At 34.0% G+C, this 72089-nt stretch overlaps 2 protein-coding genes and 3 long non-coding RNA genes across 5 annotated transcripts; 2 read left to right on the forward strand and 3 right to left on the reverse strand.

Moving 5' to 3' along the window:
* The first annotated feature begins 8637 nt into the window (after positions 1 to 8637).
* Positions 8638 to 20708, forward strand: LOC123666875 (UDP-glucosyltransferase 2-like). The gene is made up of 9 exons (XM_045600899.1): positions 8638 to 8787; positions 9655 to 9745; positions 12086 to 12251; positions 13628 to 13822; positions 15398 to 15617; positions 15973 to 16192; positions 17980 to 18199; positions 18997 to 19100; positions 20464 to 20708. The coding sequence occupies exons 1-9, from the start codon at positions 8638 to 8640 to the stop codon at positions 20646 to 20648; spliced, it is 1551 nt and encodes a 516-aa protein (XP_045456855.1). The 3' UTR covers positions 20649 to 20708.
* A 15841-nt stretch (positions 20709 to 36549) lies between these two features.
* On the forward strand, positions 36550 to 48831 carry LOC123666767 (UDP-glucosyltransferase 2-like). The gene is made up of 9 exons (XM_045600820.1): positions 36550 to 36700; positions 37949 to 38036; positions 38521 to 38689; positions 39152 to 39346; positions 42303 to 42522; positions 46531 to 46750; positions 47238 to 47457; positions 48085 to 48188; positions 48498 to 48831. Exons 1-9 carry the CDS (start codon positions 36560 to 36562, stop codon positions 48665 to 48667), a joined length of 1527 nt encoding a protein of 508 aa, XP_045456776.1. The 5' UTR covers positions 36550 to 36559; the 3' UTR covers positions 48668 to 48831.
* A 384-nt stretch (positions 48832 to 49215) lies between these two features.
* LOC123666806 lies at positions 49216 to 51314 on the reverse strand. Its single transcript, XR_006745346.1, has 2 exons — positions 49992 to 51314; positions 49216 to 49960 (listed from the first exon to the last, which is right to left on the reverse strand). It is a non-coding gene; the product is annotated as an uncharacterized LOC123666806 (long non-coding RNA).
* Positions 51315 to 56767: 5453 nt separating this feature from the next.
* LOC123666810 lies at positions 56768 to 61628 on the reverse strand. The gene is made up of 3 exons (XR_006745349.1): positions 61503 to 61628; positions 58473 to 58608; positions 56768 to 57105 (listed from the first exon to the last, which is right to left on the reverse strand). It is a non-coding gene; the product is annotated as an uncharacterized LOC123666810 (long non-coding RNA).
* A 662-nt stretch (positions 61629 to 62290) lies between these two features.
* LOC123666793 lies at positions 62291 to 69068 on the reverse strand. The gene is made up of 2 exons (XR_006745331.1): positions 68706 to 69068; positions 62291 to 62344 (listed from the first exon to the last, which is right to left on the reverse strand). It is a non-coding gene; the product is annotated as an uncharacterized LOC123666793 (long non-coding RNA).
* Between the last annotated feature and the right edge of the window lie 3021 nt (positions 69069 to 72089).

Raw genomic sequence — 72089 nt, forward strand, 5'->3', positions numbered from 1 at the left:
TTTCTACATGGTGATATTGAATGGAAGTAAAATTTAAGGAATAAATGTTAAACTTAGAAACTTGAGAAGCCCTGTCTGGACCCGTCATTAGTAGGTACGACTCAATACGGCTCATCATCAAGTCCTACGTCCCCTGGATGGGGCAGAGGGTGTCCTCAGTGCGCTGCCATCTCGCACTCAATACGGCTATACGGCTATAATTTTAAAAATTACGTCACCCATTAGTAATTAGCCAAAACTCAAAAAAAATTAAGTCTAAGACCCGGAAAAGACGTAATCTTCACTCATCTGCTTAATGGATAAAAATGAAAGAATTATCTTCTTTATTATGTCAAAAAAAATGTGAAAGGGTTGATTGAAAATTTCCTGGCCAGGCAATATTATATTCGGCAACCACCATTCAAACCAGACTTTTAGCAGGCAAACCTATGGCATCATATTCAAAATGAAACAGCGTTTATATTGATGTTGGCTTTATTTATTAAACATTTGTTGAAAGAGTACAGCGACCTACACTTAAAACAAAGTTTCAGAAATCTTTTATGTACCTTACAATAGAACTATATAATTATATGACTGCAAGCTAGCATTGAAGAAGGAAAAAATGAGCTAATTTTCACCAAATCGTTATACTAAAACATCTGTCAAACTACCCCAAAACCTGATATAATACAGTGTTTCCCAAAGTGGGCGATAACGCCCCCTTGTGGGCGCTGCAGTACTAAAGGGAGCGGTAAGAGACCTAGAAAAAAAATGGTGCCATTGTGTAGAGGCATGGGGGGCGATTTGTCATTTAATCTATAAGGACTCTCGACTACAACTTGTGAACATCAACTAATATTCATTAAAAGATTGCTCAAAGGGGGCAGTATAAAATAATTTATTCTCTTAGTGGGCAGTAGACAAAATAAGTTTGGGAACCCCTGATATAATAGGTAGAAGAAAAAGTCTTCGTAAAAAGTTGCGCATGAAGCTTACTCATTCTGTATTGCGTAGTAATTGTAGGTTTCATATTATATTTTAAGAAATAAAAAAAAAAGACGAAGTTTGGAAAATGAATATTTTGAATATTTTCTGCATCAAAAGTAACAAAAATTACAAATACCAACACGTACACGTACTGGCGAAACATAATTGTCGATAATTAACACATCGTAGGTAGATGAAAAAACAGTCAAGCAACACGCATTATTAGATATAACCCAGAAACTACTTGTAAGATCACAATCAAATTTAAATGGGACCACACAACACACACCATCTTTTGATTAAAACAATAATCATGGCAATCGGTCCACCCAGTCAAAAGTTCTGAGGTAACATACATGTACAAACGAATTGAGAACCTCTTCCTTTTAGGAAGTCGGTTAAAATTCACGACTCGCGGCTCGCAGTGCTGCCACACGTACGAGCGGAGGCGGGTTACGAGCAAAATTACAAACTTGTCGGATAGCCAACGAAATTACTCGGCGGTTTTAAAGTACGCGTACTTAGGGTGATACACCAGCGAAAAAGGTCGTCAAGCCACAAGTTCGCGAACTTACTTGCACGTCTATCACCCCCTAAAATATTTTTGGTTGTATTGTTCGTTACTCGTTGGTTCTAATACCATGAAAAGGTGAAATTTTGAAACTGAAATTAAAAGTAATTCAGTTACCTGCCACTTTTTCCAATGAACGCCATCTATATTGTCATTCACACTAGCATAGATAAGTATAATATGGTGTACACACACTAGTGTCTAAACGTCGTTACAAGATGGCGATAGAGGGGAACGATCTACTTAAAAAATTGTTGACTAAAGAATATTTCCTAACTCATAACAGCCGCAAAAATTCTCAAGCAAAGTTTTAATAGCTCAGAAAATAATGCGCATTTAACCGATTTTTTTTAACTACCTTTGTTGTATTACCAGTCGATTTAAACAGTCGGTTTTTTTTTCGTTTGCGAGCAAACACATATATTAGTAGATATATTAGGAAAATTGTAGTGTAATCATGACAACGTCGTTTTACTCACAATTACAAGGTGCAGTTATCAGCTAGTCTAGTATAAAATATCATTTATAATTGCTAACAGTACACAGAATTGATAGTCGTATCAAGACCATGCCACAGTTTTGACGCATATCAAGATAAAAGGTATTTATCAAACATTATACTTAAAATTTAAATAACATAAAAAAATAAGGTCAATGTCTGCTCCACATACATACTTAAATAGATTTATTTATTTATGTTTTATTATACACCGTGTACCAGACTGTGTAGTACGATGGGTGGACTTATAGCTGTTTAACCATTTCTTTCAGATAGCCCAAGGTTTTCCTCTCATATTAAACAAAAATGAACTAACTTAATATAAGGAATTAATTAGTGTTTAAAAGAATTGTATTAGCATCAAGTGCCGTTCACTAAAAGCTTACGAAATATATTTGATCTTGAAGAAGAGTTATCAGGGTATAAATTATAATGTATCTGTCAGAAATTGGTATCTTTTTATAAACTAAATCCTAAAGGTGTGATTTATTATGAATTAAAGTTTAGCTAGGCTTTAGATTAAGAAACGTCATTTTGAAGTTATGTAAGTTAGGTTTTTTTTTTTGTAACGAAATTATGTCGATAAACGGTCTAATTTGGAAGTTAGATAGGTTAGGTTTTTTTTTTTATACGAAATTATGTAGATAAACATTTTAAGCTTTGATAATTCGAAGGTTCTTAATCTAAAGCCTTACCTTAAAGTTTAGTTAAACCTCTGGACAAAAGCCTATTAATAACTTATGTGACAGAGAGAAATAATTCTTTTGAATCGTAATTGAATGTCAAAAAAATTATGTAACAATTACGTTCATATTAGGGTAGAATAATTTGTGAACTCAGATTTGTAAACAACCTATTATTACCAGTTATCAAAAACAAATTTTATGTTATTAGCCTTGAAAAAAGATTAAATCATTGTAATCTTCTCTAATCTCTTTTGTAAATCTGTGTGTCACTGATTGTCAGATACTAGTTTTAGCGTGAACTTTGAATTTGTATGTTCAGTTTTGCTATCACAATAAAATGGTCTATGGTATTCTCGACGTCACTGAAAGTTTTTTACGCTTCAGCCTATAATATCCTGCTACTGGGCATAGGCCTCTTTCTCCATGTAGGAGAAGGATCAGAGCTTAATTCACCACGCTGTTCCAATGCGGGTTGGCGGATATATTCCCTACTATGAGTAACGATCTTTATCAGGTGAACATGATAACACCCGGGACCGACGACGAAAAATGTTTTTTATTGTATTTTATTTCTTAACTGACTTCTAAAAAAGGAGGAGGTTCGCAATTCGATTATATTTTTTTAATGTACGAGTATGTTACATCAGAACATTTGACTGGGTGGACCGATTTCGAGGAATTTAGTTTTGATTGAAAGTTGCTGCGTTTAATGTATTCCAATTTAAATTTAATTGAGATCTGACAAATACTTTTAGAGTTATATCTAATATGCGTATTTACTTGACTATTTTTTTAGACCTACATTGTATTAAACTGCATAACTTTTCACTGAGTGTATTGATTTTGATGATTCGTACTTGAATCGAAAGCTAATGCTTTTCATGTAATTTTATCTAGATCTGATGACTACTTTTTGAATAATCTTTGATAACGCATATCTTCTCTAATTTTTTTTTTGTATTATAGGTGACGGGTGCAAAGTGCGCCATACTTTTTTCATAGTTAACTTTGGTGCAATATTACTTGTGTTTAAGTTCACGAGTGACAGTCATGGTACCACAAGTATCTGTCATGTTTTGCAATAACAACCAATGTCGTGTCATTAGAATCTGACAGCAAATTAATGAATTTTAGCATAAAATTTGAAAACAGTCTGACCAGGCGCACTTTGCCGACAATCGGGGAAGTGCGCCTTGTATTAATAAAACGTAGTAATAAAGCATTAGAATAAAAACAGCCTTATATTATTATAAGAAAACAAGCAACAAAACGAATGATATTTAATTATTTTTTTTCATAGCCACATTCTAGCAGAATCTGTGTATTGAAAACCAAATTTCAGGTAAGTGCGCCATACAATCTTAAGTCAGAGCCCATGAACCTTTTTTCTAAATATTGATAATCGAGTGTCAAATATATTTTTTCTTTTATTTACGATGGGAATACCATGGTATGGAACTACTTATTTGTTATTATAAAGGGACTGATATAAGAAGTTCGTCATTGAAATTAATTATTAAGTGTAATATTTATTATAAATTCTTAACAAAAGTAGGTAACGAAAAGAAAATCAATGAGAAACATCTTATTAGTTGTAATTATTCAAAAACATTAATCAAACAAGGTTTGTTACACTTGCAACTTAACAAAAGTGTAAGAGATCGAGTGAAATAAGTATTAACAAACAATAAGCGAATATCTAATTAACTTACGTTATGTTTTGGAAATGGCACTTGAGCTTTGGTACATATAACAAAATTCAGTAATTCTATTTAGGTACCTATTTCAGTCAGTTTAACTAACTTATATTAGATAAAAATATTATAAAACTATTAAAATATTTGTAAGTTTTAAAAATAAGTAACGACATTTGAGTTTTCCTTCCATTTCTATTTCTTTGTTAAGTTTGTCATCTTCCTTTTTTTCAGTCTTGCTATAACATCTTCATGAGTTACCTATTACTTCAGCGCTTCCAGAAATCTTTACTTGTTTTTTTTTTTTGACACCAGTAGTCGGAATTTGTTTTATAGTTTCCAGAAATAAATCTTCAAACGGTATTTTTTCAGTGGTTATTGAGTCTATGTTGCTTGTTGAAGTTTTGATTGGAATTGTGTTTAAATTCTATGAAAAGTTGATTTTGTTCAGGTACAATTTAGTTAATGTCATCGGAGAGTTTTGAGGGGGTACTTGTTCATAAGCCACCATCTTGTTTTAAACGTATATACAAATTACATCTATATCGGTTTAAGATAACTGTTTTAAAATTCATTTGCAAGATTTGACCCGACCATACAAACAAGCAAACAAACATTGCAAGTTACATAAATACTTGTAACAAAGACACACATTTTAAAAAGTTTGTAACCTCTGGATTGCGGTGAAGTGCGCCATATAAAAAGTCAGTATGGCGCGCTTCCCCATCTATATAAATTTGAGTTTAGAATATTTAACTTGCAAAAAATATATAAATTTTACTAGATAGGAGTGAAAAAAAGTCAGAATCATAAAGCAAAATAATTAAATTGTGCACTTACCTCACTCGTATATCGGTAACATAGAGCAACACGGAGGGGAGTGGCCATTGCGTTTGTTACCGATACAAAACTTTCTGTCATTTTTGCGGGGGGAAATTACAAACATGCACACTTTATCTAATTCCCACACAAAAATAATCGTCTGTCACTACGAAACTCACACAAACTAAATTAAAATCACACTTACATTTTTCACACACACATAGATACATTATGTGTCATTACAGTATAATGATACGCCGCAACTACACTGAAAAGTTGCTAACAGCTGTGGTTGTAACAACTGTCGACATGCATTATCGATAAATTCAACTACTCGGTTAGGGAAATAATGTTTTTAAAGTGATACAAAGGTAAGATATTATTATAAAAATAGACTTAATTTATTATATACTACAAATCAAACATCTTCGTGTAAAATAAACGATTATAAAGAGTAAAGATTTGATTGTTTGTTTGTTAGCATTGAATAGGCTCCGAAACTATTGGACCGATTCAAAAAATTATTTCATCGTTGAGAAGCTACACTATCCTTGAGCGACATAGGTTATACTATATTTTTAAAAATATTAGGGATCTTTACTAAAACTCCAATAATGTAACCCAAGGGATAAAAAAATATCCTAAAAAATTCCTTAGATTGCGTGCGCTGCAAAAACTAATGATAATAGAAATATATAATGTAGTAAGACTTTGTAGAACACATCATTATCTACAATAATTGTATTTGCTCGCAAACGAAAAAAAAAAACTGACTTCAATTACATCGACAAGTAATACAATATATGTAATATATACGCGTTATCAAAGGTCACTCAAAAAGTTGTTATCAGATCTCGATGAAATTTAATCGCAACCACATGATAAACATCAGCTTTCTATTAAATTAAAAATCATCAAAATTGGTCCACCCAGTCAAAAGTTCTGAAGTAACATACATAAAAAATACACTCGAATTGAGACCCTCCTCCCTTTTTGGAAGTCGGTTAAAAAGTGTCGCGACAGCATATGTCTAACTATTATAATTATGTCACAATACGTTTGGTGCAACGTTGTTGTGCCAAACAATGCCAGCCATAAACGATTTAAAATTAACCCACATTTTAAGGAGTTGATGATGTACACTGTGATGTCAACGAATTAGGAATAGGGAGCGTAGCACTAATGGCATCATAAGATATATAGCCTGTCATCTGCTAGATTGAATGATTTGTTGATGACTCTGAAAGGATGGATTTAACATTGTTAATTTTCAAAGTTGACAAATCTAAGTTTCGTTTCACTACTATGACTGAGGTGAACCATATCTTGATTACCTTGTACATGAGACAAAAAAAAAACTTACGGGACAAAAACAGTGTGGCGTTAGTGTTGGTTTGGTGCCCTCGACTAATCCTTCTATTGTTCGCCAACACTTGAAAGTTAGTGGTATTGATATGATCTGAACAAATTACACTATTTTTTGTGGACGTCCAGGTTAATATGTTATTACAATTTTTTCCATGTATCCCTTAAATTTGGATTTTCAGAAAACCTGCCAAATTTTTATATAAAACATTATGGTCGAAGTTCACATTAAGTAATTCTAGTAAAATGTATTAATACTCGTAATACGCGTATTATATTTAATTTAATGCAATTTTATTATATAACTATGTTTATTAAAAAAAGGCTAGCAATATTATATTTTAAATAAATCAAAATCTCAAAAATGTCTGTCACCTCTTTTGCCTTTGCCGTTTTTATCGATAACTACTACTACAACAAACCGGTAACAACACTATCGCTCGGCGACAGTGACTTCTCGGAAATAGACTCCGATCAGTCGCTCGACCGATCCGCATATTGTATGAGGGCGAGCGGCCTGTGTTGGTAAACAAATCGAGTCAACACGACCGATAATATTTGTAATTTTTAAGTTTAAAAAAGGTTTAAAAGTAGTATACCAGTAATAATGTGATTAAAAAATACTTACGTATGAAAGGTAATGCCATGTTTTAGTAAATTTGACGTGGCAGATCTTTTTTTGAAGCAAAAAACAGAACAATTTGGCATTTTTTGAAGGACGTTGATTCAATCGCGCAACTAGATTTAGTCTAGTGATCAGTGCAGCTGCAACTAGTTTTATTGTGTGCATATGGCCATTTGGCCTTATACCTTGACAGAGGGGAACGCCTGTACATGGCTACTCCCCTCCGTGTTGCTCTTTGATCGGTAAAAACTCGATTTCTTGAGATTTACGAAGATGATCACGCCATAGTCATCTCTCCTCACCACTTTGAACATGAGTGAAAATAAAATGGCGCGTATCTCAAACTCACATGACCAGAGCCATCTGTGACTTTCACCAATAAATATGGTTTAGTTTCTAGCATCGATATAAGGTGTCAATTCTAGTATCCAATCGGTAGTTTTCGAGTTATTTGTGATAGGTGCACTTGCCCGCTAGACGCACTTTACCACTTTAACCCTACCTCATTAATTTTTACTTCGTGCACCGATTTTAATGTTTCTTTTATAAATCAAAAGCTAATACTTGTAATGTGGTTCCACTTAAATATGATCGAGACATAATGAGCACTTTTTAAGTAATTTTTGATAACGCGTATTTATAAGACGGTGCGTGGTTGATCACAACGCCATCTATCTGACTTCATTAAAACTACTTCAGTAAAGAATCGATTAAGGTAGCAGTTTATTCTTTATAAAAAAAATTGATGATTCTTGTTTCAATCGAAAGTGGTTACTTGTCAACTTGTCGTAAGGTCCCATTTTGATCGAGATCTGACGACTACTATTTGAGTAATCTTTGATAGCGCGTATTTACTTAACTTTTTTTTGTCTGCTTATGTTGTATTACTTGTCCATGTAATTGAAGTCGGTTTTTTTTTTCGTTTGCGAGCAAACACAATTATTTATTTATGAATAAGTGTATACCGTGTAACAAATAATTGTAAGCTTCCCTATACCGCTTCTCATTTTATACGCCCTGTCATATACCCTAAGGTTGTCTGGTAGAAATCGCTCTTAGCGATAAGACCGCCTTTGTACATCTTTCTCGTATGTATTACTTTTTTGTAACGTTTCTTTGTAGTGTACAATAAAGAGTATTTATTATTATTATTATTGTAAGACGCAGTCGCAGCTACCCTGCTCTCACGTACTGTTGTGATCCTGTGGTGATTAAGGTAGAGAGGTCCTGAACAGGGTGGGGGTACAGTCGGGAACGCGCATGCGATGCTTCAAGTATTACTTAGCGTTCAAAGTTTAAGGTATCTACACACCATCAGAAGGTACAATTTACACATCAACGCCAACTTCTGTATGTTCGAAACCGTCGTCAAGCCAGCCTTTTTCACAGAATAAAAAATCTCCAACATGAATCTTCCGGTACTCCCATGGGTTCTCCTAACAATTGTGGGCACAACCTCGAGCTACCACATCCTGTGCCTTCACCACATACCGTCTATGAGTCACCACAATTTGGGCAAAGGGATTGTCAGAGCTTTATTAAAGGCTGGTCATGAGGTAACACTTTTTTTTAAATCAATAATTATACATAATTAGCTGCATTTCGTACCTTCATGCTTTTTGTTCTCGTGAATACATAGATTTTTTTTAAGTTTCTTTCACACTAACCTGGTCCTGGCAATAACGAGGTATTAATACTTTACTGGGGTAGGTTTTTTATACTGAGCTAAGACATGGCTGGAAATATTTTGTTCAAAATCTGGAGCAACCCGACTGGGGAAGTATCTTTATGTTACAGAAGATAACTACTAAATAACACTGCTTTCGAGCAGTGTTGTGTTTCTGTGGTGAGTAAAGTGACCAAAGCTCCTGTGGGGGATTGGGGGTAGGGTCTGCAACCCGCTTGCGATCCTTCTATAGGCTACGATAATCACTTACCATCAGATGAGACGTAAGCTTGTTTGCCAATTTAGATGTATAAAAGATAAATTGTTAATAAATGATATGCTTTATCTATTAAACACTTTTTAATATAAATTATACCAAGATGAAGAATTTAGCCACACCCTCTCTTCCCGTGGGTGTCGTAAGAGGCGACTAAGGGATAACAAGGTTCCACAACCACCTTGGACATTAAGTAGCCGAACGATGGCGGGATAACTATCCAACTGCTGGCTTTGAAATACACAGACCGAAGACGGGCAGCAGCGTCTTCGGTGCGACAAAGCGAGTACTGCGGTCACCAACCCGCCTGCCCAGCGTGGTGACTATGGGCAAAGCACATGAGTTCACGTTATTTTTGGCGTAAACTTGTGGAGGCCTATGTCCAGCAGTGGACTGTATAGGCTGTAATGATATACCAAGATGGTTATTTAACCAACTTAAGTCATTCATTTCATTTTTTAGTTTTGAATATCTTTCCAGGTAACGTGGGTAACTCCGTATCCTGATAAAGTTTTTAATAACTCCAATTTAACGATTATAGACATCAGTATTGTCGCCGAAGTGGTTGGTCGTAAGTATTTTGATAAAAAGTTGAAGAAATAGAAAACGCTTAGGGAAATCTTTAATACTCTTAAAATTGAGTTAAAAGATAACTGCCCTAGGGTTAACGTATGTCCACGTTTAGACTGAGGTTCGTGAACAACACAAAAGTGCAATCCCGTAAACCTATACAAATATCTGTATGAGCAATAAAATATCTGTAATTAGCAGATATCTCACCTGGTAAATGATTGATCAGTTATAACGAAGCATTCATTTGGTGAAAAAGTTTTCAAAATCAGCCCGTTTCCAGTCCAATAGTTTTCGAGTTCATACATAACAAAAACAAAAACATTCGTCTTTATAACATTAGTGCAACAACACAGGAACTTCGTCGACGTGTTTTGGATGTGGCTCGAGAAATTGGAGAGCGTATGAGAGTAGGTGGCAAACAATTTGAACGTTTATTATAAAACTACGTACCTATTTGAAATTGTTGTTTAAATTATTAACAACACCCTAACCACCCTAAAATACACTTTCACTGATTTTTGAAATAAAATTCTTATTTTATTATTTGTTTTGGTTATAAAAAAAAAATAGTGCTAGAGGAACACAGGTAGCAATAACTCGGTAATTTGACGATAAAAAAAAAATGAGTAAAATACCATTTAAGAAACGTCATGAAGTAAGCATGTTTTTTAAACTGTGGGCCACCTAGGTGCCCCTAGGTTTTATTAATGCCACAGGTGCTCAAACTTTATCACAAACAATTCGAATACACTATTTTTCATTTTTAAGTATTTAAAAAAAAGAAATAGTTGTGGCTAGAAATATTTTGTGATCCGCGTTAGCAAGGCCGATTATCCACTGTTATTTTAAGTATGAACAAAGGTATCGAATTTCGTACTTAATTTTTAAACATTTTTTGAATATCTTATCAAAAATTGACCGCTCCAGCGGGATTCGAACCCGCGTCTCCGACTGACCGTGTCGGCGCTCTAGCCAATTAAGCTATGGAACGATGTACCCGCTAGAGCGAAATTTTTGATATGATGATTTTTTATTTTCGGTTTAAGCGAACCGTGGCGCCGTCTATAGTGAGTTCTTTACAGAGACCCGTAACTATTCAAAGTTTCATATTACAATGAAAATCTTTGACAGGAGACGACACCATGCTATTTTTAATATGTACGATTTTTATTTTTGTGTTACCCACACATTAGGAATTCTAAACATTTTTTGAATATCATATCAAAAATTGACCGCTCCAGCGGGATTCGAACCCGCGTCTCCGACTGACCGTGTCGGCGCTCTAGCCAATTAAGCTATGGAACGATGTACCCGCTAGAGCGAAATTTTTGATATGATGATTTTTTATTTTCGGTTTAAGCGAACCGTGGCGCCGTCTATAGTGAGTTCTTTACAGAGACCCGTAACTATTCAAAGTTTCATATTACAATGAAAATCTTTGACAGGAGACGACACCATGCTATTTTTAATATGTACGATTTTTATTTTTGTGTTACCCACACATTAGGAATTCTAAACATTTTTTGAATATCATATCAAAAATTGACCGCTCCAGCGGGATTCGAACCCGCGTCTCCGACTGACCGTGTCGGCGCTCTAGCCAACGATGTATGTATGTATGTTCGCTTAAACCGAAAATAAAAAATCATCATATCAAAAATTTCGCTCTAGCGGGTACATCGTTCCATAGCTTAATTGGCTAGAGCGCCGACACGGTCAGTCGGAGACGCGGGTTCGAATCCCGCTGGAGCGGTCAATTTTTGATATGATATTCAAAAAATGTTTAGAATTCCTAATGTGTGGGTAACACAAAAATAAAAATCGTACATATTAAAAATAGCATGGTGTCGTCTCCTGTCAAAGATTTTCATTGTAATATGAAACTTTGAATAGTTACGGGTCTCTGTAAAGAACTCACTATAGACGGCGCCACGGTTCGCTTAAACCGAAAATAAAAAATCATCATATCAAAAATTTCGCTCTAGCGGGTACATCGTTCCATAGCTTAATTGGCTAGAGCGCCGACACGGTCAGTCGGAGACGCGGGTTCGAATCCCGCTGGAGCGGTCAATTTTTGATATGATATTCAAAAAATGTTTAGAATTCCTAATGTGTGGGTAACACAAAAATAAAAATCGTACATACTTAATTTTTTTTAAAATAAATCCTAGACCGTATATTAATTTTTTATTTTTTTCTGGGTTCCCCCTTAGCATTAATTACCGGACACCCTGTATAATCTGTATTCTAAAATAAATATATGCTCATCCACAATAGTTTAACATCCGACCTCTACAACAAAAACAAATTATTAATTTTACTTCATAAAAAATTCCAGCGTTGGACGAAAGAGTGAGACATGCCATGAGTATTTCCATGTTGAAGGAGATCACTGCGACTATATCGCATACCACTCTCCACGTCAAGGAGTTCAGGGAAGCTCTGATCAAGAACCAGTACGACGCCGTGGTGTCTGAGTGGTTCCTGTCGGATGTGGAGGCAGGGTAATGTATTTATATATTCGGATCTCATATTATATGCCGAATGTACCATATGATATATAATAACAGATCCGAATTAGAGACGAACTTCATCCATATGCCTAATGGATGAAAATTATTTTATACATAACGCTTCAGCCTGTAATATCCGACTGCTAGGCATAGGCCTCTTTTCCCATGTAAGAGAAGGATCAGAGCTTAATCCACCACGCTGATCCAATGCGAATCAGCGGATATCCTACTATAAGTAATGATCACTATCAGGTGTGCATGATAACACAGGGACCGACGGCTTAACGTAGTCTCAGAGGAACGGTGGGGAGACCCACAAGGACTACACAAACACCCAGACCACGGCAAACACCTGCATGGCCAATACAAATGTTTGTCATGTGCGAGGATCGTACCCGTAAATGCCATCGCAGCAGACACAAACCACCCAGAGTTTACGAGTTCTCTTAAGCTCTCATAACTCGGTATGAGAATTTGGTCTGCATTTGTCCATGTTTTATGAGATTTTTTTCCATAGAGCAGTGCTGTAATCGTTGTGCCAACGCGGCGTAACAACCAATAACAACAACACTGGTGATCCAAAATAAATAAATAAATAATAAAAACAATCTCGATCGACTAGCCCGTTGGCGCAGTTTGTAGTGGCCCTGCTTTCTGCTCCGAGGGTTGTGGGTTCGATTCCCACCCCGAGTCTGGGTGTAATATAAATATTTATTTATGTATTTATATATGTATTATTTATAAGTATGTTTATCGAAAAAAAATATGTAGCCTGTTATGTGTGTCGGCTGTTACCTATAACACAAGCATTAAGCTGCTTACTTTAGGAACAGACGACCGTGTGTGTATTGTGTAAATATTTATTTATTTATTTATATTTATTTATTATTTAATCTTCTGGAGGACTGCACCAAATTATATAATTCTTTCTCTTTGTCTTTCATATTATCAGGACAAGGTTTTTATAAAAGAAAATCTATACAAATAAATAAAATTGGAGTATCTGTTTGTAATATTCAAATAACCGCTTTTTACTAAATGCATATGGACGTATACACGGTACATATACCAAAATAACATTTTTTACAATTTTTGTCTGTCTGTCTGTCTGTCTGTTATCAGCTAATCTCTAAAACGGCTGGGCCGATTTTGACGGGATTTTCATTTAATAATAAGTAACTTGAGCTACTTTTATTCTAGAAATTGATTTATTTCATAGCTCTGCGAACTGAACTATAACTTTTTTATTAAATTCCACGCAGACGAAGTCGCGGGCACAGCTAGTTAAAAATATATTGTTGTATTCATGAATAATAATAATTATATAGTTAAAAATTAGAAATGTGTCACATTAAATTACTTTACAGTTACGCTACAATACAGCAAGTCCCATGGATCCTCATAAGCACCATAGTGATGCATCCCCACCTAGAGTACTTGGTGGACACCGTGCGGACAGTCCCCACCCACCCCATGATAATGTTCGACTTTCCCATCCCCATGAACTTTCAGCAGAGGCTCATAAACGGAGCGGTGCACATACTAATGACTTTGGGTAATTGGTAAGTATAGTAATAAAATTTATAAATAAAAAATACCATAAGCATTGTACTATCAGTGTGACTGAAAAACCGCAACAATACCTTAAGAATACGAAGATAAATTTGGTGACTTTTGACAAGTTTATATTAGCCCAGGTGGGAAATCGGGTGGTCTCAAAACAAGAAGACCCCGGTTCGAGTCCAGATGTCTCCATTTCAATTCTTATCCTCTTAATTTCAAGTTCCTTTTTTTGCGAGAAAAACCTATTATCAGGAGCTCTTTATCAACGCATCTAATTCGTATCTACAAGTATATTTAAAACAGTAGTTCATCGTTTTTTATTATTATGTCGGTAAGTCGAAAAATATTATTCATATTTCATCAGTATGTAATTCGTATTTAAATATGATTTTCAAAAAATACGATTTACTAAAACAAAATAACCGAGCTAAGCTCGGTCATCCAGGTATTTAATATATTATTAAAATTGTCTAAATTAACGAAGTAATTAAACTGTATAAAAATGAAATTAAAAGTAAATAAAACAAATGCAATACTTTTACATTTTTTAGACTATTCAAAGAATTCAGTTTAAGTTCAGTTTTTTCTGTGTCATACTACTCAAACGATTTATTTGAATTTGGTATAATACATAATTGTTGGGGTAAGCTTCGATCCGTCTCCTATATAGAGAAAAAGGCACAGTAGTGAGATGTTACAAGCTAAACCGAATCGATAATATGTAATTGTTGAAGACAGTTTTGTTCTAACTACCTTCAGATATTATACGGGCGATCAATGGGATAGTCAGACAAAGAAAATACGTCGTAAATTCTTTTTAATAATTTATTTTTCGTTTTAATTATTTCAAAAGTTACTTTTCAATCGTGCGTGTCACACATATCTTGGCCGAATTGCCCGACCGTGCTACCAACGCCAGGATGTCACGTCAGTGCTTCTTCTCTGTATTAATGACCGTCCCCGGCATACATATAAATATCTTAAAACTAGTGAAACACGCATTTAGCCTGTAACATCCCACTGCTGGATATGGGCCTCATTTTCCATGTTGGAGAAGTATTGGAGCTTAAACCTGGTGAAACGCTACTCCACTGAGGTTCGGCAAATATGATCCTTATTGAGTAACGATCGCTATCAGGTATTTATGATAACAACTAGTAATACACTTATAAATAAATATAAATGCTTTTACTCAATACGCAAGTGTAAAATAGAACATCTCCTTTGTACCTTCCTTGCTTTGTAGGTTCATTTTTTTATTATAAAGGTGGCAAACAAGCGTACCAACTGATGGTAAGCGGCTACGGCAAATATAGAAGCTAAAAATATCAAAAGCATTGCTAGCGCGTTGACGACTCTATCAACCCTCCTCACGATCTCTGACTATCTTACTACCCACAGAAACAACACTATATGAGAGAAATGTTATTTATCTGTGTGTCGAGGTACTTCCCCAGTCGGGCTGCTCCAGATTTTGAACAGTATATTTCCTGCTATGCCCTACCTCAAAAAAAACTCAGTTCAACTTGCCGTGTCATATTCCCATATCTAAATTTCAAATTTTATTCAACTAGGTGGTATAGCTACTCTGAGGCGGCTCTCTACGAAGCGTCATTCGCTCCTCTAGCGAAGGCCCGGGGTGTCACACTACCCCCGTACAGTTCAGCTCTGTTCAATGTCTCCATACTCTTTGTCAATTCTCATCCCTCCTTCGCCGCTGTGCAAAGCTTACCGCCCAATGTTATTGAAATAGGAGGGTACCACATTGATGAAGAAACTCCGGCTTTGCCTAAGGTAAGGAAATTATTTATTTGAATCATTTATATTAAATCAAAATCAAACTTCTTTATTGAAGAAAATTAGAGCATATTTTTTGACAATAAAACAAGAAATTGTTTAATTGAATGTTTTGAATAGTTTTCCACTTTATTTTTGTTACAAACTTGTCACATTTTTTTGTAAATATTTTTTTTATAATAAGCGGTTAATGAACCATGAAAACAATTTTATTTCCATCACGAAATAGGCTATGAAATATCACGCTATAGTTTATCATAGCAGAATGGTAAACATAAATATCAATCAAACTTAAATTATTGTTATTTACCACTAAAAAAAAAAAAAAATAATCAAACTTTATCATTACCAGGATCTTCAACAAATCTTAGATGCATCACCCCAAGGTGCAATCTTCTTTAGCATGGGATCGATATTTAGGTCCTCGACTTTACCAGAATCGACGAAACGAGACCTGATCAAGATGCTAGGCGACCTGCCTTACACCGTGCTCTGGAAGTTTGAAGAACAAATTGAGAACCTTCCCAAAAACATCCACATCAGGAAGTGGATACCTCAACCTAGCGTATTAGGTAGATTGATATTTTTAAATGACTTCTAAAAAGGGGGTGGTTCTCATTTATGTGTGTTACCTTATAATTTTTTTCTGGGTGTACCAATTTCAATAATTCTTTCTTGATTCGCAGCTGGTTCTTTTTTTACCGTCCCATTTAAATTTGAGCGATACCCGAGTAGAAATTTTTTCGTCTTCCTTAGAAGGACTGGGCCAGGCATGCCTGATCAGGACTAGATAAGGCACGTAACGCAGATGATTTGTCTGGACCTAATCAGGATGAGATGAGATTTCCTGATCTGGACCCGATCAGGAAATCTCATCTTATCCTGATCAGCCGGTTCGGTCCGGTCCTTTTAAAAACACGAATGAATGAATTCTTGAAAAATTGTTTAATAAAAAAAAAGCGAATTGATATTATAAATATGTTACTTAACATAATTATTGTGATACTTATTTCCGTTTATTTTTTCCAATGTATTATATATTTATGTTTTTAATTTAAATATTAATTATTTTTATTTATTTTTATATCATTAATTAATTATTATTATTGATTAAATTTTATTTATTAACTTCTAATAATTAACTACTAATTAACTACTTACAACTGCACCACTGTGGTGAAATGGACTCCCTGCTAGACTGTCCTGATAACTCTATATATACTAAGTGCACCTAAAAACATTGATAGCGCGATTCAGGCTCAGTTCGCGTAATTTCTTTCAGGCTATCCTGATCTGGACCGGACCGGGTTCCGATCCAGTACGCCTTAACATACTTGATTATATTTTACATCAGGCTATCCTGATCTGGACCGGACCGGGTCCTGATCCAGTATGCCTTACCATACTTGATTATGTTTTACATCAGGCTATCCTTGTCTGGACCAGACCTGGTCCTGATAGAGCTTGCCGGATCAGGCATGCGTCATTCAGGTACATGATCTGGTTGAGCCTGACCTTTTTTCTAGTCGGGTAGTAGTTTTTGGTGCATTAGACTATACTCACATGCTGTGTGGTTACGGCTTTAAAGAATATAACCACTCCCTCTCTTCCCGTGGGTGTCGTAAGAGGCGACTAAGGAATAACACAGTTCCACCTTGGATGGTGGGATAACCATCCAACTGCTGGCTTTGAAATACACAGACGGGCAGCAGCGTCTTCGGTGCGACAAAGCCAGCCCTGCGGTCGCCAACCCGCCTGCCCAGCATGGTGACTATGGGCAAAACTCATGAGTTCACACCATTTTTGGCGCAAACTTATGGAGGCCTATGTCCAGCAGTGGCCTGCGAGAGGCTGAACTGATGACTGAGGAGACTATACTCGGCGATAAACTAAGGTCTGGTTTTTTAACTTGTGGACTAAACGTTCGTCCTTTCTTCATAAAATCGCTCATAGGAAGTCGCCTTAGACTTCCGAAAGAAAGAATGTTCCAAATTGATTTTTAATCTAAATTTCCAATCTGAAACCCTAAAAATCTCTTGAACTATTTTTGCGTGAAATTATAAATCAAACAAATAAATCAATACATAAATATACTTTTATTTTTTTTTCCGTGTAAATAGTGATTTTTACAAGGTTCAACAGGTACTTAGGATAAAGAACAAAACGAAAGAATTATCCAATTCTGTAAAAAAAATTACATTATTCTACGCAATTTCATACCTGAAGATATTGTAAGTATACATACAATAGTACAATATGCAACAAACATAAAAAACAGACGTTCTCGAATTTGTGCAACACATATAGCGATTCATGTACATCCCATTTTTTATTTTATTTCTATTGATCATTCTTCCAGCTCACCCAAACACTAAAGTGTTTATATCTCACGCTGGTCTACTAAGTACGCTTGAAGCGTTGCACTACGGAGTACCGATGCTGGCCATCCCTGTATTTGGGGACCAGCCGAAGAACGCCGACAGCGCCTCGAAACAAGGCAGAGCGATCAAGGTCGAGTTCGATCCAGACATGGTACCGGCTGTTGAAGCTGGTCTTAACGAACTGCTAAATAATTCTAGGTAAGAAATTTATAAAAAACTAGATGTGGTAAATGTAAAAAGCACTTAAAAAAATTACCCTAAAGGACTAGCCCGTTGTCTCAGTTTGTAGTGGCCCTACTTTCTGTTCTGAGGGTCGCAAGCTCGATTAACATTTGTATTATATATTTATATATGTATTATTTTTATGTATGTTTATCAAAAAAATGTTTATAACAGTCGGCTGTTACCAGTAACACAAGCATTAAGTTTCTTACCATAGGAATAGACACCCGTGTATGTATGTTATATGATATTTATTGATTTATTAATTACTGCCCTTGCTTACCCTGCTATATAACATTAGTTCTCACTGTCACAGATTGGCTGGAATAGATCTCTTCTAGAGATAATTACACCGTTGCTAACTAAATTTGCATACGAATAACTGTACTATAATTTTTTTTTTCATTCATTCATTACAATCTATACAGTCCACTGCTGGAGATAGGCCTCCACAAGTTTACGCCAAAAATAACGTGAGCTCATGTGTTTTGCCCATAGTCACCACGCTGGGCAGGCGGGTTGGTGACCGCAGTACTGGCTTTGTCGCACCGAAGACGCTGCTGCCTGTCTTCGGCCTGTGTATTTCAAAGCCAGCAGTTGGATGGTTATCCCGCCATCATACGGCTTCTTAAGTTCCAAGGTGGTTGTGGAACCTTGTTATCCCTTAGTCGCCTCTTACGACACCCACGGGAAGAGAGGGGGTGGCTAAATTCTTTAGTTCCGTAGCCACACAGCAACACTATAAATACTGTAATATAAATTTAATTTTTCAGCTACTACAACAGAACTCAGTATCTATCGAAGCTGTTCCGCAATCGACCAGTATCGCCTTCGAAGTTGATATCACACTACGTCGAACTAGCGATTGAGACAAAGGGTGAGTATATTCCAGGGAAAAAAAACGAATGTGCTTGACATCACACGACTGAAGTAATACTTCTTTGACAGTTAGGCCTGCACTGTGTCTTAGATATACGAAACGTAAAACGTAACGGTTAATTCCCGCTCGGAATGGATATTTATATTTGTACAAATATTCCTTTCCGGTTTGGATGTCTGTTCTTGTAGGTCTTTAACTGAGGTAGGACACAGCAGGAATTTCCTGCTCAAAATATGGAGCAGCCCGACTGGGGTAGTACCTCGACCTTACAGAAGATCACAGCTAAATAATACTGTTTTCAAGCAGTATTGTGTTCCTGTTGGTGAGTAAGGTGACCAGAGCTCCTGGGGGGATTGGGGATTGGGTCGGCAACGCGCTTGCGATGCTTCTGGTGTTGCAGGCGTCTATAAGCTACGGTAATCGCTTACCATCAGGTGAGCCGTACGCTTGTTTGCCGACCTAGTGACATAAAAAAATGGTCTCCTCACCGTGCCTCGGAGAGCACGTTAAGCCGTCGGTTGTTATCATGTACACCTGATAGCGATCGTTACTCATTAGGGAACATATCCGCCAACCGCAGTGGAACAGCGTGGTGGATTAAGCTCCAATTCTTCTACATGAAGATAAAGGCCAACAGTGGGATATTACAGGCTGAATGCAATGTGAAATAAATAATAAATGTTATGTTGCCTACACACGCTTTTTTTGTATAGATTGTAGCTGAGAATTAATTTTATTAACTTCGAAATTATCTTTGAATATTACAATTAGATATTTACGTTTTTATAATAATTGAACTTCTATTTGTGTTAATTATATTTTGTATTTTAATTATCATACAATTTCCATAATACATCTAAATTACCGTCCATTAAACCATCGGATAATAATTAATTACCCACATTTTTAGCTTGTAACAATTGATATAAATTTTACTTTGTGATTTACTAGATATTGGCTTGCAACTTCAACTTGCGAAGAGTAAACGATTTTGCTATCCTATTTTCTTTAGTTCAAAGTTTGCCTATAGCTTGTTGGTAAAAGAGTTATTAAAATCGTGCAGTACTTTTTGAAGTACAACTTCTTTACGCAAACTTGACTTAAGGAGTAAGCTGGTGAGTGCGAGGCGAAACAGTTACAAAAAGTGTGATCAGGCGAGGTGAATGGAGCAAGAGACAGAAGTGCGAGCACACATTTTCTTTCTCTCTTTCTCTCATAGCCAGTTTCGTATATCTAAGACACAGTGCAGGCCTATTGCTAAAGAAGTTTTACTTCAGTCGTGTGGTCTGCAGCACGCTCGTTTTTAAATTTATTAAACATATTCAAACAAAAAATCAAATACACAATGTTTCGTTTGCAGGCGCCTACCACATACGGTCACCGGCGTTGCTCTACCAGTGGTACCAACTAATGATGTTGGATCAGTTATTAGTATTATTAGTAGTTTTATATATTTTATATCTAATCATAAAGTTATTATTTAACTTTTTGAAATGTATATTCAAGCGTTTGTTTTATAAGAATGTTAAAGTGAAGAAGAATTAGACTTTGTATGTAATTAAGTATTTTTTTTTTTATAAAATAATAAAAAAGTTTTTATTCAAACACACAGCATCTTTTTCTTACCTACCCAGTTATTATTTTTCCCCAGAATTTTTTGGATCACGATTACAATTATGTATTACCTTCAAATTAACTTATTAACATTATTTCTAAATCGTGTGTTCGTGTTATTATTGGGTTGTTTGTTTTCGTTACCTAAATAACTGCTCTCTACGCAATAGCATATTTTTACCACGCTTTTATTAGCTTGGGTTGTATGTATGTATGTATGTATATATGTATGTAATGGGAATCTTCCAGAAGTATGATTAATTTACAACTTTTCACACGTCTCAAGGACCGATGACAATGCAATAATTCAATAACAGTATGCCAATATCCTTATTAGGACCGCCAGGGTTAATGAATTCTTTTGTCGATCTTCTGTAAGGAACTAAGAGAGATAAACCTAGCGCGCGATCTGCACATGCCTGCAGTTTCGGACTTACTCTTTCGTTCGGGCACTCGGCACAGCACAACAGAGGCAGATACTTTTTCAGGCTAGTTGAATTTTACCTTGTTTATTTCCTTACTAGCTGTTTCCCGCCCGCTTCGCGTGGCATAAGGCCGTGGATTCGCTCCGCGCGGAATAGTTATTCTTTTATTGTTTATGTTAATAATGGAAATAAATAAAATTTCTAAAATAAAAGTAGCCTAAGTACTCCTTATTACAGCTATCTGTCAGTGAAAAATCGAACAAAAAATGAAAAATAAATTATTTTTATTTTATTTAGGAAACAAACAGTACAATAATACAAGGAACTGATAAATAAACCAATAAAGTTTCCAATAGTAAACAATTCATCAATGAGCTAAAAAGCACACATTAATAAGACATAATCCATAAATTACACACAGAAAATATAAATAATTCAAACAGTAGTAAATTGAATAATTAGGTAAACAAATACGAATAGAAAAATTTCATACAATTATCAATCAAATAATAAATAATTAAACGATAGCAAATTTAGTATATATACATACAACAATAAAAATTAATCATACCAACTACGATACATTATAATTAAGCCAATTTAAAATAAAATTAAACTAACCTACTATCATTATAATCATCATTACAGCCTATACAGTCCACTGCTGGACATAGGCCTCCACAAGTTTACGTCAAAAATAACGTGAACTCATGTGTTTTGCCCATAGTCACCACGCTGGGCAGGCGGGTTGGTGACCGCAGTACTGGCTTTGTCGCACCAAAGACGCTGCTGCCCGTCTTCGGCCTGTGTATTTCAAAGCCAGCAGTTGGATGGTTATCCCGCCATCGGTCGGCTTCTTAAGTTCCAAGATGGTTGTGGAACCTTGTTATCCCTTAGTCGCCTCTTACGACACCCACGGGAAGAGAGGGGGTGACTAAATTCTTTAGTGCCGTAGCCACACAGCACTAAAGAATTTAGCCACCTACTAGACACTACACACTAACCTACTAGAAATTTATGAATTATGTAAATAATTAATAATAAATTAAAAATTTATTGCACATCGTAATTCAAAAATTGCACTGAACAAGTAGCAAAATCAATGTGATGAAAACATTGTTTCTACATTTTACATGCTCTAAAAGTAAAATTATTTTGGGTATATTTAGTCTTAGTCTTAGGCACATAAAATAGACTGACTACGTGTGTTTATTTTGGGACATCTAAATAATATGTTACTTAGTAGATAGGGGGAAACAATAAAATTACGAAGTAACTTAAATAAAAATATTTGGTCTCTCTCCAATCGACGATTTTCTAAAGAAGGAATATACGGGATATCTTGAATATGCGGCGAAGCTTTGTAACTTAAAAATTTTATAAATTTATAATTATTTTTTTCCAATTGAGCAACATGATATTTGTAAAATGGATTCCATACAGTTGAGCAGTATTCCAAGATAGATCTTACAAAAGAGTTATAAAGGAGAACAATTGTGCCGACATTTTTAAAATCACGTCACACTCTCAACACAAAGCCAAGCATTCGGAATGCTTTAAAAGTAACAAAATCATTAACAAAATTATTTAAAAAAAAAAATAAAAAAACTACGCTTTTATAGCTAATCGAAATAATTTTATAGAAAATAATTTTTAATCACGTAGAGTTTATATTACAATAGTAGAAGATCGAACAATCAATCATAATTAATTACTTCAAAATAAAATTATAAAAATAATACAATTCAGAGTAAAAAGCGTGGGGTGCTTGATATACTTATTAGTTAATAGTGGAAACTTTATTGATTTCAGTTATTGTAATTAGTCATAATATAATAATGTAATATAATAATGTAATATAAAATTGTATGTTTCCCAAATAAAAATAAAATAAAAAATAAAAAAATACTAAATGTAACAATTATTTATTCTACTTGCAACTATCTTTGTGCGGAGAGTTATAAAAGCATAGTAAAAAGTTATGAAAATATAGTAAAATAGAAATTATTTTTATATTATTATTGATATTAATATTTATGTCTTTAAGACCTTGGATTGGGGGGAACGAAGCATCAACGTCAACGGCGAATAAATTTCTCACCTTCGTATCGCCGACGATATCGCCATCTTTGCGGAGACGTTGGATGAGTTAGGCCAAATGCTGGCCGGCCTAAACGAGTCCTCCCGACGTTGTCGGTCTATGTATGAACTAGGACAAAACGAAAGTTATGTTTAACAACCGAGTCATACCGAGACCGGTATCGGTCGATGGTACCCTTCTCGAAGTTGTTTAGGATTATATTTACCTAGGCCATACTATCCAACTAGGCCGCAACAACTTTGACAAGGAGGCCGACAGGAGAATTCGGTTGGGCTGGGCGACGTTTGGCAGGCTTCGTCGAGTCTTCACTTCGAAGATTCCGCAATGCTTGAAGACAAAAGTCTTCGAGCAATGCATCCTGCCTGTGTTAACATAGGGAGCCGCGACGTGCACACTGACGAAGGGACTGGTCCACAAGTTTAAAGTCGTTCAACGTGCAATGGAACGGGCTATGCTTGGGGTTTCTCTCTAAGATAGGATTAGAAATTAGACTACCCGCGAAAGAACAAAAGTAACCGACATAGCCCACAAAATTAGCAAGTTGAAGTGGCAGTGGGCTAGTCATCTGTGTCGCAGGACCGATGGCCGTTGGAGCAGACGGGTCCTGGAGTGGAGACCGCGTCTTGGAAAACGCAGTATGGGACGTCCTCCGACCCGTTGGACCGACGATCTACGTAAGATTGCCGGTGTAGGCTGGATGAGGATTGCGGAAAACCGGGATGTCTGGCGCGAACTTGGGAGGCCTATGCCCAGCAGTGGATTGCAATAGGCTTAAGTGACTGACTGACTGATATTAAATTCTGACAATACTAACAAATCTATATCTTTAGAGCCTTGTTTCAATATCAATAGTTCATCAAAATATTTTCTTATTGACAGTAAGTTTAAATCTACAATATTGGTATACTTAGGTACTAGCTGTCCTGATTACCTTCGTACCGTCTAATTTTATTTATTTTTTGAATATAATCATTATTTATTACGAAATAAAATATAGCCTATCGTTCATGTTGGATTATTAAACTGCACACGGTGTGCAAATTTGATTCAATTCACAGTCTAAATTGGTAAATGAGTCATAACGATTTACCGTTTATTTAATTGTGATAATGAAGTGTTTACTGCGCACTATGTTTGCGTCTAGATTATAGAATAACAATATAATTTATTGTTATAAATTAATAGGTGGTTGGAGTTGTATCTATATCTCGTACAATATCTTGTTCACTACGAATTGATCGCTTTTGCACCTTTTAACCGACTTCAAAAAAAGAAGGTGGTTCTCAATTCGACAGCGAATGCCTAATTCTAAAAGTTCCAGATAGATCCAAATAAAAAATGATAATTGATGGGAATTTATTGTAAACTATTGTGTGTTTGAAAAATGGATTCCAAATATTTTATTCAAATTTGATACGTTAACATACGATTTTTATCTGGGCATTTTTCGATCCAGATAGATCTATCAGGATCCCCAATGGAACTTAACTTTTTGTATCGGAGATGGATTGGAGAGATGGATCCTAAAAATCTACGCGTTACTACAATATAAAAAATTAAAATTTGTCTTTGCTCGGAATCGAAAATAAAAGCGACTTTCGTACCGATTCGTATATGAGTATAATATGTTCATTTGTATGTTAAATAACATTTTTGCGCCCCATCCTACACTCCTTTTAGTCCTCTGCCCAAATGTTGCCTGGAAGAGATCACTGTATTAGCGATAAGGCCGCCTGTTGCAACTGATGCTAATTCTATTTTTATATATTATTTTTGTATTAGTGTGCGAAAATGTAAATAAATAAAATAAATATAAGTAGAGAAATCCAATTTTTTTTGATGAGAAATCGGCTAACCCATAAAAAGTTGTGACGTAAACATTAAAAAATAATCAGTTGAATTTAGAACATTCTCCATTTTTTGGTTGAAGGTTAAAAAACGAATACTAACAACATACAAAAACAACAGGGAAGCCGTATTGGTTTTTAAAATAATTTACAAATGAAATTGAGTCTTATTGGCGATGAAAATAAAGTTAAAAATGTTGTTTTCTAATGTTTACGCGAATTTTACTCATTTAATAAAACACGGGAGGACTCCCGTGACCATGGTTGCTGTAAAGTATCCGAAACGTCGGGAATCAAAAGTTAACAATAAACCGCGATAAAATCCGAAAAAAGTGTTTTATTAAATGGTTAAAAATGTTGGTCACATGTTAGCCAAATCTGCCAAGGTTGATTACGACGTTCACAGGACGTCAGGGGGTCATTGAACTATTACATATGCGCTTATTGGAAATTGACTGATTGATTTTTTATATTAGCTTAGCGAACTTTGTGTCAAGATTTTTTTTTTGTGAAAATATCAGACTTAATTTTTCTTTGGTACAAACTCGTCCTGACAATAAAGAACAAAAAAAAAAAAAACATCTATCTAAGCTGATGCTCGTTTAGAAATTAATAAATTTCCTTAATATACTTACAACAAAAAATATTTCGAAGACTAACATTTCGTTCGCGACTTCGCCCGTGTGGACTACACGATTTTGATTGTTTTGTTTTTCCCGTTAAAATAAAGCCTATATTGTCATTCAATGGTAGCGTATTCTAAAAGAATTATTAGAACCGGTCCAGTACTTTATAATGTTAAGTGTATCCCTTGCAAATAAATACATTAGTAATCCGTAGTAAACGATGTTGGTTTTACCTTAAGAACTTTTTTTATACTCTGTATATAAGAGAAAAAATATTTAAAACCATATAATATTAGCGCATAGACGTACAGACCTTGGTCGGTGACAATTTTATTATATGTATATATTTGCGTGTAGCGTCATTGCTTATTCCGAGTATAGTCAGTAACGGTGCGACCGCTCAATCTCGAGCCTGTGCAATATAAAGCGTTTTATTTTAGTTCTAAAATAATAATCGACGAACTTTTAGTAGTAATAGTAGAATGTGATTGTTTTTTTTTTTTTTTAATGAAAAAGTTTTGTGACGAGTTTTTTTTATAGTAAGTTTTTTTGTAAACTATATTAGGTTAATTAAAAATATTTATACGATTTATTTTTGTGTTACTCGCACATTAGGAAATTCTACACAATTTTTAATATCGTATCAAAAATCGAACGTTCCAGCGGGGATCGAACCTTCATCTCCGACTGACCGTGTCGGTGCTTTGGCCAATATAAAATCATCATATTAAAAATTTCGATCTAACGGGTACATCGTTCCATAGCTTAATTGGCGAAAAATATTTATAATTATGCAAGTATACGAGTATTTAAAACTTTGTATTCAAGTTTTTTTTTCTTTAGAAAGTTTCGCGTGTTCCAGTAAACCAAAAAGAAAGTTCATTCGTACTGAGGACCTCTTCCTTTATGAAGTTGGTTAAAAAGGGCTCTACAGAAGATAAAACTTAATAGTGTTATCTTTTGTAATAGTTTATCAAACAATAATTTTAACAACAAGCTCTTCTAATGAGTTCCTACTCTTTCAAGGCTAGTTAGTTTTTTTTTTTTCAAAAAATAACTTCGAAATATAAACTTGCATAGGTAATGAAGAGGCTCGCAAGCGCTACTCAAAACAAAATGATTTAGAATTTGATGACGACATATGTAGCATACGACAACAAATTTTATTTAAGTTTATCAGAGCAACAGCGAAATATTCTAAATATAAAGAAATAAGGCAAAATAAATAAAATGCAATACAACAGGAATAGAAAATATAATGTTTTTTTTTACGATTTTTATGATTTGTATTATTTTTTTTTTTGTGCATTGGGGCAGTTTGTAGTGGCCCTGCTATCTGTTCCGCGCGTTGCGGGTTCAATTCTCGCCAAAGTCTCGGTGTAATATCTATATTTAAATATTTGTACATGTATTATTTCTTATCATAGTCGTTATATCAGTCGGCTGTTACCTATAACACAAGCATTAAGTTACTTAGGAACAGACGACCGTGTGTGTATGTAATTAGATATTTACAAGTACGATTCGCCTGATGGTACGAATACAGTAACTTGCAACACCAGAAGCATCTACCTTACCTACTAGAGCGGCTAATCCAGCTCTCAATAAATAAATAAAAAAAAATCTACCTTACCTACCACGGTAACACTGCACTGCTTGAAAGCAATATGGCAAGGATGTACTTCCACAAACAGGCTGCTCCAGATTTTGAGCACGGTTATCTGCCATGATAATCTCATAACCATTAGTTGAAATGTACCTAGCAAGTCATTTTTGATTGCAAAGAAGCGTAGAAAGATATGTGCACATAATATCATGATTTACAAATGTATTTATACTAAACCGTTCATGGTTTTTCTTTTATGTTATGTTAGTATGTCGCCATTTTGAATCATTATTCATCGTTTTCATCAATATGCTATTTTGCTCACTAAGGGCCTGTTTCACAAGTCGTGGATAACGCTATTTGACGGATGACAGTATCCGACAGTAAAGTTTTTGATTCACTATTTTTTTAACATCGAATGCTTCTATATTTATAAGATATTTCTATTTGCATATATTAATCTTAAAGTTGTAGTTTATTAATTGAGAAGAAACAGGTCCTATTGTCCTATTCTAGCTCTCGCTGTCTGTCTATTTGTATCGTCATCCGTCAATAGCGTTACCCACAAATGGTGAAACAAGCTCTAAAAATAGAAATTTGCCATTAACTTCATATTACGACTACCATATATTTGTCAACGCGTTGTCGCAGCGGTCACAGCACTGGTTGTTGCGCTAACGCAGGTTCGATTCCCGAACATGACAAACATTACACATTTTGTCTTAGTCTGGAGTAAATCCCACTACGGGTCGTTGAGTGTGAAGCGTTTATTAATTAATTGCCCTAACTTCCTATAAAGGCGTTTTAAATCTATTTTGTTTAAACTACTTTTTATGTACAAACATCAGTTAATTACAATTTTATCATATTTATCGCTTTTTAATCTGTTTGCCCGAGAAAAATCCATATAGTGAGGTAAGCAATGCCCATTTCGTGCAATAGTTACAATTTTTTTTCTTATCGATAATTACAGTACATCGAACTTGTTCCCGTTTATTGACTTTATGATAGTAATTTGTTAAAACTTCTCAAGTTAATAAATATGTTTAACGTTTGCCGTAAGGTGATTATACACACTTAACAAACATTAAAAAAATGTCTACATTCTCAAAAACAAAGAGTAAAGATAACAAAAATATCAACATCATAAAACAATATTATAACCTCAAATGCACAGATCAATCTCCTTCGTGTCTCTCCCGATCACACTTATCGTAACCCTCTCGTCATACATTTACCAGCTTACTCTCCAAGTCAAGAGTGCTTAAAGAAATTTTACTTAAATAATTGTGTTTGCTCGCAAACGAAAAAAGAAACCGACTTCAATTACATCGACGAGTAATACAACGTAGATCGACGAAAAAATAGTCAAGTAACTACGCGTTATCAAAGATTACTCAAAAAGTAGTTATCAGATCTCGATAAAATTTATATGTGACCACATGATAAATATCAGCTTTTGATTAAATTAAAAATTATCAAAATCGGTACACCCGTTAAAAAGTTATTGCGGATTTTAGAGAGTTTCCCTCGACCTAGCACCTCCTCCTTTTTTGGAAGTCGGTTACGAGCGTGCGTACGAACGAGCGTGCTTTAGACACGACGGAAGTAAAGCTTCTTTAGCAATAGGCCTGCACTGTGTCTTAGATATACGAAACGTAAGTGGCTATTAGAGAAAGAGAGAAAGAAAATGTGTTCGCGCACCTCTCTCTCTTGCTCCGTTCGCCTCGCCCGATCGCACTTTTCGTAACGCTCTCGTGACGCATTCATCAGCTTACTCCCCAAATCAAGCGTGTGTAAAGAACTTTTCCTAAAAAAACTTTAACATATTTGAAAGAGAATGTTTTAGTCCACAGAAGAATATGCTCCAATTGTTTATACAAGGTACTCCTATTTTTACTCTCCTGCAAAATTATGATTTTCGACTTCTTTCACTTATCACAGGAGGCACAGAAATATAATTTATTGTACAATAACAGAGGATACTTTTTTATCGAACAGGGAAAAAAGGTATGTATGAAGGAAAAACGTAAACATGTACAAAAGGCGGTCTTATCGATGTACAAAGTTCCTGTCATTGTACTTTTGTCTCTGTACCTGTCATTTAATATATATATATTTTTTATTATTTGGGGAAACAAAACAGTAATACATTATAATATTAAAAATTAATACTAAAAGGTCTAATCCAAAAAGGTTGCTGCTTATTTTTTTTTTATTACTTTTTCGTCCAGTAATCGTTGTTCTCACTGTAAAAAAAACTGAAAACCTGTTTGACAAGTAACACGGCAGATATTTATAGATGTAGATATTACGGTCTTCGATGCGCTTCAAGATTCATATAAATAAATGTGAATCGCTAAATGTATTGCTAATAATAAAATCCTCGAGAAAGGCTGGACCAATTTGACTACTTTTTTTTTTTTAATTTACTAATATTTTGTAGAAGGTTCTTATCAAATGTTCTTATAAAATTTACAATATTGACAACTTTCAGGACAGAACAACTTCTTTCGGCTTAGTCATTTTGTTATCAAAAACGTAAATAATTAATTACTGTCAAAAAAGTTTACACATACACCTATGAAATAATTATCTAGACTAGCTTTCCACCTTGTCTGCCCGTATGGAGTATACGACATTGTTTGTTAAGCTTTCTTTCGTTGAAATATAGTTGATGTCACTCAATGATAAGGTACTCGTAGCATATTACTAGTAAAAAAAATCGGTCCAGTAGCTTTTGTTTTTATCCATTGAATAAAATAATCAAATCTTTTTTATTTACATTTTTAGTATATAGTCTATAGTTAAATCTGACACATTTACCAATATTACTTTAACTATTGATAAAAAATAATAATCTTGTTATTAAGATTAAAGCAGGCTAAGGTCCGCATATCTTTGCTGATTTAAAATTATACCTATAAAGAAATAACTACGGTTAGAAATATTATATTTAAATTTTTAAGCAATTACATGATGTTATTTAAATTGCAATAATTTAGGAATTAAAATTGATTGTAATTTTTTAAAACAATTGACTAAAATCACGCAATATTTTTACTTAAATTGATTTTTTTTATTATTTAAAACTAGTTGTCCGGTCGAAATTCGAACCGCCATGTTTTGTTTTTTGAATGTATATTTTTTTACCTTGTCCTGGCAATAATGAACACAAAAAAAGAGTTATCCAATTTCGTGCTCTCGTTCGGAAGATGATAATTTTTTTTAAGAAACAAGTAAGAGTTTATGACAGTTTGTGAGCTGACCGTGGGTTTAAAGCGACCAATAATTTAACATATTATCGAAGTTATTTTACGTATGTATCTATTTATCGTTTCTCACACGTTTGATGTTTCCATCGACATTTTTGTAGGTAACTAACTGATCCAGCAAACGTTGTTTTACCATATATGTTATAAACCCCCATAATCCTACCTTATAACTTAGGGGTATGAAATATAGATGTTGGCCGATTATCAGACCTACTTGATATGAACCCAAAATTTCATCAAAATCGGTCCAGCCGTTTCGGAGGAGTATTGTAACTAACATTGTGACACGAGAATTTTATATATAAGAATAAATAAACGCCTCATATTCAACGGCCTCCAGTAAGTTCGTAGAGATAAATGTTGACTTTTGTGACTGATAAAATCAATGTAATCAATGTACCTTATGTGCTAGATAAATCAGCAATAATGAAAGGCTTTTTGGGTACAGCGACACTGTCTTTCATGCAGGACACGTGCCTGCAAACGTAATGGTTGAGCAATGTGTTGACAGTTAAAAAAATAAGGGCTACTGGTTGTCAAAAAATATTAAATATTTATCAGACACATAATTATAGCCAACAAAGCCCTACCTTTGCCCTTTTTTTTACGTGGGAAAAATCCATCATGGATACCCTCCGGCACGGGGGCGCCAGAGGGTTATATCAGACTCCTACTGACTAAAAAACAACCACGTGCGAGCGACCTAACCTACCTTTGCCATACCTTAGCTCTGTGAAGTAGGTAATTTCCCAGTCGGCCTGCTCCACATTACGAGTCAGGTATTTCTTGCTGTGCTCTACCTCAGTGAAATAAACTATGGATTATATAGATTAGCCCGGTATCATCAGCCGTTTCTAATTATTATTGGATATTTTAATATATTATATTTTTATTCTTCTTTTTATTTATTTATGTATTTTTTATAATAGTACTAATAATAATAATAAATTCTTTATTTTATTATAAGTATTAGAATGTAAACATTTGTATGTAAGTTTATTATACACTACACCACCTACCCAATTTAGATAATAAGTTTCCTTTTTATGTCTGGGTTGTCTGGAAGAAATGGCTAATTAGCCATAAGTCCGCCCATTGTACTTCACTGTCTGTAACTATCTTTATGCTTTGTTTGTAATATATTTGTGGTGTACAATAAAGTATAAAATAAATAAATAAACATCGACTTACGTAACCAACATAAGTCGGAGTAAACTTTTTTACCTCTATCATTAGACTTAATCTATGAGTCATTAAAATCAAATTAGAACAAATAAAAACATGCGAATTATTTTATTACACCATATATCCGACTGTGCAAGTTCAAGGTAGCCGTACAAAAAAAGTACCTATTCGTGTATACAGATTATTGTGGTTAGACACAGCAGGAAAAACCGTGCTTAAAACCTGGAGCAGTCCGATTAGAGAAGTACCTACCTAATTATTATTATTTATGATTATAATTATTTATTTACTTACAGGAATAAAATACAATTTATTGATAAACAGTGCAGCAAAAACAATTAACAGTTTAACAGTGAACTGTGTAATTCCGAATTTTTTAAGGAAAATATTTTAACTTAGATAGCGCACGGCAGCAAATTTCCTGCTCAAAATATGGAGCACCCCGAATGGGGAAGTACCTCGACCTTACAGAAGATGATAGCTAAATAATAGTGACCAGAGTTCCAGGGGGAATTGGGGATAGGGTCGGCAATGCGCTTGCGGTGCTTCTGGTGTTGCAGGTCACTAAGCTATGATACCATGAGTTCACACCACAATGTCTGGCGCGAACTTGGGAGGCCTATGTCCAGCAGTGGACTGCAATTAGCTGAAGTGAAGCTATGATAAATCGCTTACCATAACGTACGCTTGTTTATCGACCTAGTTATAAAAAAAAATCCTTTTACGTTCCCACGTTGTGTGAAATTTTTTATTTATTTTTTATATATTATATTTAAATGTATAACACTACAGGTAAGTATTTTTTATTTTAAATAATATTAAATAGAAAATTATTAAGATAATTTTTCAATAAATGATGAAACTCATAGAAATAAAACAGTAAACAAAAGCAATTATCACGAGTAACTCTCGACGTGTATTGTTCGATGGACTCAACCTTGAACGGTTGACTAGTTATGAGAATATTTATCTCTACTAATAAATAAAATTGGAGTGTCTGTTTTAAAATAACCGCTTTTTACTAAATGCATATGGTTATGGTAAATATGCCAAAATGACATTTTTTACAATTTTTGTTTATCTGTCTGTCTGTCTGTTTGTTCCGGCTAATCTCTGAAATGGCTAGACCGATTTTGACAGGACTTTCACTAACAGATAGATGATGTAATAAGGAGTAACTTAGGCTACTTCTATTTTAGAAATTATATAATAGTATTTATTTTTTAACTCTGCGAACTGAATATTTTTTTTTAAAATTTCACGAGGACGGGTTCGCAGGCACACTTAGTGTAACTGTAATGAAATTGTAGACGGCCGATGTCCCCTAGTAGAAATTTTTTCGTCTTCCTTAGAAGGACCGGACCAGGCATGCCTGATCAGAAGGCATGTAACGCAGGTATGTAAGGCATGTAACGCAGATGATTGGTCTGGACCTGATCAGGATGAGATGCGATTTCCTGATCGGGTCCAGATCAGGAAATCTCATCTCATCGTGATCAGCCGGTTCGGCCCGGTCCTTTTAAAAAACATGAATGTATATTCTTGAAAAAATTGTTTAGCAAAAAAAAAGCGAATTGATATTATAAATATGTTACTTAACAGAATTATTATGATATTTATTTCCATTTATTTTTTCCAATGTATTATTTATTTATGTTTTTACTTGAAATATTATTTATTTTTATTTATTTTTGTTATTAATTAAATTTATTTATCAACTTCTAATAATTAACTACTAATTAACTATTTCCTATTACTTACGACTGCTCCACTGTGTAGAAATGGACCCCCTGCTAGACTGTCCTGATAACTATATACTATACTAAGTGCGCTTAAAACATTAATAGCGCGATTCAGGCTCAGTTCGCGTAATTTCTTTCAGGCTATCCTGATCTGGACCGGCCGGGTCCCGATCCAGTATGCCTTACCATACTTGATTGTATTTTACATCAGGCTATCCTGATCTGGACCGGACCTGGTTCTGGATCCAGTATGCCTTACCATACTTGATTATATTTTTACATCAGGCTATCCTGATCTGGACCGGAACGGGTCCTGATCAAATATGCCTTACCATACTTGATTATATTTTACATCATCAGGCTATCCTTATCTGGACCAGACCTGGTCCTGATAGAGCTTGCCGGATCTGGCATGCCTCATTCTATCCTGATCCGGTCCAGATACATGATCTGGTTGAGCCTGACCTTTTTTCTAGTCGGGTATAAGTCTTCTTCTTCTTAGTTTCCTCACTGCTGAGGATCGTGACCACATATGATCTTCCACTGAACACGGTCATGTAAATAAAGATAGTTAAAAAATTGTAATATTGATTTTTTATTTATTCTTCTTTGCTTGCAATTTATTTGATTTTGAGACTTTAGTTTTCAGTTTGACTACGGTTATTGTACCTCGTTGAATAGCTTCGGAAGTGTAGATATTTTTAAAATAATACGCAGATACACGTTCATAGATTTTTTTTTCAGTACGTCATAAGTTTGTAAAACAAAGACATTAATTATTTTCCTCTTTTTAACTTTGGTGAGTCAAGGGTTGAAAATTCAATAAGTTATCGTTATGTTTATTGTTATTTATTATTATTTAGAATATTGTTTATCATTCTATAAGAATTTACGAATATTCGTCAATTAATTTCTTTTTAATGCCCTTTAAAGTGATAGATTCTGGGGTTTTTCACCATTAATAATTAAATTAAAAAAAAAAAAAACCTAAAATAGGTAAACATGGTTTTTTCAAAATATTTTTCTGTGATCGCCCATACCCTTCCTGACAACCCCTTAAAGGGATCGTGACATATTACAAGTAACCCTGTATATTAAAAAAATATATCTACAAAATATCAATATTATTAAATATTATTATTAGGGGAGGAGTGATTAAGGGGGTTAATAACATATATGGCAAAACAACGTTTGCGGGGTCCGCTAGTTAAACATAAATAATTTATCGACTAGCCGTTTAATACTACGAGTATATCTAGTAAACAATCTTGACTTTAAGTTGTGTTCGAAGTGTTAAAATAAAAAGCAAACAAACGAAGGACACTGCGTTTCTCATATAAGTTTATACAAGCTTTTATTTAACTAGCAATGTACTCGTACGTATGTAAATATGTTTGTTTCACGTATGTTAATAGTTTGTATTACTAGAATAATGCGCTAATGATTATTTGACAATTACTTTAAGTCAATATCTATACATAAATATCAATATAATCCATTAAAAATATTACTATCTTATTCAAGTAGAGTATACTAGTTATATTAATTAAGTACTATTTATCTTTGCAAGATAATCGATAAAGTAACATTGAGATGGCCTCTTTACAAGAGACTAAGCAATACAAAACCAGAGTGTATTATAACAATGAATATTCTTTATTGTACACCAAAGTAAAATACAAGATATTAAGATTAGTGTTAGCTTTGTACAATATATCGCTTTATCGCTAAAAAGCGATCTCTACCAGGCAACCATGTTGCGGAGAATATTATGTTTCTGTAAGTATTACTATACTCTGTAATATTATGACCAGTGAACACAGACAGACATATGTGTACTTATAACATATAGAATAATATTATTGTATATTTATATACATATATAAATAAATAGTATGTACCTTTCAGTTTTTTTTATGTGTTTCTTATTTTGTGAAGAGATATATATTTATATATATTCTTTATTACACTTAAAATCACATACAAAAATATCTGATGACTTTATAATCGATTGTATAGTTTGTGAACCTAATCGTCGAACCCGCAACCGCCAGCGCAACAGGTACAATCCATGGCTGTTACCGATGCGCCAACATGGCGTCTAGTTATATAAAAAAAATAGTAATTCATATTGCGTTTCATATATCAAATATACTGCGATGTTAATATATTTTATCATTTAAAATATTGTAAATAACAAAAAAAAAGTTTGAGTGTCTAACAACCAAAACACAGTCAAGTTATCTTTATCGATGAATCATTATCAAATTCTAATTTAAATTTTAATGTTGCATTATCTGGATTTTTGTTTGTGTGTGTTGTTTATGCTTGCGGACCACCGACAAAGGATAACTAATAGGAACTATGGGTTGAAAAAAATATATTATGTTGCCACCTGCGCTATCGTTGGTAGTTAGCAAGGAATTTATAAACAACAGATGCAGCGATCACGCCATCTAGCACATCGATCGTTCGATACTCACCTACCCTCACTTATTCTATTACTCGAGTCATTCTGACGTGTAAAAAATGATCGGTGCAACCGCGACTAGGCAGTTTTGGCTTTTGCTTGGCACGATGCGCTTGTTGTATCCCACTAGTAACTTAACCTAGACTCTTTCAGTAATTGATTTGTGCAAACGAATTAATTGTTAGATATTATATTACGATCTATAATTTAGCTAGGCGGGGCGGACTAATCGAGCAGTGAAGGGGAGCGTTGATGTACATCTCAAGGGGGGCTTAAACCTACATCTAGGTCGCAAGTCCTAGGAACTGCTCTGAGTTTTCCCTCTGCCACTCGATGGAACCGGCACCCTCTCAGTGAATCCATCGAATGCTAATAAGTTAATCTTCCCCCTTTAACTAATAACTATCTTGTGTTACCTCAAATAGTAAACAAAAACTCAATTTCGAAAAAATTATTAATTTACTAAAATGCGATTTGAACTGAGTCAATGTTGCCATCAAACTAATCTTGATGTACATATTAATTACCCCATTTATTTAAATACTTTTATTATTTATGACAGATCATGAAGCTGCTTCTACTTTTGCTGTCAGCTGTTGCGGCAGCGCACGGGTACAATATCCTGTGCATTCACACAGTACCCTCGAAAAGCCACTTTCAATTAATGAAGGGTATCGTTGACCCGCTTGTGAAAGCTGGTCACCAGGTAAGCATGTTTTTTTTTATATCACGAGAGTAGCAAAAAGCACTTAGTTCTTCTAGTCCGATGGGTAACGTTACCGTAGATTACGGGCGCCTACATTACTAGGAGTATTGCAAGCCTGTTGCCAGATGGTTGCGTGTTCAGATCACGTCGGGGTCACCAGTTATAGGGTTGATAGTGTGGTGGTAGTGGTGGCTATGATTAAATTACTCACTACCACTTATTATGATTACAGTTCAGAAGTAAATCTCGGTGAAGGTATCTTTAAGCAAGTTGGGTACACAGAAATGAAGTCCAGTCACAGCACTAAGAGATAGTTTATTCACGACACAAATACTTTAGAGAACATTGACAGTCACAATAGCAATTTACACTAACTCCTATTAAACTAAATACAAGTGAAGTGAACAAGTGAAGGCATAGATCGGTAACGAGACGTATAAGCACACATATATATTGGTAGATTGCAGCCGATCATTCCCGACCGGCGCGTACGACGCATTCTTTTAACGAAGTTAAACATTAGCCGAGGCCGCGTACATCGTACGATGTTTTTATGGGTAAGTCTTTAGAGTAAGAGCAGTCGAATAATCTAAGCTCAAAATTTGAGTTTGTTGGCATAATTTCGTTACAAAAAAAAAATAACCCTAACCTATCTAACTTCAAAATTAGACCGTTTATCGACATAATTTCGTTACAAAAAACGAAAAAAATAACACGAACCTATCTAACTTCAAAATGACGGCTCTTAATCTAAAGACTAGCCTTTTTATGTGACATTATTAAATAATATTTAAATTTATTTCCTATTTTAATGAAATACATATAATGTTTATATATATATAGATATGTGTGTGTGGCTGTTTGTGTGTGTGTGTATGTGTGTGTTATTTATGTAGATGACGACAGCGGAAAAGGTTGGGTGATGGACGTACAGATCTAAAGGGTTCTCCACAACCCTATCACCAATCCTCAGCAGCTCTGCGTACCCACCACAGTAACACGACATTCCTGAGCTTTATTATTTGTTAGTGATATTCTGCTAGGTTGACATATTTCTCGGTCGGCCTGCTCTAGATTTTGAGCAAGTTATTTGTTTGTCTGTCCTACCTCAATACAATTTTTATCTCTATTTAAATGGTAGACGACATTTTCTTCTTGATTTCATTGTTTCAATAATTATACCTCCTTTGATCTTCTTTAATTAAATATGAAATCTATGAGGTACTTAAGTAATCTCATTTATTTCAGGTAACAATGATGACAACATTCCCAGACACGACATCACAAAAGAATTTAAAGTACGTCGACGTTAGTAATATTATGAAAGTTATGCCGAGTAAGTTGACATTAAGATCAATTTAGCATATATCATGACATAGTATAAAACAAAGTCGCTTCCCGCTGTCTGTTTACTTAGATCTTCAAAACTACGCAACGGATTTTATATGCAATTTTCTTTAGTAAATAGAGTGATTCCAGGGGAGTTTGGGATGGATATTTGTATCTGTACAAAGAAAAATAATATATCCGCCAACCCGTAGTGGATCAGCGTGGTGGATCAAGCTCCAATTATTCTTTTACACGCAGAAAGCCCTATGCCCAGCAATGGAATGTAACAGGATGAATCGTTCATTAGAAGATTATAATATTACGCCTAGAATCAAGGCGGTTATTGAAGTCACAGGGCAGAAAGCGGAGTCACCGCCAATTGCAGAACGGGGTAGTCAGCTGATTATCGAGTCAAATGATTTTTTTAAACTTTTCCAATTTGGATTTAAGCGAGTTACTTTAAGATGATTATTCAAATTGTTTTTTTTTAGCAAATGTAAATATGATGGATCGCGGCAGTCAAGACATGAGCCTAGTTATGGCAATGGCAAGGAACATTTCTCGGTTGGCGATCGAAACGCCTGCAGTTCGGGAGATGTTAGTTAAGGAACAGTTTGACGCTGTCGTCTCGGAGTGGTTCTTCTCGGACGTTGATTCTGGGTATGTATCTTTTGTTGTTGTACAAAGGATGAAGGTTGGATCAACATCTGCCACATTATTCCACTGTAAAATAACAAACAATTTAGAATTTCCTTTTTGTGAAGTCGGTTAAAATTACAAAACTTGCCCCTCATCAGAAGATTCTCAATTCGACTTATATTATTAATGTGTCATTACTTCATATCTTTTTACTGGCTGTACCGATTTTGATGATTTCTTGATCGAAATCTGAAGAGTAGTGAATGACAAACGACGTCAGAGCGGAAAATTCAACAGGAATCGCAAGTTAAATGTGGAACAATTCAAAGCACTTTCATCGCATACACTTTAATGGCAGAACCATATTTTAATATGGATCGATTATCGTTTTCGATTCGAAATTGTTGTGGTACGATTTATTTATTTAATTATATAAATAAAAAAATAAATATATATATTTTCTTATAAACTATGGTACTTCAGATACGCAGCTGTCCAGGAAGTACCATGGATCCTCCTCAGCGGCATGGTGATGCACACCCACATAGAGCACTTAGTGGATGCAGTTCGATCCGTGCCCACCATACCAGCGCTCATGAACGACGCTGGCATACCAATGGACTTCTACGCACGGCTTAAGAACACATTCGCGTACCTGTTCATGACATTTGCAACATTGTAAGTACTCATTTATTTTTAACATATCTAAAACGGCCTGTATGCTATGGCAAAGGCTTTCTCTTTGTATATAGACACGAGCTTAATACACCACGATGCACCATAGCGGCTTTGCGAATTAATTACGCTATTATAAAATCGCATATACCTAAATCTTCCGCGGTTCTTTATTTTGGTGCGAGGTTTAATTTTGCTATATAACATCGCGTATAGCCTATTGTACATGTATATGAACTCATTGAAAGGGACTCCACCTCATTTTCTGTACGTTCTTAATTTTTGGTAATATTGATTCCTATACATACTCGTAGAGATAACAAGTACGGGTGAAACCTTTTCTGCTGGACGGGCTAATATCTCGCGGAAGTAGAGGAGAGATAAAAATTACAACTTGTATCTGAAATCGAGACCTCCTTAGAGCAGGTTTCCGTATGGGGTAATCTCCTCCAATTTAAACTCTCAAAGACACTAGTATGCTTTTATGATCATTAGATTAGACTTAATTTCAAAGGAGTTGAATTAGTTTCAATCCTTGGTAGAAGCATCTGGAAATTTTTGTTTTAAAAATGAATAAACAAAAGAAAAACATGGAAATTTCCACTTAATAAAATTAACTTCAACAAGTCAAAAAAGTAAAAAAAGGAAAAAAAAAACGAAAGAGGTTTAAATTAAATGGAAACTTAAATAAAAATATACATACATTTGTAGGGATCGTTCGAAATTTGAATAAAGAATAAAAATAAATACACGAAGGAACATTCTATATTTAAATTTGAAATTAATGAACGCTAATATATTCAAATGCGAGAAAACTGAACTCGTTCGTATAAGACCGTAATTTTATATTTATAAAATAACGTCTCAGAGGTCATTCAACCATACGACAGTGCATGATACTTTATCTACTACTATTATATGATGAGTGCAGTTGATACTTTATCAAAATTTTATACATTTACTAGACGCATCTTTCACCTTTTTTGGACGCCGCGTTGGCGCAGCGGTCACGGCCATGGATTGTACGTGTTGCGCTGGCGGTTGCGGGTTCGATCCCCGCACATGATAAACATTTGTATTGGCCATACAGGTGTTTGCCGTGGCCTGGGTGTTTGTGGAGTCCTAGTGGGTCTCCCCACCGTGCCTCGGAGAGCACGTTAAGTCGTCGGTCCCGGTTGTTATCATGTACATCTGATAGCAATCGTTACTCATAGTAGGGAATATATCCGCCAACCTGCATTGGAGCAGCGAAGTGGATTAAGCTCTGATCCTTCTCCTACATGGGAAAAGAGGCCTATGCCCAGTAGTGGGATATTACAGGCTGAAGCGAGACGCACCTTACGGTTTCACCGCATTTCTAGATATACTTACCAACTTTAATTACAGTTAAGTAGTTTTATGCGAGAGAGTATTAATCTACCCATCTTCACAAACTTTCGCAATTGTAATATAAGTAGGGATATGTATTCTCTGTCTAGAGATTAAAGTGTGTAATCAACGCGGGCGATCTCGCGACCGATTATTCAAATATTTGTTGTAGTCCAAGCGTTTCATATATTCGCAATATAATGAATTGGATTTGGATTAGGATTAACATTTTAACTGAGGTAGGGCACAGCAGGAATTTCCTGCTCAAAATATGGAGCAGCCCGACTGGGGCAGTACCTCGACCTTACAGAAGACCACAGCTAAATAATACTGTTTTCAAGCAGTATTGTGTTCCTGTTGGTGAGTAAGGTGACCAGAGCTCCTGGGGGGATTGGGGATCGGGTCGGCAACGCGCTTGCGATGCTTCCGGTGTTGCAGGCGTCTATAAGCTACGGTAATCGCTTACCATCAGGTGAGTCTTACGCTTGTTTGCCGAAGTAGTTACATAAAAAAAAATAACATTATGAAATATCTATAATCTATAGGCACTAATAATTTAAAGATGAAAAATTTGTTTATTTACCCAAAGTAATATGAGTAAATGAGGAAATAATGGTTCGAATTAAATAATATATTAATTGTTATAGACCAATTACTATAATAGGCTATTATTTTCCTTAAAATAACGCGGCTGAAACCACGTAGCACAGGAAGTAGATAATATAATTAAAATTAATTATGAAATAATATTTTAATTACAATCAATTTTGGTATCAACGTACAAGTCATATTGCAATATAGTAAATTAACCCGCAGTGGAGTATTGTGGTGGATTAAGCTCTAAACAGATGAGAAGAAACTCGAGAAAGAGGCATATGCCCAACAGAGGAATGTATAGGGACACAATCAATCAAATTTATTTTCAAACAGTTTTTGTTATTTAATCAAATCAAAGTAATCGTGTGTCTGTTTGTAATATTAAAATAACCGCTTTTTGCTAAATGTATATTGATGTATACCAAAATAACATTTTTTACAATTTTTGTCTGTCTGTCTGTCTGTTTGTTCCGGCTAATCTCTGAAACGGCTGAACCGACTTTGACGGGACTTTCGGGATAGCTGATATAATAAGAAGAGGAACTTAGGCTACTTTTATTTTAGATTTTTTTAAAAAATGCGAACTGAAAAATGACTTTTTCGTTAAATTCCTCGCGACGAAGTTGCGAGCGCAGCTAGTGTAAAATAAAATAAAAAGTTTGTTTGTTTGATATGTATCTATATACACTACGGTCAATTCATCATAAAATCAAAACATAATTTCAGGCTTCTTATTCGTATAGGACAGTTAATGCTGGTATATCAAACTAATACTTATTTATCTATAAATAGCTTAAAGCGATTTAAAAAAATCACACTTAGCGTCACAGGTCACAGTCCCTACGTCGTTTCTTAAGGAGTACATCTTGAAAGTAATCAATAAAGTAAAAATGTTCGTGTCCTATTTCAATTCACATTCATTTTAAGAAAATATTAATTTTACAAAACACATTGAAATATCTCTTTAATAATTACGAAAAACCATTTCTTCCAGAAAGGACTACCCCATGGTTAAATCCAACTATGATGCATACTTTACCCCCATCGCAAAGGCAAGAGGAGTAACCCTCCAACCCTTCGACGAAGCCGTCCACAACATCTCCATACTCTTTGTGAATTCGCACCCCTCCTTCGCACCCGCGCACAGTTTACCCCCCAATGTCATCGAAATAGCAGGATACCATATACCAGAAGACACGCCACCGTTACCTGAGGTAATTAATTTTAAGTAATATTACTAATATATAGTAAATGCTAGTTTTCTCTCACGCAAAATCAACTGAATTAGTTGCAATGAAAGCTAGTACGGGGATAGCGGATGTAATGTGTACAGTTTACAGTTGAATGAGAGATGACATGTAAGGGAAGGATAAGGTACGAAATCAAATCGAATGGAAGTCGATCTGAGACTAAATTTATTGAGATGATTGTAACGCAGAAGTGCAGACATCAAAAGCATTATTACACCTTTGCTGCTCCGTGCTTAAACAGCAATTTTGCAAGTAATTATCCTAAATAATACAAAACCATGGACATTTTTTAGTGTGCGGTAATCCGTACAGCCGATAATCCACAATAATATGGACCGCTTTTCCCGACATTTCAACGGGGAGACGAACGATACGCGGATGAAATCGCGAAATTCAGCTAATATTAAAAATAAAATATATTTAAAAAAAAAAACGTAAAAAAATGTAACTATACCAGTCGGCTGTTACCTATACAAACACAAGCATTATGTTGCCTACTTTAGGAACAGACGGCCGTGTGTGTATTGTGCAGATATTTACTTATTTATTTATAGTATGCTATCGTAAGGAGCCTGTTGGAGTACAACACTATGATTATCTTATATACATAAAAATGTATGTTTGTCTGTATGTCCTTTATAGAATCGTAAATTTGCATTTCATCATGTCATGATCTTTAGCAAAGTGAAGTGCACGAGCCTACAAAGGTTTCTGAATTGGTGCGATCAAAATAAAAAAATAAAAAAAGCGTAGCAACGCGTGCAGGGTATATAGGGCTAGTGTTGTATATGCCATCATTTCTGTTCTGTTTTGTGTTTAATTTTACTGTATGTACACAGTAAGGGTTTCAACTTCGATAAATCAAATCAAAATCAAAAACAGCTTTATTTAAACAGGCCCCAAGAGCACTTTCGAAACGTCATTTTACAAATTAAAACTTTAAAAATGAATTATTTTATATTTGTAAAAGTGAAGCTACCACCGATTCGGAATATAGATTCTGCAGAGAAGAATCGGCAAGAAACTCCGCAGTTACTCTTTTGAAAATAATATATAAACTGTGTTTTAGAACAAAATTAGAAACATGTTGCATGAAATACAGCGTCACTAAGTCCACACATCTTTATCAACTATGTAATCCTGCACCGAGCTTCTCTTACTTCAACTTCGATATTATGTGATAAATAAACTATTCCTGTATTATTAACGGCTGTAACCGGTTCTGTAATTGATGAAATAATTTAATAAATTACACATGTAGGTATATAGTTATAATCTCGTTTACTGCAAGTACATCAGTACTCATAGTCACTGGTCATAATATCCTCCACATAAATTTCCTGGTAGAGATCGGTCATTAGCGATACACCCGCCAATTGTGCAATTAAGATTCATTTGTACGTTTAATATATCGTGTTTGAAGAGGTTAGGTAGGTTTCGAAAGCTCAAAAAGGGTATATTTTACATATTTTTTTTACATACCCAATGAGATAATTTAAATAAACAATTTATTTTACCGCATAAAAGATACACATTTCATAATTACTTTGTGAAAATTTTGAATTGATTACTTAAAATGTAGTTATCATATCTCGATCACATTTCAATGGAACTACAAAACAATCATCAGCTATCGATTAAAATAAAAATTATCAAAATCAGTGTACCCAGTGAAATATTATACGGTATAATATAACGTAGATCGACGACAAAATAGTCACGTAAATACGCAATATTAGATATAACTCAAAAAGTATTTTTTAGATCTCAATTAAATTTAAAAGCTACAACGACACACCATTTTTAGATTAAAAAAAAAAACATCAAAATCGGTCCACCTAGTCAAAAGTTCTGAGGTGACATACATGAAAATACAATCGAATTGAGATCCTCCTCCGTTTTTGGAAGTCGGTTAAAACATACTAACTCATTTAATGCTGATTCGTTTACTTAGTTATATATACTAGTGGTGACCCAGCGGTCGAAATTCGAACATAACTAAAAATTTAAATTAAAAAAAAAAACAATAATGAAAATAAATAACCTTTTTTAATTTTTCAATTCGACTACAGACTGACAATCAACTATAGAGTATAATATACATATGTGTGTCAAATACATGGCAGTGTGCGTAATGTTTTTTTTATTGATTTAATATTTAAATAAATTTTAATATTTTTATGCATAATTTAAAAAAAAATATTAGCATTCTGCACTGCTTCTCTATATAAACTATAAGTGTACAAAATTTCTTCGACCAATTTACTTAGCGTTTCGGTGGAGGTGTACACTCCAGTGAGTTTTTAAAATTTTTGTAAAGTCCTACTTCGGTGGGACTAATATTAAACATATGCATGTTAATAAAAAAATATCTGGACACATCCGCATGCAGACAGCTCTTACCAAACACGAGTATACACACGACTTATGAAATACACACAAACTGAAACTTATTACATCAAAAATAGAGTACGGTAAAAGAAACATTTTATAATTATGATGGTGTCATGAGGTACATTAAACTACCAAATGAAAAAAATATATGTGAAAACCTTTCTATATACGAAAGTAAATTAAAACAATATGTACTTGAAATATAATGTATAAATAAATATAAAACAAATAAATATAACAAATATACAAAAAAAATCACAACAAAAAATTACTCATAAACTTGCACATTATCTTATCAAACTACCCACAATCAAACGAAAACACAAACTAAACCATGTACGCATTAAGATTGATAATACTCGTAGTAAACAAATAAATAAATGATTCTTTATTGCTACCTTTCCCTTTTTTGAGTCATTACCTATTTAAACAAATACGGTCAAACTGTTTGTTACATATGTAATAAAGTATCTACATGTACAACACTCTTAAGTGCACTGTAATGTTCTTGAGAAAATAATGATCTTTAAAACTAATTTCATACTCCTCGGTGCGCGCAATTTTCGTAAAAAGGGATACAAAGTTTATGCTTTTACGTATTATATAGGTAGATATATTTAATAATGATCTTAAGGTACTTGAAATTAATATCAAGTAATTTGTTTGTGTTATTTTTTTTTTTTTTTGTGTAATACATGAGGAAATTATAAACATTTTTAATATCATATCAAAAATACCGACACGGTGAGTCGGAGGTGCGGGTTCAGGTTTCGTTTAACAGTTAGTTTGCTGAACGCGACAAAAACTGGAACAACTGGTTCGATTCGAAAAGTTTTATTGGTGTTGAATAGCATATTCACGAAGTAGATACAAGGAGTAATGTTCGAATGTAATGTTAAACGAATGATCTCAATTTAGGGGACAGAATTTTAATTCTAATTTTTGCCGGTAGAGCGCACCATTTTTAAGATTTTGTTGCTATTGACAGCTGTACTACTAATTTTAAATAAATAAATGAGTATTTTTTTATTTAAATTAATTAAATTCAACATTCACGAGCCAACGTGTGTTTACGTGTAATAATAATAATAGCATCGGTTCGACCTAAATTCTAGCGCTGCCAGTGGCAGAAAAGAGAACTAAGATCTAGGTTTATTATTGTGTACATTAATACTATAGAAAAGCCTATACCGTTCGAACTCCTTGTATCTATACTTCGTGAGCTCATTTATCGAGCAAGGCTATAAGATATATAGCAGCACCTCATGAAATTGGTCTTTAGAGTATGAATGAGCGAGGTTGCCCTGTAGCATTTCAGACATACGAACAATTATTCTTCTTATGGCAATACTTTAAATTAACGGCCGTCAAATGATCTAAGCGCAAAATGTGACCATTTATCGACATAATTTCGTTACAAAAAAAAAAATGACCCTAACCTATCTAACTTAAAAATGACGGCCCTTGATCTAAAGAGTAGCCCTTTTTATATCGTGCGGGTAGATGCTGATAATATTATATTATAGCATATTATTATAAAGTAGAATCTTTAAATATAACTTTTTTCTTACCACCAAGGACCTTCAACTTCTCCTCGACTCATCATCCCGGGGTGTGATCTACTTCAGCATGGGGTCTGTGCTTAAGTCTACTCAATTACCAGAAAAGGTGAAAAAAGACATAATCTCGATCTTCGCCGACCTACCTTACACGGTGCTCTGGAAGTTTGAAGATAAGCTGGACAACTTGCCCAAGAATGTTCACATCCGACCCTGGTTCCCGCAGACTAGTGTACTTGGTAAGTTTTTTTTTATACAACTAAGTCAGCAAACAAGCTTACGGCTCACTTGATGGTAAGCGATTACCGTACCTCATAACAGCCTGCAACACTACAAGCATCGCAAGCGCAATGTCGACGCTACCTCCAATCGCGCAGGAGCTCCAGTCACCTCACTCACCACAGGAACACAACACTACTTGAAAGAAGTAGTATTTAGTTGTGATCATATAGTTAGTGTAAATACATATACGACCTACATATAAATATCAACCTCGGGGCGGGTATCGAACAACCCAAAAGCGGAAGGCAGTGTCACTTTTGGGCTAACGTGACAGTTATTTTTAAGTATTAGCAGGTCTACTGCTGGACATAGGCCTCCTCTAATGTTGGCCACTCACTCTTGTCCTGCGACTTCTGCCAGACAGGCGGACAGCGGTCTTATTAATGTCATCAGTCCACCTGGTCGACTAACAGACGATTATAAGTCTTCTATTTAATCTTCTAGCTCACAACAACGTAAAAGTGTTCATAACACACGGAGGTCTCCTCAGCACTTTGGAGTCACTCAAGTTCGGAGTACCAGTTATAGCGATACCAGTGTTTGGAGACCAGCCGTCGAACGCGATGCGCTGCGTGAGGGAGGGTCACGCGTTGATGGTGACCTTCTCCTCGGATATGGGGGAAGAGTTGAGAGCAGCTTTGAATGAAATGTTGGGGAATGATAAGTGAGTTATCTTTTTTATTACCATTATTGCGTAAAAGATGAATGAATGTTGCCAGTGACTTTGTTTCCATGGAAACTATTACATCAAATTTTCGAGGATAAAATGTAGGGTACATGTGAACTCTGCTATTTCAGACCATTTTACCTATTTCTGTAGCAAAATTTTGTGCAGAATTGTTCCACTATTCTGTTGTGTTTCGTCTATAAAACCAAACTTTTCCTTTATAAGAAAAGGTTAACAATATTTTTATTTAATTACTACCTGTGCCCGCGACTGTCTGACGTCCGCGCGGAATTTAACAAAAAAGTTATTTGTTCAGTTCGCAGCTATAAAACAAAATAGAAAATCTAAAATAAAAATAGTCTAAGTCACTCCTTATTACATCAGCTATCTGCCAGTGAAAGTCCCGTCAAAATCGGCCGAGCCGTTTTGACCGGATTTATTAGCCGGAACAAACAGACAGACAATAAATTATAAAAAATGTTATTTTGGTATATGTACCGTATATACATCCTTGTGTTATATGCCTTTAGTAAAAAGTGGTTGTTTTAATATTACAAAAAGACGCTAGGATTGTATTATTTGTATAGATAACTTTTCAAATTATATTTTGGTGTTAATTTCTAGATACTACAAGCGCGCCAAGTACCTGTCGAAACTGTTTCAAAGTCGACCGGTGACGCCCACGAAACTCATACAGCATTACGTGGAACTGGCCATTGAAAGCAAAGGTCGATATTACTATTTAATTCTTAATTATATTATTTTATTATCTTATGTCTTATATGTAGTTGTTCAAAGACCACAGATAAATAATGTAATACACACATCAAAACAAACTTCTTTGTATTCATATCTTCATTCTAATTTTTACTAAATTTTTTCCGATTTCTTTTTTTTTTATTGGCAAAATTAAATGATTAACCATTACATTAGAAACTTTTTTTTTATTTTAGAAATATTACTATTTTCAAAATATTTTAGTTTCTCTAAGTATGTCTCTAAATCCCTACAATAGTAATTACTTACATGATTTTCAGGTGCCCACCATCTCCGCTCAAAGTCTCTCCTGTACTCGTGGTACCAACTTTGGATGCTGGATCAAATCGGATTACTCTTACTCATTCTCTACATCATATATAGAGTATTTAAGATAATTGGCAGTTTCTTCAAGAAAGAGAACGTCAAAAAGAAACAAAAAAGAAATTAGGTGTATTTTAATGTGAACTGCCAAACCAGAGCAGTGTGGGCTTAATTTAAATCTTAAAATACTTCCGTATAGCAGAGACTTTTGCCCAACAGTGGGAAGTTTTATAAGCGGTTATTGTTAGAGTTAAGTTTTTTAGACCAATAAAAATATTATGTATAAAGGAATTTGTTTTTTATTTTAAAGATATTAGAGTAATTAAAAAGAAATTAAATGACAGACAAACAGACAATCATAATATGTGTATATTCATATTAACACACAGTGAAACTTTAAGTAAAGCAGTTTAATTCATTATAACAAAGACACAATACATTCTTTGTAACAAGCCACAATTTCACTTTTTTTGCGAACCTATATTGTATGACATGTCAGTGAGACAGTGAAACGTCACTTCTCTAACTTCTTTACGGTTATATCATTATGCAGTTTAAAAAAAAACCGGATTCCAATACAATAGCCTTTGTTCCGGTGCGAACACTTATAAAAAAAATCATAACTTTTATTCAATAAACTTCAGAAAATATTAGGAAAATATAATTAAAAAACCCTTTATTACTATAATAACATTTAATGAAATAAATTAATACAAACCATCAACACTCAGACACACGAACACAGTGCCATACGTAATCACAATTATTTGTGCAAAACAAACTTTTTTTGGTAAAAAAATAATACTTCAAATTATAATATAACAAATAAATTATTAAAGAATAACATCGGACAGTAAATACTCATTTATATGACTCGTTTTAAGGTACAATTATTGCTTTAGCCTCTAACTTAAATTAAAAAAAAATCAGGATGTGATTTTCAGTCAGTCATATCCAAAATTCAATTTTTTGAATTTATAATTTATTTTCTACCTTTTTTTAATCGGGGAGAGCCATAATATGCTATGAATTTTACAGTTTTGAACCCATCCCTTGTCTTTTTATTGGAAAAGTGGAAATGACTAGATCTTGAAAATTATCTCCCGATATACTCAAAATAATAAATACAATCTATGGTAATTTCATTGGTAAAATTTATTGTAGTACGAAACAAAATATATCACATTTGAAATAAAATTATGCTTTAAATATGTGCTCTTAGAGCCTGTTTTGATTGTAGATGTATCATATCCTGCAGATAAGTTACGAATAAACTTTTACAGAAGCAGGTAGAATGGGCCCTTAGGATCTGTTACTTCTCAATTAATCAACCACAACTTTCAAGAATCACACAGAAGAATTCTATTAAGATTCGATATTAAAAGCGAATAATATATCAAAAAGTTTTATCTGTTGGATACTTTTATCCGTCAAATAGCGTTATCCACAACCGGTGAAACAGGCCCTTAGTAATAGTAACAAAATTTTAAAGGTCAGAACAAAGATAACATATACAAGATATTACATTTCTAAATTAAATTTTTACGCTGCATATAATTATAAAGACAGTCATTTTCATAGTATTATTTGTTATTACAATAAACGATATTTAATTATTACCGTATACAGATCTTTATATATTATTACTTAAGCTTGAATATAACTCAATAACGCCAACCCGAAGTGGAGAAGCGTGGTGGATGAATACATTAAACGCCGGCTAATTTTTTTTTTTAGTTTTTATGTTTGGGCCATGGGGGACGACACCGTGTAGTCGACGTACAATTTTATCCGTTGTTGTCGCGGGGGACAGCACATGAACGGAAGCCAGAGTCAACTTAAAAAATATGACTTAGAAGAATATGTCATATTGTGTAAGGAAAAATAAGTAAGATCTTTAAGTATGAATAAGGTAATGCAATAAAAACTTATCATATACATTTTATAAATAAGGACTTTTAAACTGGCTCCATGGACGAAACAAGAGGCCCAGCTGGTGTCCCCCATGGCGTTAAACGTGTTAAGCTTCAATATTTCTACATGGAGAAAAAAGCCTATGGCCAGCAGTAAGATATAACAGGCTGATTGAAATTGTGATTGATATAAATATAATTTTAAATTCATCAAAAAAATTTAAAGTTCATTCTATATTTTATCTTTTTAGATGGTAACCCTAAAATTATTTTTAATACAAATTTCAATAATTTCGTTAAAATCTTAAGATATTGCTTGTTTGTTCATTGTAGTTAAATAAATAATTAATCTATATAAATAAAAGTGAATCGCTGAAATCTATAAACGCGCATAACATTGCCACTGCACTCAATTGAACAATCGAACTCAATTTTCTTTATCACTGGCAGGACAAAGTTTTGTATTAAAGTTAAAGATCTTTATTTTCTCATTTATAACCATACAGTATTTGCATGAGAAACAACAACATTTACGTAACAGATTTAGTTAGATTCTAGTTTGTAGGTGGCAGACGTGGTCAGTGATTTTGTGAATCGTGCAACCAACGCTTGAGAGAAGTTAAAAGGAGAAAAAAGAAAAAAAAACCAACGATAAAAAATATTCGTAGTCGAACTATGTCATTTGATGTGATGTTTAGTTTAAGTCTCCGTTTGAAAATAGTGATCGAGTCTGCGACCTTTACATAATCTTAGGTTATTGAATAGCTGTGCTCCTTCAAATGTTATTACACAAATATATTTTAAAAAGGTTAAAAAATACATATTAACAACAAAAAAAAATGAAGTTCGGCAGGTTATAATAAAAAAAAAAAAAAATAAAGTACTCGCTGACTTTATTTATTTTTTTATTATAATTTTATATTCTACTAAATACATTCCAATTTGAATTAAACATTATCAACTACGATAGTCATCGTTGGTCGAATTAAAAAATTATTGCATTCTTGTTTTATTACACAAAATATAAATATTCTAAGGGCCTGTTTCACCACTTGTGGATAGTTTATCCTGCAAATAAGTTACGATTAAATTTTATCAGCAGGAGGTAGAAGTCATCAGGATTTGTTTTACCTCAAATAATAAACTACAACTTTTAGATTCATTTTTTGCGAATAGAAATCTATACAAATAAATAAAATTGCAGTGTCTGTTTGTAATATTAAAATAACCGTTTTTAACTAAATTCATACGGATGTTCACACGGTAATTATAGCAAAATAACATTTTTTACAATTTTTATCTATCACTCTGTATGTTTGTTTGTTCCGGCTAATCTCTGAAACGGCTGAACCTGGTGTAATAAGGAGTAACTAAGATTTATTTTATTTTAGAAATTTATTTATTTTATAGCTCTGCGAACTGAACAATAATTTTTTTGTTAAATTCCACGTGGACGAGGTCGCGGGCACAGCTAGTATCTCATAAATACAGTGAAATTCGATGGTAAAAAAGAATTATACATAAAAAAAACATCTGTGGATATCATCATCCGTCAAATAGCGTTATCCACAAATGGTGAAACAGGCCCTAAAGATTAAAAAACTAGTTATGAATATCAAAACTACAAACTTTGCAGTAAAAACAACTTGGCTTCACATTTTCATATTTCTTTTCAAACTTGTTAATTTCTTTCAAAATTAACAGTTCAACTCATATAAATTTATATTTCAGAAAAGCCATAAAAATGAAAAATAATTTTTAATAATATTAAATTTAGGCGTTAAATTTCAAATATTATTTATCATATAATTATTTGTTATATTTAACTAACTTTAAAAAAGAAGGTTCTCAATTAGACTGTATTTTTTTTGTGTGTTACCTCATAACTTTTTACTGGGTGTAATGACTTTAACGATAAAATTATTTAAAAATGATAAAATGAGTTGTCGAAAAAATAATCAATTAAATACATGTTTATCTCTTATTATCCCAGTGTTCCATTTTTAAAACGGTTAATTTTTTATTTTTTATTGGAATTTTTGAACACATCTTTAAATTAATATTTTTTGTTGCTATTACTAATAATACTAGCTGTCAGTTGAATTAATGTCATTTCACTTCGTTTGGAAGTTTTAGTGAAAATTATGGCGAACAGAAAAAAGTAAGTAATTATGTTTTACAGTATACACGTATATAGAGAATTTATAGTTTGTACACATGTTATATCGTGTCCATAATAAGTTTTAACAAATAAAAGTCGTTATTTGTGTAGTGTGTGTATAAGTGTGATGATAATGTACCGTTCCTATATTTGAGCAGTAGGAACATACGCACATGCAATTTTTATACATTGAAATTCATATTTTAACAATATTGCCTCCAAATTGTGATTTTATTTTATTTCAGATTGAGAGTCGATTAAATAATCTCGCATTTAGAAGATGACGATGTGTTTTCAGCTGATACTTTCATCACACCTCCTGATAATTGGCAACATAGCGAAGAAGACAGTAGTGACGAAGCTTGTAAGCATAAATAAAATTTGTCAAGACATCAGTTACTAGCAGAAGCTGAACTTCGGGTCACCAGGGGTCGGGACCCAATACATCGTCATGGCCGCAATCTCCACAGCCCAGCTCCTCGTCGTCAGTGACACAGTCACCGCCAAAAAGAAGACGCGTTGTAGTCACAAGGATGTGGAGGGTTTTAGATATTCCAGAAAAGACTGGACAAGGGCAATGTGAATTAAAAAATTAATTACTTAGAAAACCTTCAAAATCCCATTCAGTTTTTCGAACTTTTTTATGATGAAGAGGTGTTTGAATTACTCCGTTCAGAAACCGAGAAAACTGGAATCCAAAAATATATATAAAAATATATATGGATATATAACATTTTATTGGTATATTATTATTGTCTGGATATAACAGTGTATCGATACACAGAATGTATTGGGAACAAAAAGTTGACTGCAGTTTTCTAACAGTTGCCGCTCTTATGTCAAGAAATCGGTTTGAAGAGTTGTGGCGTTATTTTCATGTTACCGATAATAATAATCTTGACCGTAATACTAAGTCTGCTAAAGTGCGCCCTTTATGGAACCTGCTCAATGCTAGGTGGATAAAATATTCTGGCGATATAAACTCGACCATCGACGAATTCCATATTATGGTAAACATGGAACCAAGCAGCACATCCATGGTAAGCTCATTCGATTACAAAAATTGATCCATTTGTACGCGGCTGGTCTATTTTGATACATGGTGTGCTTTATCAGGGGCTAGTACCGGAAATACCCATCCTGAATCAGTGTTGGTGCCTCAGTGGTTCTGCATGTAATCTCAAAATTGCCACAAGTTACAGCTTTTCACTGCTTGACGAGTTACAAAAAAATGGGTTTCTACGGAACGGGAACTATACGAGCTAATCGAACTGAGAAGGCATCTCTCAAGGATCAAAGAGAAATGAAGAAAACAAGTACCGGATCTCATCACCAATGCACTGACATTATCTAATATCACTCTTGTGCAGCGTAATTGTTAGTCTTGTGTTAGCATAATTTTGGTCGGTGGACTCACGTCTGCATTAGGGATACTAAAGATATAATTAGTTCTCTTAATGTAAGCTACGGTAGTGTACCAAGTAAACGATCACTAACAAAACTAAAAATCGGAATAACAAAAGCAGGGGCATTATAAACCTGTGAACATAACTTTATATTTAAAAAAATATCACTCTTTTGAGATATAATGACAATAACATTGTCACAGTGGCCTCGACTCAATGTGGTGTAGAACCTATAAGTAAAGTGGAACGCTACTGCGACAAAGAAAAAAGAAGACGTTGACCAACCCCGTGCTTTGTAAACTACAACAAACATATAGGGGGCGTGGACCGACTTGATCAAAAATGTTGGTTGTTATAGAATCGCGGTTCGTCTGAAAAGATGGTACTGGCAGTTGCTCAAGTGTCCACTAAATGTTGCAATAATGCTTTCCAACTTTGCAAAATATCTGCGCCTCATCAAGTACGCCACATGATCTTATATCATTTACGAAAGATATTGTTTCTACATACTTTCTGATGAAAGATTCAGCCCCTAATACTTCAACCATGTCAAATCCTAGATCTTGACTAGCAGTAATAGAACGTGTGGCCGAAGATATTAGATTGGATGGTAAAGGAAATCTAATTGACAAACAAAATAAACAAACGTTTATGAAATAAAAATACAACATTGAAGTGTATCAAATGTAATGTAGCATTACATAGCAAATTTTCCAATTTTTTTCCATACTGTAAATTACATATCTTACCGTAAGTTTATCTATTTTTTTTTACTAATACAATAGATAAAAATTGTGAATAAAATAGTTTTACTTCCAAACGAAATCCATAGCCAATAATAGTATCAAATATGTATGTATAAACCTAGTGTTCCATTTTTGGAACGGTTACAAAACTAAAAATCTGTTATATATTACAAAGATAATAATCTTTGTCTTGTATATGGATGTTGTGTGTGAATCTGTATGTGTCACGGTATGAAAAACGAGTTTTAAGCCCGGCTAGCTGTTTTTCTGTTGTTTCGCATACTTAATTACCTTTTGACATATTTAACGAAATATAAATGAGATATATTTTTTTAATTGTTGATGTAATAATTACACTTCTATAAATGCTCCAATCCGATTTTCATAAAAATTGGATCTATTTGACTATGGTTGGGATGATATGATTAAAGGATAACGGAAAAATCGATCAAAATTTAAATGGAACCACTCACCAAGGACCAACTTTCGGTCAAAAAAAGAATCACCAAAATGGGTACACCCAGTAAAGTTATAATTTCTTATACGAGTTAACATACATAAAAAATACATTTAAAACAAGATTTACATTTCGATAAACAGAGAACCCTCTTTTGTTTAGAAATGGTGAAAAAAGACAATTTTTAATGACCCTCATATTGAGACTTCGATCGAAGATTTGAAATAAATTTATTTTTAACAAATCAATGATTTTTCATATGAAATAGATTAAACTGACCTCTTAAGAAATCATTCCATATCTTTAACTGTTCCTTTATCAACGTCTCGTCTCTCCTGCACCTATCGAGAACACATTATTATCGATTTTTGATGTCAAACATCTATAGGCGTTACCCTGAGTGTTGGCGTGGCGATACAAGCCGTGGCGACCCATCGCCACGCTACTATACTATATAACAATTGAGTTGTTGTGATTTTAAAGAAAATTTTGAATTAAAATTTTCTGCACATAAATAAAATAAGTGTTTATCAAACGTTTCACATCTGCCCACCGTCACGTGAGAGCCCATTTTTTAACCAAGGAGTTTTGTTTAAAAATGACTAATTTTAGAGAATATATTAAAAAATTACTTCAAGAATTTTCAAGCTTTCATGTAATTCGATTCATATTTTACAAGGCTGGCCATAGGCCCCTTTCCCCATGTAGGGGAAAGATCAGAGCTTAATACACCGCGCTGAGTAACGATCGCTATCAGGTGTACATGATAACAACTGGCACCGATAGCTTAACGTGCTCTCCGAGGCACGGTGGGGAGACCGACAAGGATTAACAATCAGATCAGAAATAAATATTTGTATAAACACAAATATCCACTCCGAGCGGGAATCGAACCCGCGACCGTCGGTGCACACGCACCATTACACTAGATCTGTCGTCAAATTAACCTCCATTGATGAGATTCTTTTAGGTGTTCTAAATTCTATTTAATATTTTGAAATTACACGCCTAAATTTTTACCTTAGTACTAAAATTTGGTTACATCGTTTGTACTTTTAATATAAATTAATTATAAATAATAACATAAAAGTCATACATTTAAAAGGAAATGCATCGATCTATAATATATGAATAAATAAAGTTTTAGCCCCGCGCATTGTAAAATACTGTTAAAATTGTTTTAAATTAATAATTTAAATCCGTTTCCTATATTTAGAAAACGGTTCGTTTTGCTTACAAATCGATATATTTAAAGCACGATTTTCGAACCGGACATTAGTCGACCAGCGGTAGTGATAGTAACTAAACAAGAGATTTCGTAATTTGTTCGATATTTTTCGATCAAGCAACACGACGTTCTTATAAGTTTTTGGCGACTTTCGATTTGATTTTCAACATTTACTATTTCGAAGATAGTCAAAATTATTCAAATAAAAATCTGCTTCAGCAGCAGCAGATGTTGAGAGAGTTGCCAAGTTGACACATCAGTGATGAATTAAGGAGATGATTTTCAGTAGTCATGACAGTCTAAAATTTTTGGGAATAAATTTACCAGACTGGAATCAATGTAAATCGATTCACATAAAGATGAAAATGGGCGGTTATGTAGGTGTAATCGATCACATTCCACATGACCTAATATTCTACCTACAGAACCCCCCATTCGAATGAACGTAATTAGGAGTCGCACGCCTTATATAATTTGATTCCAATATCAATATATTCTTGAAAAATAAACATGGCTGAACAAAGTCCGCCCGTTAAGCTGGTTTTTATTTTAATTTTGACCAGACGTCATTCGTTTCTCTGTCTCTAGCAACCTGTCTACAACCGGCGTGGGGCGCGACTCTGATCGTTTGTCGCGTTCCTTGTTCTGTTCCACCTGGAAATTGTTATTTTAATACAAAAAAAATATGAGTTAAGCATATACATATATTTATATATAAACTATAATCAAATATAGTTATCGGCACGGATATTGAGCGCTGACTTCCATATATTCATACATTTATTGTGTACTTTTAGATTTTGCTTATTTTCATTTGTGTACTGAACTAAACTACTTTCAATTTTCATTCCCTGCACAGTGCGAAAATTGATCCCAATATCGTCGAGCGCTCAATCTCTGTGCAGATATTACTAAATAAATATTTTAAGAATAAAATGAACATATATTTAATCTTTATAAAATTAATTCATAATGTACAAGAATGGTATCGAAATATAATTTAATTATGGATTAAAAAAATATAGATGGATAAAAGCGAGAAGCATTCAAACCACATACACTATACATCATATATAATGTGTAACTAGCGAGCCGCCCCGGCTTCGCACGGTTGCAAAAACTATCAGTGTTCCTCTACTATATTACGCATGTATTAGCTTCCTCTAGAATCATTCACTCTATTTACTAATGGAAACAGGATTAAAATCCGTTGCGTAGTTTTAAAGATCTAAGCATACAGACAGCGGGAAGCGACTTTGTTTCTATGTAGTGATAAATTTACACCTAATAACACCTAATAACAGTGATAAATTAACAGCTTGGAAAAGATAAATCCAATTACAGGTTATCACGGTTTGTTATTAGTTTAAGAAATAGTTTTTAAGAGCAGTGACGCGAGCATAAAGTTTGTAATAATAATTTTATAAGGCTTATAATACAAATAAATATAACAGAGATGCTTTACTATATAAATTCAACCCAAGAAAAAATATCGCTCAGCTGCTTTCAGATTAGCGACACTCTTACACAATATGGATCAAATGAGTGAAACTGCCAAGTCGATCCTAAAAAAAGTTTACGTACAAAGTAGGCAATAAATAACACAACTATATATTCTAAATCGTAATAAAAATATAAGCATAGTTTTATAAAATAAATAAATAGATTATATATATATATATATACATGTGGAATGATTATTGAATGTAAATGATTTAAATAGTTAATCTGTGAAGTGTGAATGAAAGGAAGAATGAGTGAAAGGGATATAGTGTGTTCGGCCATTATAGATTTGAATTGGAAGAGGGACGGTTAACGAGCGAGCGGGTGCACGGTGAATTAGGTATAATTTTATTAAAAATAAACGTGTTAAGGTGATATTTCGTTTCATTGCTGGTACTCTGACATCCTCAATCCCACATACATATATGGTCAACCTTTATTTTAAACTAAATAAAAAATGACGATTTTAATGCCACAACGTGGTGCAAAAATAGGCCTTTACAAGTTCATCAACTTACCTCAGGCTCGCCCAAAAGAGTGTTCGATAGGTAGGGAGCTTTAAGGACGCCCCTCCAGTACAGCTTCTCTAAGGGTCTGTTCACACACCACCCTATACAACGTACTCCTAACGAACGCCAGTATGAGACTTCGCTTCTGAAAATGTTATTTATACATTAAAAGGTCATTAAAAAAATCCACTTCAATTCACATCAATAAGTACATCGCTTCAGCCTAACACAGTCCACTGTTAGACATAGGCCTCTACAAGTTCACGCCAAAAATGGAGTGAACTCATGTGTTTTGCCCATAGCCACTTTGTCGCACCGAAGACGCTGCTGCCCGTCTTCGGCCTGTGTATTTCAAAGCTAGTAGTTAGATGGTTATCCCGCCATCGCTCGGCTTTATAAGTTCCAATGTGGTAGTGGAACTGTGTTATCCCTTAGTCGCCTTTTACGACACCCACGAGAAGAGAGGGGGTGGCTATATTCTGTACTGCGGTAACCACACAGCATCAATAAGTATGGTATAATACATATTATTATTTTATCACATTTAAACGGGAGCACACTAGAAGCACCAGATTTAGATTTAAAAAAAAGCATAGTTACAATCGGTAAACTCAGTAAAAAGCTATGAGGTAACACACATTAAATAAATTGCATCGAGAACCTACTGCTTTCTTTGAAGTAAATTAAAATTAATTTACTGGATTCGAAAGGACTTCAAAAAGCACTTTTAAATGGCCATTTTACAAATTATAATAATTGTTAATAATAATGGTTAGGTAATTAATTATTTAGGTAATTTATATTTAAATCTGGAGATGCTGAACTTTTCAGTAACTACAGGCCTATCTCCATCTTGTCCACCCTAGGAAAAGTTTTTGAGTCTTTGGTCTGTCCTGTACTTCAGAGTTATTTTAGTAAATATTTAAATGAAAACCAGCATGGTTTTGTCAAAGGAAGATCGGTAAACACAAACCTGGTTTTGTACGTGGAAGAAATTACAAAACACATTGATAGCAATAAACAAGTCGACGCTCTGTACACTGACTTTAGCAAAGCCTTTGATAGAGTTCCACACCAACTTATATTAAAAAAGTTGTCGGCGTACGGTGTTGTTGGTTCTGTCTTGTCTTGGCTAGAATCATACCTTTCTGGGCGTATTTTTTACGTAGTGGTCAATGGCTTTACCTCTACACCACGTGACATAAACTCTGGAGTGCCACAGGGATCTCATCTCGGTCCAATACTTTTTAACATCTTTGTGAATGACCTTCCCCACTTCATAAAGCATTCTGTCCCTTCCTTATATGCTGATGACCTTAAGTTATGGAAGGTTATTGACACAGAAGAAGATGTCTCCCTTCTACAAAGTGACCTCAATGCTCTTGTGCGCTGGTGCGGAAGAAATGGTATGGAGCTCAATATCAAGAAATGCAATCACATAAAATTCACGAGAAAATCCCATCTCATCGGTCTACTTTATTAACGGTGTGAGTCTAGAAGAAGTTGACGTAGTAAAAGATTTGGGAGTATTTTTGGATGGCAAAATGACTTTTGTTCCGCATATTGAGGGCATGGTTGGGAGGGCTTCCAAGCTGTTAGGTTTTGTTATCAGAAACGTCAGGGCATTTAAGCGCTCATCAACCAAAATAGCTCTCTATAATAGTATTGTGAGATCAGTTCTTGAATATGGTAGCGTGGTGTGGCGTCCACATTATGCTTGTCACATATTACGTATAGAACGAATTCAAAAGCGGCTGGTTCGGCATTTAGTTTTCAATCATTACAGAGACAAGAAGTCACTCTCGTATAATGATTTTTTAGTGTCACTGAAAATGCAAAGTTTAAACAGCCGACGTGACTTACTTGATCTCTGTTTTTTCTATAAAATTATGAGAAATTATCTAAGTTGCCCAGCTCTTTTGGAAAAATTTATGTTTAGAGTCCCTCTTCGGATACCTCGCAAGCCGGTTGAGCCACTCTTTCGTCCACTTCGTAGAACAGTTTTGGGTGCAAACTCGCCAATCTCACGAATTTGTACGCTCTATAATAGGTGTGGGGAATCGATTGACGTACACTGCATGTCTCTAACTAGATTTAAAACAGAAATTGCCAATAGGCTGACTTAGTGGTTATTGTAATTATTATTATTATTATTATTATTATTATTATTTTTTTAATTATTAGTCTTGGTGTTTAGCACATAATTTAGTTTCTAAGAAATTTTCTATTGTATACATAATATAAAAAGCATGTGGAGTATACCTGTAACTGGTTGTGCAATTAGCACAAATAAATTAAATATTATACTGTAGATGTAAGTAACATTGTAACAATCGTTGGTGTACCAAATAAATAAATAAATAAATAAATAAATAAATAAATTTAATAATGCGAAGCTACCCTTGATTCGGAATGTAGATTCCGCTGAGAAGCAAAAAACTTCGCAGCAGCTCCTTTCAAAACCCGCAATTATTACAGGTTTGTTAATATCTTGTCCCATTCAAGATTTTGTATGTGTACAATTTTTTTTAAGGATCTCCCCATCGTGCCTCTTAGATCACGTAAACCTGACAGTCCTGGTTGCTATCATAGATACTTAATAGTGTTCGTTACTCAAAGTAGAGAGTAAATCCGTCAATCGGCAATCGAGCAGCGTGGTGAATTAGGTTCCGATTAGGGTCGCCCCATCAATCATGTGAACGCGCAATTTCTAAACAAAGAAAATAAGCAACCAAAACACACCCTACAAACTTAATGTCTGTCTGAAAGATTGGATCATGATAATATTTTTTTTCAAAATGTAATCAGACCTGTATTTAAACATAACATTCTGCAAAAATCAAGTGGCACGACAAAAAAATACACGTGATTTTTTGGCATGGGAGAGGGGGTAGTTGAAAACCTCACCGAATGTCATTAACGGGGGTAGAGGCTTAAAAAGTTGCTAAAAAACATGAGCTGATTAATAGCCATTAATAGCCAACCTTATCCTGAATAAATAAATGAAATGTTTTACATGCCAAATCGATCAGTACTCACGGGCTGACAGTGTCCTTGTGGAGCAGTACAGCGCTGACAGCGCACCAGCGCGCTGTGCGCCTCCACAGCAGAGCATGCAGCGCATCCGCGCAGCGTAGCAGCGCGTGTAGAGGCAGTCTGTCGCCGAACCTACCGCGACATTATATTAGGGGAAACCCATAAATTACGTCACTCGAATTTCACGATTCTTTATCCCTTTGGGTCAAAAATCAAAATCAAAAGTAACTTTATTCAAATAGGCTTTAAAAGCACTTTAGAATCGTTATTTTACAAATAACAATAGGGTACTTTCGGAAGTGAAAAATAAATTATAAATTTGATAAAAATTAAAACTAATGTAGAAATACACTTAAAGTATTTTGATTTGGAACCATAAAAGCACATTATTGTTATGTTATACTGAAATTAAAAGTCGTATATTTTAATATGTATATCACGTGACTTAAAACACGACCCGCCATGGTATGACGTCATAAATACATAAGCAAAATTCTGTCAGTGCTGTAAACAGCTAGGTACATACATATCTATCAACTTTAACTTCAAGGAATAATAGTTGTGCTCTTTCGTTAGTTACCATTTCATTTGTACCTATTTATTTATTTAAATGCAAACCGGTTTTTTAAAAGCAGATCGTACGAATCTGCTAAAAATTGATTCAATGATGGTTGCAAAGTTTTTTGCATGTAACCCAGAGTTCTGTTCAGCCGAATTCCGAAATGTTAAAACATCTTTGTAAGTATTACTTATTATATTATACTGTTTTTTATTATTATTATTTCAGTGCCAGGAATACCTAATTTGAAAAATAATGTTAGAAAGTGTTAGGTTATGTTTTATACCTTTGATTATACAGGGTGACTGGTGAATTACTATCAATATTTGAGGACGTGTTATTTGAGGATTATATATGACGAAAAAAAATTACATATAAAATAAATATTCATAAACTTCTAAGTAAAGTTAACCAACAGTTATCTCGCTAATTACGCGTCGTCTGGACGCCCTAGCTGCGCAGTCGTCACAAAGCAGGTGTGTAGGTATAGGTACATTTAGTTATCGCGCGGTCGTTTACCTACGTCCAAACACCGCCAAGTGTTAACAGGGTAGCAGGCTACTTTTGATAAACCAGTATGATCCAATCCCCCTTCATACTTTAATTTTAGCTTAGGACAGGCAAAAATACCAAAATAAGATTAGGCCGACCCCTTTCCCTTGATAATTTGATAAATATTAATTTATTACGTAAGAATCTAAACGACAAAATGAAAACACGTTTGGTTTGTTTCAATGTTTATTTTTATTTGTACTTTAGGTAGGACTAATAATTTTTATTTTTTGGTAGTAATAAACTTTGGTTTTAATTATGATCTTTACCGACATAAGATTTTCAGTCTTAACAAAAAAAAAAAAACTACATATTCAACTACAATATTAAAATTTATCAACGAAATAACGAATGTTGTTTACGAAAGCAAGTGACAACTAGTCGGCACTCACTTTTCAAGGTATTTTCACTTTGCGCATTTTTGTAATTTTACCTAAGAACTATCGGGATTCGAGACTAAAGACATGATCGACCCCCTCTCCCCCTAAATCGTCTTACGTAATAAATGAACCATACTTATTGTCTTTTACACGATATAACACGAACGGGTCACTTTTAAGTACTCTGCATTTGTGTATTGATAAGCCATACCTAATTACTTATGACAGGTCACATTCACACGAGACATATTAGGTATACGCGTAAGATCGATCACTAGGCGCGCGCGCGGGAAGATGGACGTACTCCAACGTACAAACCTTATGGCGGCGCTCGCCCAACTGACCTAGTGACCTACTAATCGAATTTAGGGGGGAATTAGCATTGGCGGGGGTTGCGGCGGGCGGCGGCAAGCGGCACAGTACAAGGCCAAGGCCGCACGCGCCGCCATTATGGCTGAAAATTAATGTGTCTACATTTCATTTATTTAAATTGAAATGTGTGGGAATTTTGTCAAAAATTAAGTACCTATTTTTTTTACATAATTCGAATGAGAATCATGTACCGAGTATCCTCTGTAAATATTGATAGTAATTCACCAGTCACCCTGTATACACGTCTAGATGACACATTGGCTGTACCGAACGGCTCAAAAAAAGTCTACTAAATTTGGTAGATTCGCTTGTCGCGTAGGTCAGTGTCATTTGAATTGCTTAGCGATAAAGTGCTCACGAAAAAATATCAATTATGCCGGTTTGTGCTGTGAAATTGTGTCGCAATTATGTGGGAAAACCGTATAATAAGACCAAGATTACTTTTCATAGGTAAGTTTTGTTAATTAATTACTATGTTTAAAGAAAATACAATTTTTTAATTCGATATTGTTCGATTAGCTGGTGTTGCCTGTTTATTACTAGGGAGATTTGCTGAACTTATGGGAGATAAATTACAAATAAGTATCATAACATTTTTAATTATAAAATGATGCAAATAAACATAACTTAATAAGTATTAATATAAGGTTACGTTTATTTAAACACGACAGTATTAATTTGATCAGAAAATTTTAAGTTGTATGAAATCCGTGACTTTATACATTCAACCTGCCTAGCCTTATGGGGCTGTTCATAAATTACGTAAGCACAATTTTGAGCATTTTATAACCCTCCCTCCCCCATGATAAGCATTAGTAAGATTTTGAACTGATAACACCCACCCCCACCCGAAATCTTACGTAAGATATAGGTACATGAATTTTGGGTATTAAATAATTATGTTACAAAATATTTTTCGTTAAATATTTATCGTTTTGTTAATTCATTTTTACTAATGTGAATTATAAAATAGTTTAGAAATGCATTATTATTCGCTATAATAATTGATTTGAATTGAAATTGATTCCTAAAGGTAAAAAGTAAAAAGAAAACACTAGTTTTAAACATTTTGAACTGTTTGTTTTATAAAATATAAAAGGAGTGTTTTTTTCAAACTCTGAGCGATCGAGAATCTTAGTAAAAAAGTAATTTAAGTTACCGACTACCGTAATAATTTAAAAATTTTGCTTACGTAAGATTTGTCTACTAGCGCCCTCCCCCCTAAGTAAGTATGCATAGAGATTCAGGTTGACCCCTCCCCCCTAATGAGTGCTTACGTAATTTATGGACAGCTCCTATCCCAACTCGCATGTTTCGGTGGGCTTCTAGTCTAACCGGATGCAGCTGAATATCAGTATTTTACATGGAGCGATTTCCTATCTGACCCCCACATTCCAGTAACTGGGTAATACAATACCCTTTGGTAAGACTGGCTGTCAGACTTTCGGGCTTCAGACTTTCCAATCTTCATGCACTAAATATTATTTTTGTTACTTAGTTCTTTCTTTTTTTTTTCGGGTTTCAGATTTCCTACGGATTCCGTACTAAGAAATCGCTGGAGAGAAATCATACAGCAGACACGAAATGAAGATCACTTCACACAACCTTCATGCTCTAAGGAGCCAGTGACTGAAGACCCAACCACTGATTTAGAAGATTTTTCAGATTTGGAATCAATATTTGATACTCCACGCAAAGCAAAGTTACGCCGTATATTACATCGCAAGATAACACTGGAAAGAAAACATAAGGCTGTCATTAATTCATTAAGAAAAAAAAAATATTCGCTTGAAAAAGCAAAATGTATCTTTCAAATGTATTATCAATTCTACCTAATCTGCGCGCTAATTGCCGATGAAATGGCTATCCGACAGCAAAAATGTTGGAATAATAAAACCCATAAAGACGACGGGCTTGTTGATATCGGTTTTGGTCCTGATGAAAATATAAACACAAAGGCTTCCGAGGCATACGTTTTTATACTAGTATCACTTAATGAGGCCTGGAAATTACCAGTTGCCTATTCCCTTATTCACGGGCTCACGGGCATTCAAAAAAGTAATATTATTAAGATTATTCTTGGAAGATGCCACGATGTAGGAGTAGACGTTGTGTCTCTTACTTTTGATGGACATCCTACAAATCTCTCTGCAATGGAAATATTGGGGTGTGAAATTGAACGTGATGCGGCGCATTTAAAAACTACATTCAAGCACCCTTACGCTGACTATGATGTCGCCGTGTTTTTGGATCCCTGCCACATGGTCAAATTAATAAGAAACCACTTTGAATCTAAAGAATGTTTTCTGAATGAAAATAAAAAAGAAATACGATGGGAGTACGTAACAAAATTGTGTGATTTACAAAGTAAAACTGGCTTACATCTAGCTAATAAACTCACAAAAAAGCACATTCATTTTAGGAACTCTATAATGAATGTCAAACTTGCAGCACAAGTGCTTAGTAGAAGCGTAGCAAAGGCCATAAAATTTTGCCGGGAAGAATTAAATATCGAAGGTTTCGAGGACAGCAAAGATACCGAAGAGTTCATCTTGTTAATAAATAATGTTTTCGATATTTTCAACAGCAGAAATCTTAGCCAACATGGCTTTTGCCATCCATTATTAATATTTAATAAAGAAGAGACATTTGATTTGTTAGATAAAGCCAAAGAATGTATTTTAAAATTGAGCCTTAAAGTTTCTAGGAAAAGAAGTTATAGAGAAGCAGAACAAACAAAAATTATAGTTACAAAAACATATACATCTGTTTTGAAATCACAGGCATTTACGGGATTTCTAGGGTTGTTAATTGATATCCAAAGTTTAAAAACATTGTGACTCTCTGATACCCACCAAAAAGCTAAAATATCTGTCGACATACCGTTTAAGCCAAGATCACATAGAATTACTTTTTGGTGCTATAAGAATGCATGGAGGCTATAACGATAACCCGAATGCGAGACAATTTAAGGGAATTTTTAGAAAGCTGCTATGTCACATGGAGCTTAAGGCTGTTGATACTGGTAATTGTGTGCCTTTAGAAAGCGTCAGCATTCTTACTTGTACTTCTGCAGTAAAATGCATAAATGAAACTACAGCCCAAACGCGAGCAGAAGATGACAATGATTGTGATATTGTAAGCACTATACCACAAGAAACTTTAACTCAGGCTGACATATCATTATTAATTAACCTAGAATATTCAGAGTACTTTGAGCAAGTAATAGGGTACATAGCAGGATTTGTTGTCCGACGTATTTGTGGACTAATCAAATGTAGTAGTTGTATTCAGGCAATTAAATCAAACGAAATATTAAAATTTCATAAATTCGTTAGTGTTCGAGATGAAGGCGGTCTAGTATATGCTTCGGAAGACGTATTCAAAATTTGTAAGGCTTCCGAGTACGTAATTTAGGGACTTTAATAAACAGGGTGATATGGTTACATCGTCCTCTGGATATGAACTAATATCTCTTAAAATAATTAGTCAGTTTGTCGGTCAAACTTATTTTAAAAATATTAGTGATTGTTGTCAACATCATCAAACAAGCCTGTTAAGACTTATTATAGAAAAATATTTGCAAATACGATGTCACCATATTTGTAGATCAGACAACGTAGTCCAGCCGGCCTAGCATGCATACAACGAGATATCTCTTGACGAGAGAGAGAGATAATGTCTACATCGAGTATTTTCTCGATTACCCTAACATGCGCACTACGAGAGACAAAATTCTCTTCCGAAGACTTCGCCTTGTCGAGTAGAGAAACATTATCAACCATAATCACAACTGAATATCATTCTTATTTCTTTTGTCGTAAAGTTGAATTTACAAGGTTATTGACCAATCGTGCCAAACCGGGATGAGCCAACGTTTGTATAATTTCAAACGAGTGTTTTATTTAACAATGTTCTCGGCCTTATGGTTAAGATAAAAAGTGTATATCTAATTTAAAAAATCTAATATGGATAATAAAACGGCGTAAGTAAATGAATTTAATTATATATGTAAAACAATATGCTCGTGTTGTGCTTTATATCTTGTCGCACATTAGATAATTGTAATTCTATCACGCATTGTTTTATTTTTATTTATTTTTTTTAATTTTTAAAATTTTTTGAATTTTTGATTTTTTTTTTTTGATTATTGATTTTACTTTTATTCTATTTAATTTTATTTTTACTTATTGATTTTTTTAATATAATTTTGTTTTGTTTTTTATTCTGAATGTTGTCTTGTCTTGTTGTACTAACCCAATATGGACTTATACTTTGGTCTGAAATAAAGTATTATTATTATTATTATTTAGAATAAGAAGCAACATGGCGCAAATACGTTTTTTGTGTCATTAAATGGCACACTTCACTCGACTTTTCGCATTTCCCGCTCTTCGTATACCGAAATTATATAATTATAATAAGGAAACGCCATGGTATACAAAAAATAGGCACCCGGTTTTATTTATTTTTTATTTATCGTCTTTCTCGTCGATAATATTGAAAACGAGAAGTTTCTCTTCCTAAAACGACAAAATTCGACAAAATTACGATGTCATGTTAGCTTCCGTAGAGATAAATATCACAGATCACTAAAATTTAATGATTATCTCTTCTATTGACGTAACGAGAAGAGTATCGCGTGCACGCATGTTAGCTACTGTAGACATAGAGAGATAATACGAGAAAAGGGGTAGACAAAATTTTGTCGTGGCGCGCATGCTAGGCCTGCAGGCAGTAAAATCGAAGAGAAAAGTGTTCCGGAAACAAACACAAAGAGATGGGTGTTAATTATAGAATATACATCAATCTATATAATACAATATGAATCTATTTATATTTTTCTTTTTTTTCTTCTCAATTACTTTTAATGACTTTCTGTCATTATAAGTACTTTATTTAGTCTAACCAAATGTCCTTTTTTTGGTATTGTTCGTCAAGTCGTTGAATTCCTTATGTCCTGAGTTGAGCTACAAGATAAAATACAAATAAACAATTTAATTTGATTTCTGTTTTTAAATTTTGCAAATACCATTAACTTTATTTTTTTTCTATTTTTTTGTAGAATTTTATTTATTTACTTGTAAATAAATTAAATAAAAGACTACTCTATAAAATAATTACTATTTAACCTATTTTATATAATCTTAAATAAAAAAAAATAATAAGGAAAAAGTAAGTTAATAATTTGGAGCAGGCATCCCTAAACACGCACACCTTGACAATTTAACTACAATAAGTACACGAGCGTCACTCATACATATTGGGCAATTGTAGCCGGTTGTTGAGCGTTATTTGTTTATATTGCTCCATCTAGACGTATATATAATCAAAGTTTTATACCTTATGTTACTGCCAAATTAAGACTTAATAGTTTTTTTTTTTTCACAGATCTACAAGAGAATCGTACGGTGACGATGTTATTGGGTACGTGCAGCTACAAAGGATCCAAAATACATGTACCAAAGGATGTACAATATATCCAGAACATAAAATCACCAAGCCATATTCTGTCACACTTATTGTAGATGAGCAAGAAGATGTGTTACAGGTGACATGCCATGATTGTCCTGCATCGACTGGTGGTTGTAAACATGCTGCTACGTTTTTAATGTGATGTCATCGTCGTAGCGAAGAGCCCTCGTGCACGTCAATACAATGCTATATTGGAAAAAATCTACTCTAGCAGAGGTTGGATCTTCAATTAAGATAGGTCATATAAAAGAAGGTAAAAACTGATGAAGGCAAAAGTATATATTCAGTGACAAATATGGTAGAATATTTTTTGACAGAATCAAAAAAAAAAAGAAAAATTACTACATGTCAATACTTAAAACATCAATCTGATCGCAAGTATTCTTGGAGCAAGAACCATATAAACAAGTGCAATAAAACGTGGTAAAAATTTGGAAGATGGTGTAAGAAAAACTGTGGAGAACAAATGAGGCAAAAAAATAAGAAAATGTGGATTATATATTTCTTGAACAGAATCCTATTATTGCAGACTCACCAGATGGTATTTGTAAAAAAATATATACGATAAAAAATTAAGTGCCCAAGTAGCAAGAAAAGTGATAAAAATATATCAAAAATGGTGCTATCACCAAACAATATTATGCACAAGTGCAAATACAATGGTATTGTGCAAATTTGAGTAAAAGTTACTTTTCTGTAGCAAGCAGTGAGTTTGAAAAGACAACAAAGTAGATGTTATAGAGGTTGACTATGACCAGAACTATGTATCGAACCTGCTCCACAGTGTTATCACTTTTTGGAAACAAAATATTTTGCCAATTTTAATGAAAACTGTAAAATGATAATAAAAGAAGTAGTTCAAATGTGTAAATTTTTTATTTTACTTTTTTTAAGTGAAGTAATTTAAAATTACAATTAACACTCATTAATTTACAAACATTACAACTAGACACAGCTGTAAAACTACACTTGTGAGCAAAAACATGTCATGTGTCTTCTACCTTATTATCAGCATAGAACCGATTAAGTTTAAAAAAAAATTGTAGCGCATTCATTGGTTTTTAAAGTTATTTAGATTTCAGAAATTACCTCAATTGATTCTACACGTATTTTCAACATTGAAAAAAGCGTGGTGATTCCATATTTTTGCTCGTAAGTATTTTACACTGCAGAAACAAAAGGTATTATCACAATAATTACTGTTCAAGGAACAATAAATAAGGGTTTTTAATTATTTAATTATATACGTTTTAGTATATAAAATTCGTCTTTAATATTAATTTTGAAAATTAATGAATAGGTTATGTTATGATTGAAATGAACTTATTGTAGAAAATTTTCCGTGGGTTCGAATCATATTTGTCTGATCTTTTCCGGCATAGTATTGTATCAAAAAAAAAACTAACATTTACAAATAATTTCAGGAACCGCAGAAAAGGAAAAAACTTTCTGGAGCGCAATTTCGACAGCAAAAACGTGAAAAAGATTTACACAAAGAAAAAATGGCGGGTTATTTACTGAAATTTTTAGGCAAGCCAGAAAATAAGGAAACGGAATGCCGAGAAGATATTGAGGTAAATAAAGAAGCTATGGACGTAACTGAAGAAAAAGCTATATGTTCTTCGGAAGGAGCGTCAAGTAATACAAGACAAGGTACTACTAAAGAACCTGTAAGCAGTTTATCGTCATCACTAATATGTAGCAATTTAGATTGTGGTGATGATCCCGGTTTGTGGCCTGTCAGTATGACTAATGATCTTGTAAATATTTTTGTTAGTCGTGGTCCCGTACAGGCGTCCAACTGCAACTTTCCTATGATGACCACGGAAGAAAATTTACAGACAATTATTATTATAGAAATCTTCCCAATGGAGAAAAAATTAACAGGGAATGGCTTGTTTACTCTATTTCGAAAGATTCAGTATAGTTTTTGTTGCAAAATATTTGGTAAATCTTTTAGTAGTTTGTCTGCTTTGAACGGTTTTTCTGATTGGCAACATTTATCATTAACACTGAAAAGACACGAAACAAGTGTTTTCCACAGTGAAAATGTGAAATCTTGGGTACAATTGAATAATATGTTAAAAAATAAAACTACTGTATATCAAATGCAACTGAGACCATTAGAATCGGGAAAAAAAAACAATGGTGTGATGTATTCGAAAGAATCATAGGCGTAATCAAGTTTTTATCTCATCAGTATCTGGCTTTCCGAGGGTCCTCTAAAACATTATATGAACATAACAATGGTAATTTTTTAAAAGCAATCGAAATGACAGCATCCTTTGATTCAGTTATGCGGGAACATATTCATAGAATTTAGTCCTCGAAATCAGATTCAAGTCGTATGTCTCATTATTTAGGAGATCAAATTCAGAATGAAATAATTGAGTTGCTTGGCACGACCATAAAAAATATATATTGAACATATTTAAAAAATCAAAACATTTCTCCATTATCTTAGATTGCACACCAGATGTAAGTCATACAGAGCAAATTACAGTTGTACTTAGGTATGTTATTTTAACCCATTCCTCCCCAGTGTCCTATTTTTAAGACACTCTTTTCATATCATCAATAATATTCTAAACCAGCACCTACAGATTTATGCACAAACCCACACAAATACACCTTCATCTTACATACACACACCTACACTAATACACCTCCATCTTACATGCACACACCTACACGAACACACATTCACATCTTCATGTCATGCACTCACCTCTAACTGCAGTGGATAAGACGGAACATAGCCGTTTACTTTTTTTACTTCTTATTATTATATTTTTTAAATAGTGTCTAGTTATGCATTTTATAATGATTAATTTTCTTTCATACCAGTGTGATCCTATTTTGGCCATTTTTATGCATTATATTGTAACATACTATTGTATTATAACGCTGTTGGATTGCCTAATAAAACAAAATAAAAAAAAAATTTAAAAAAAATATATTTTTTTTACAAATTAGGCCTTTTATTTTTATTATTTTTGATGAAAATCATATTTTTACAATATTTTTCTAATAAAATAATTTTTCTACACTATAAAAATTTTTTACGTAATTTTACTGTATTTTTTTTAAAACTGATCTTTTTTGTTACCTCAAGAAGAGCATTAAGTTTCGATTTTAAATACCGTAAAAGAAAAATGTTACCGACTTCAAAGTACATAAAACTGATTTTTAGATCTCTATCAAATATATATAAAATAAAAACAAAAACAAAACATGATTTGGGAACTTGTG

The sequence above is a fragment of the Melitaea cinxia genome, chromosome 27 (genome assembly GCF_905220565.1).
Source record: "Melitaea cinxia chromosome 27, ilMelCinx1.1, whole genome shotgun sequence".
Lineage (NCBI taxonomy): Eukaryota > Metazoa > Arthropoda > Insecta > Lepidoptera > Nymphalidae > Melitaea > Melitaea cinxia.

Bases quoted from the DNA above. Each gene is read 5' to 3' on its own strand.
- LOC123666875 (XM_045600899.1), top strand. From the start codon at position 8,638: ATGAATCTTCCGGTACTCCCATGGGTTCTCCTAACAATTGTGGGCACA. The intron at 8,788-9,654 runs GTAACACTTTTT...ATATCTTTCCAG, and splicing joins TATTAAAGGCTGGTCATGAG to GTAACGTGGGTAACTCCGTA. The intron at 18,200-18,996 runs GTAAGAAATTTA...TTAATTTTTCAG, and splicing joins GAACTGCTAAATAATTCTAG to CTACTACAACAGAACTCAGT.
- LOC123666767 (XM_045600820.1), top strand. From the start codon at position 36,560: ATGAAGCTGCTTCTACTTTTGCTGTCAGCTGTTGCGGCAGCGCACGGG. The intron at 46,751-47,237 runs GTAAGTTTTTTT...TTAATCTTCTAG, and splicing joins CCCGCAGACTAGTGTACTTG to CTCACAACAACGTAAAAGTG. The intron at 48,189-48,497 runs GTCGATATTACT...CATGATTTTCAG, and splicing joins ACTGGCCATTGAAAGCAAAG to GTGCCCACCATCTCCGCTCA.